Genomic DNA, 72,089 nt, shown 5'->3' with positions numbered 1-72,089 from the left:
TCTTCCCCCTGGGGAATGGTAGATCTGGGCCATAACTAGGGAAAAATCTCTAACAGAAACAAAGATATTATGAAAATTGCAAAAGAAGAAACTTAAAGCTTTTGCAGTTTAAGAACTCCTTGATCCATGGAGATTCCCTTTTCTACTTTCCAAATGGGTGTACAAGGATTAAAGAGCAGACCTGGCATAAATCCCACAAAATTTTCCTACCGTATGAAATCTGGGCTTTAATGAGGCTAAAGCATGAAATGGATAAAATGACTCTAGCATGTAAAATGAAGCAGATCACTAAATTGTAGCTTATAAAGAACTGAGTGCAAGACCCAGGCTTACAATTTGCCCCTTGTTTAGTTGTTTTCTCAGCACACAATCCTTCAAAATCATCCCTTATATATTAACAACGTCATCTACAAGTAATTCAGTGGTACATTTTAAGACACGTGATTTTATTATTTTATATGGGGCAGTTTTACGCCGATCGGGTGGGCGCGCACCCAACATGATCAGACGTGAAATCATGTGAGATGATGTCAGGCAAGCACCCCGATGTCATCCTGCGGTCGCGCAATATTCCGGTCGGCGGGCACACGCTGGTTCTGGAGCTGCGCCCGCCACCAATTAAGAGGCCAGTTAAGGCCAGTAAAAAGGCAATTGATGCCGATTTTACGTTGCCTGTGCAATTTTGCACTCGTCGCACGGGCAAAATGGCAGGCAGCCAGCCGACAGTTTGCAAAACCTCAGCCACGGGCAGGATAAAAGGGTCGGCAACATTGCCAGTGTGAATGAAAAGCTTGGTAGATAGTTTCCTGCTGGCAGATTCATATCTGTTTAAGGCTTCATTCTTAGCATTTCCAGGCTTCATTTCAGGTCTCCTTGGTGTCTCCAAGGCCCCTGGAGGATTCAGACTGTGTGGACCTTTCCAGGTATCAGACAGCCTTCTGTGACCATGGTAATGGGGATTGTGGTCTCCGCTGGTGGCATCTCCTCTGAGGAGGAAGAGAGGGCAGAAGGGGGAGGAGGCCAGGTGTCCCAATGCAGCTTCCAGGGGAGCGACCTGTGGGAGGAGAGGCGCAGGCACAAGGGGCACAGGGCCAGCAGGCGGCCCAAGGCATTAGGGACCGCAGAAAATGCCACTATCCCACTGCCAGGGTTTATAGGAGGCGATGCAGTTACTTCAATATGTCTGAGGTACAATGCTAAAGGAGGCTCTGCCTCTAAAGGGAGACAGTGAACTTCATTTGTCAGGTGATTGGGCCTGAGATTACTCCGATTGTGTGGGTGGACACCTGATGCCAGTGGCTCTGAAACTCATAGTGGCCCTCAACTTCTTTGTCTCCACTCTTCCCAAGGGTCAGTGAGGGAGCTGTGCAGAGTCTCCCAATCAGATGTCCATAGCTGGGTTCCCCGCATCCAGGGTGCAATCGACTGCACACATGTGGCCATCAAGGCGCCAGTGGGTCAGCCGGGTGCCTTCGTTAACAAGAAGGGATTCCACTTGATGAACGTGCAGATAGTGTGTGACCACAGGACGCAGATTCTGCAAGTCTGTGCAAGGTACCATGGCAGCTCCTATGATGTGTACATCCTGAGACACTCCAAGTGCCATGTCTCTTCAGTGCTCCAGCCCGACTGAATTGATGGCTGCTGGGTGACAAGGGCTATCCATTGAAAAGGTAGCTTATGATGCCTCTCTGCCACCAAAAAGGAGAGGCAGAGAAGCATTACAATACGAGTCTTGCCTCCACAAGAGTGGTGATAAAGAGAACTGTAGGTCTTCTGAAGGTGCACTTCCGATGCATGGGCCACTCAGGGGAAGCACTGCAATACCCCCCAGAGTGGGCGTCACTGATAGTTTTTGCATGCTGCGCTCTTCACAATATGGCACTGGCAAGGGGGGACCCACTGGAGGAAGAGGATCTTGATACAGCTACACAGGCCACAGAGGATGAATCCAGTAGTGAGTCAGAAGAGGAACATGGTGAGGAGAATGCTGAGGGCGTGGAGGCGGACCTCAGTAACCTCCAGGGAGGCAGGGACAACAGGGATGCCTTGATCTAACGGTCCTTCAGCTAGGCTGCCAAATAAGCGCTACCACCTCATGCCAAGGCTGCCACCTCCATCCCGGATGTCTGAAATAGCCCTTTCATTTGAACCCAAAGTCCAGTCAGTGCCTATGTAATAAAGTTTAGAGCCACTCACGTCCAGTGTTACATACTGGCATAACCTGCACCAAACAAATAAAAAAGGTGAAGCATATTCAGGCCATTACGACAAAATAAAATTTATCTCATTTTGACAGTCCAAACAAATTAACAGAACCTTCTCTGATCTTCAACCCCAGACCCGTAAACATAAACAAAACATTACACAACAGAAGATCACCTGTGACCAGTCCCTTTTGTGCTCATGGTGCCTTAAACTTAGGTTTGCAAGAGCTACGACTTGGTGCTCCCCCTCAATGGCAGTGGCATTAGAGGCAGCCTGCTGGATCTGCTGTCCTGTTGGTTTTGATGACCTTGGTGGTCGTCCTCTGGCCAGTGAAGCCTGTGCTGGCCCCGCCTGGGAGGGAGCAGCCAGTGCCACGGCTGGCATCTCCCCAGTCATTGCAGCCTCATCAGATGCCACAGTCACTGGCAGGGGGGCAGAGGAGTTGTTGCCATCATCCAGAACGCCCTGAGAGGAGTCCGCAGAGACGACAAGCAGCTCATGAGCCAATACGAGTTCGCTCTGAACCTCCCTGCACTCCATTGATGGATGGGCACCTGACTGGGATGCTGTGGGCCTTATCCACCTCCCACATTGACACTGACCACCTGAGGTCAGTGCCTGTGTGAGAGCTTGCTGGTCTAAAGGCAACCTCAGGAACCCCTGATTCTGTTCCTGGAGCTGACTCTCCATGAGATTCACCACTCTCTCAGTGGAGGGGGCAGTGCACTCAGCCATCAGGGTTAGCACAGTGCTGATGCTCCACATGGACTCCTCCATAATGGAGATCATGGCACGCATACCCTCATGGATCTCCACCAGATCCTCCCGCACATCTCGCTGGACATCCAGTATCTGCTGCCTAATTGATGACTCCAGAGGCTCATCATCTGCCTTCAATGATCATCGGCCTGGTCTCCAGCAATCCTCCAACTGCAGGCGTCCTGGGCACTTTCTGCCTCCACCTGCACCTCAAGTGGGTGTGAAGTGCCCTCACCGCTGTGCACCAACATTCTAGCCACCGATCTAATGCCCACCAATGTGCTGGTATCTGCTCTGGTGCCTGGTTCAGGAAGCAGGTGTGACGCAGGTACACATGGAGCCTGGTGGTCCTCTGGTGTCAGGGGTGGCTCTTCGGGGTCCTGCATTTGGGTGCATGGTGGCAAATCTAAGGGAGAACAGCGACATGCCATTAGTTTAAGTCATCACATTGTCACTGTGCATGCCAGACAACCTGGTGAGACCTTGGAGATCTGTGTCATGGTGTCATTGTCTTTCAATGATCACTGGGAAAATTCAGTTTTGAAGCTCCTACCAATGATGAGACTACACAAGAATGTTTGCACCATCCGAAACTCTCTCCTCTGTGCACTGCACTTTTACCTTTGTCCAACACCCAGCCTCTGGGCGGCCAGTTGTCCGAGGTGCGTGCCTGCTCTCCATCTTGCTTGTACCTTGAGAGGATTAGGAGGCTTTGGGGGCCTCTGCTGGCCTGCGACAGTTCAATGTTGTTCTGGGCCATCTTCTACTAAAAGGAACAGAGGAGCATTGATAATCCCACTCTCTAGCTGCAGCGCCATTGCAGCCTGGCCAACCCCATATGAGGAACACCTTGCAAGCCACATCCGAGTCGTGGCCCTCGAGCCGCAAGGCACTCAGTCCAGTCAGTCAGGGCTCAACCCCTTGGCCAGCTCTGGCATCATTGATGGTTGGCATGCAGACTTTAACACCCCTGAGCTCCAAGGTGGTTGGCTAGCCCTTAATACTTCAACACACTGATCCATGCCAACACGGTACTCACCCTTCCTGAGTGCAGCAGGTCATTAAACCTCTTGTAGCATGGGACCCAGGTGCGCCCCACAACATCATGGCTGCTGACCAGCACTGCCACCTCCTCCCAAGCTCTTTTTGTAAGGTGTGGTGGCCTCCTTCTTCCATCCCTGAGGGCTTGGGTGTCTCTCCTGGCAGCCACCTCCTCCAGGAGAACCGTAAGGCGCTCAGTAGAAAACTGGGTGGGCTGAGTGCCCAACAGACCTGCCTGGCATCTGCAGTTGCAGTTGAAGCCATAATTTCCTGTTGACAACACTGAAGATGTGCTTGTTGCTGGCAGCCTTCCAGGGGCTGACTGTGCCATTTTTAAACAGGCTGCGGGGTTGCCATTGGACCCGGCGGTTGACAGGTCCCCACCCCGCTACTTCCTGACCACTGGGGAGCCGCTCTTCACACTGGGCAAGCCTTAATTGGCCCCCCAGTGTGAAATTGCGGTCGAGGGCCGGTCGCAGGTGGCGGCACCTTTCCCGGGCCTGCCGATCGCGCCAGCCCACCAAACTAAAAATTCTACCCATGATTTTAACCAATGATTTCTGAATAAATCAATAACCATCATTATTGTCAGGCAATTAATCAATTTGGAATCTATAGTTCCATCGTGCATTTACAAACTGTCTTTACTCATGGCCCAAATCTTGCTGAAGGTGGGGCATCTCATCGCTGGCATCAATAGTTAGACTTTTTCCCTCACCCTTAGCACAAATTGTTTTTGCACTGTAACTCGCTGATGTGCAAACTGGTAGTGGAGTGGTGAGAACAATGGGGCATTTGGCACCCTTGTGAATGACTAAAAAAATAGTCTATCCCCTTAATCGATGAGATTTAAGGATTGAGAAAGATACAGAGAAACAATGGAGAAAAAGGTAAAATAGAATCAAATCAGATACGGAGGAAATACAAAGGGAAGCAAAGTTTGGATTAAGAGAGAGAAAAAAGGGATAGAAAGGGTATGTGGCAAAAGTTTAAAAATGTAAAATTTAATATTTTTTGAAATATTGTAGAATAATTTCCTCTATGGTGAAATGGAACTTAGAAATCTTCCTGGGCTGGAGAGGCTCACCATTCATAGTTTAGCTATTCTTCACCTGAACGTGCTGGCCAATTCATGCATTAAAAATGGCGTGCACTGTGAACTCGCCATTATTTTTCCTGGAAGATTTGAGCCATTAATTTAACTGTCTATTAGCTAGGCTCTGGCTAGAACACTCATTCTAGACTATGCTATTTAAAGGTGCACAGGATTAATTAAAACGTTCAGCAAATGAGAAAAGCTTTGCCAAACATTCAACATACTGATGTAATTCATTTTAAAATGCATCACTGCGACACAAAAAACATCTTACAATGCTTCAATGCAATATCATTGCACCAAAAGTGCAATGTGGCTGCTTTAGTTCCTCCTCAAGAGCAATGAGAACAATGTTTACATATTCCTTCATTATGAAAAGGCTAATTTCATTTTCCATGGACTTTTTTTTTGTACAAATGAATATTTTTTGCCAAACAGGATACTATTTCAAAATTTGTAGATGACCAAAATCTTGGTAGTGTAGTGAATTGTCAGGATAGTGATAGGATTTTTGAGGGCATGGAAAGGTTGCTGGAATGGCGAGACAAGTGGCAGATAAAATTTAATGCAGAAAAATGTAAAGTGATTCATTCTGGTAGGAAGAATAAAGAAATGATATAAATTAAAAGGTATGATTCTAAAGGGGGGCAGGAACAGAGAGACTTGGGGACACACGTACACAAATTATTGAAGGTGGCAGGGTAGGTTGAGAACCTGGTTAAAAAGACATGCAAGATTCTAGGCTTAATAAATAGAAGCATAGAGAACAATTACAAGGAAGTTATGATGAACCTTTAAAAAACCCTGGTTCCGTCTCAATCGGAGCATTGTGTCCAATTCTGAGCACCGTCCTTTAGGAAGGATGTGAAGGCTTTAGAGAAAGTACAGAAAAGATTCCCGAGAATAGTTCCAGGGATGAGGAACTTCAGTTGTGTGGATAAATTGGAGAAGCTGTGACTGTTATCCTTGGAGAAGAGAGGGTTGAAAGCAGATTTGATTGTAGGTCTCAAAATTATGAGGGATCTAGACGGAGAAACTGTACTCATTGGCAGGAAGGTCGTGAACCAGAGGACACAGATTTAAAGTGATTGGCAAAAGAGTTCAAGGCGACATAAAGAAAAACTTCTTTACACAGCAAGAAGTTATGATCTGGAATGCACTTCCAAAAAGGGAATTAGAGAAGCATCTGAAAGGAAAAATCCTGCAGTGCTATGAAGAAAGGGCAGGGGTGTGGGACTATCTAAATTACCCTTGCACAGAGCAGGCATAGGCCTGATGGGCCAAATGTCCTCCTTCTGTGCTGTAATTCAAGTTTATAATAATAAATTTGTTATTTTTTTTAAAAAGGTGTAACGATAAGCCCAGCAACTACAGGCGAGTCAGTTTAACTTCGCTGGTGGGGAAATTTCTACAATCAATAATTAGGGTCAAGATTAATATGCGGGTTAATTAAGGAAAGCCAGCATGGATTTCTTAAGGGAGAATTGTGTTTAACTAACTTGCTGGAGTTTTTTGAAGCAGTAACAGAGAGGGTTGATGAGGGCAATGCTGTTGATGTGGGGTACATGGACTTCCAAAAGGCATTTGCTAAAGTGTCGCACAACAGACCTGAGACCAAAGTTACAGCTCAGGGAGTAAAAGGGACATTAGCATGGATATGAAATTGACTGAGTAACAGGAAACAGAGTAGTGGTTAATGGATGCTTTTCAGGCTGGAGGAAGGTTTGTATTGGAGTTCCCTCGGGGTCAGCGTTGGGAACTTAGCTTTTCCTGATACATATTAAAGATGTATGCTTTGATGTACAGAGAACAATTTCAAAATTTACAGATGATATGAAACTTGGAAGCATTGTGAACTGGGAGAAGGATAGTGTAGAACTTCAAAAGGACACAGACAAATCGGGATGGGTGGACAAGTGGCAGTTGAAGTGCAATGCAGAGAAATGTGAAGTGATTCATTTTGGTAGTAAGAACATAGAGAGACAATATAAAATAAAGGGTACAACTCTAAAGGGTGTGCAGGAGCAGAGAGATCTGGGTGTATCTGTGCATAAGTCATTAAAGGTGGCAGGACAAGTTGAAGGCGTGGTTAATAAAGCATACAGACAACATCCTGGGATTTATAAATAAGGGCATTGAGTACAAGAGCAAGAAGGTTACATTGAACTTGTAGAAGACACTAGTTCAGTCTCAGCTGGAGTTTTGCATCCAGTTCTGGGCACCACACTTACCGAAAGATGTGAAGGCATTGGAGAGAGTGCAGAAAGATTCACAAGAATGGTTCCAGGGATGAGAAATTTCAGTTATGAAGATAAATTGGAGAATTTGGGTTTGTTTTCCTTGGAGAAATGATGACTTAGAGGTGATTTGATAGAGGCATTCAAAGTCATGAGGGGTCTGGACAAAGTACCTAGGGAGAAACTGTTCCCAATTATGAAAGGGTTGAGAATGAGAGGGCACAGATTTAAAGTAATTTGCAAAAGAAGCAAAAGCAATTTGAGAAAAAACTTTTTCATACAGTGAGTTGTTAAGGTCTGGAATGTACTGCCTTAGAGTGTGGTGGAGGCAGGTTCAATTGAAGCGTTCAAAAGAGAATTAGAATGTTATCTGAAAAGGAAGGATGTGCAGTTTATGTAGAGAAGGCAGGAGAATAGCACTAAATGAATTGATTATTCAGAGAACTGGTGCAGACACGATGGGCTGAATGGCCTTCTGCGCTGTAACAATTCTGTGATTGTGCAATTCTGTGAGACTCTTATTTACAACATATCCCATGTACAAAATGAATTATTTACTTCACATAGGACTGCACATTGCTAATGTTTAACAATTTAGGAGAGGCGATGGTGTAGTGGTATTGGTGCTGGACTAGTAACCCAGAGAGCCAGGTAATGCTCTGGGGATCCAGGTTCCAATCCTGCCACAGCTGATGGTAGAATTTGAATCCAATAAAAATATGGAATTAAAAGAGCCATTGTCAATTATTGGAAAATCCCATCTGGTTCACTAATCTGTCGTCCTTACCTGTTCTGCTCTACACGTAACTCCAAACCACAGCAATGTGGTCCACTCTGAAATGGCCTAGCAAGCCACTCAATTGTAATAAACCGCCACAAAGTCACAAAAAAGAATGAAACCGGCCAGACCACCTGGCACTGAGGCACTGGAAACGACAACGGCTAATACGTGGGAGCTGGTACCAAAATTGGGAGAGCTGTCTCACAGACTAGTCAAGCAACAGCCTGACATAGTCATCCTCATGGAATCATACCTTACAGGTAATGTCCCAGACACACCATATTCACCATCCTTGGGTATGTCCTGTCCCACTGGCAGGACAAACCCAGCAGAGGTGGCTGCAAAGCGGTAAACAGTCAGGAGGGAGTTACCCTGGGAGTCCTCAACATCAACTCCGGACCCAATGAAGTCTCATGGCATCAAGTCAAACCTCCTGCTGATTACCACATACCGCCCTCCCTCAGCTGATGAATCAGTGCTCCTCCATGTTGAACACACTTGGAGGACGCACTGAGGGTGGTAAAGGTGCAGAATGTACTCTGGATGGGGTACCTCAATGTCCATCACCAAGAGTGTTTCGGTAGCACCACTACTGACCAAGCTGGCCGAGTCCTAAATGAGACAGGTGCTAAACTGGGTCTGCGGCGGGTGGTGAGGGAACCAACAAGGGGGAAAATACAGTAGACCTCATCCTCACCAACCTGACTGTCACAGATGCATCTGTCCATGACAGTATCGGAAGGAGTGACCACCACACAGACGGGGTGGAGACCAAGTCCTGCCTTCACATTGAGGGTACCCTTCATCATGTTGTGTGGCACCACCACCATGCTAAATTGGATAGGTTTCAAATAGATCTAGCAACTCAAGGTTGGGCATCCATGAGGCACTGTGGGCCATAAGCAGCAGCAGAATTATAGTCAAACACAATCTGTAACCTCATGAGCTGGCATATCCCCCACTCTATCATGACCATCAAGACAGGGAATCAACACTGGTGCAATGAAGAGCGCAGGAGGGCATTCCAGAAGCAGCACCAGGCATACCTAAAAATGAGGCGTCAACCCGGTGAAGCTATAACACAGGACTACTTGCCTGCTGAACAGCATAAGCAACAAGTGATTGACAGAGCTAAGTGATCCCACAACCAACGGATCAGATCTAAGCTCTGCAGTCCTGCCACATCCAATCATGAATGGTGGTGGACAGTTGCACAGCTTACTGGCGGAGGAGGATCCACAAATATCCACATCCTCAATGATTGAGGAACCCAGTACATTAGTGCAAAAGATAAGGCTGAAGCATTTGCAACAATCTTCAGCCAGAAGTACCTCCTCCGGAGGTCTCCATCATCACAGATGCCAGCTTTCAGCCAATTCGATTCACTACACATGATATGAAGAAACAGGTGAAGGCACTGGATAGTAGAAAAGCTATGGGTCCTGACAATATTCTGGCAATGGTACTGAAGACTTGTGCTCCAGAATTTGTCGCACCCCTAGCCAAACTGTTCAGTACAACTACAACACTGGTATCTACCCAGCTATGCAGAAAGTTGTCCAGCTGTGTCCTGTACACAAAAAGCAGGATATATCCAATCCGGCCAATTACCGTAAAGTAATGAAAAGGGTCATCAAAAGTGTTATCAAGTGGCACTTGCTTAGCAATAACATGCTCACTCTCGCACAGTTTGGGTTCCGCCAGGGCCACTCAACTCCTGACCTCATCACAGCCTTGGTTCATACATGGACAAAAGAGCTGAACACCCGAGGTGAGGTGAGAGTGACTGCCCTTGACATCAAAGCAGCATTTGACCAAATGTGGCATCAAGGAGCCCTAGCAAAACTGGAGTCAATGGGAATCAGGGGGAAAACTCTCTGCTGGCTGGAGTCGTACCTAGCACTAAGGAAGATGGTTGTGGTTGTTGGGGGGTCAGTCATCTCAGCTCCAGGACATCACTGCGAGAGTTCCTCAGGGTGGTGTTCTCAGCTCAACCATCTTCAGCTGCTTTATCAATGACCTTCCTTCCCTCATTAGGTCAGAAGTGGGGATGTTCGCTGATGATTGCACAACGTTCAGCACCATTCATGGCTCCTCAGATAATGAAGCAGTCCATGTCCAAATGCAGCAAGGCTTGGGCTGTCAAGTGGCAAGTAACATCCGTGCCACACAAGTGCCAGGCAATGACCAACTCCAACAAGAGAGAATCCAGCCACCACCCCTTGATGTTCAATGGTATTGCCATCACTGAATCCCCCACTATCAACATCCTGGAGGTTACCATTGGCCAGAAACTGAACTGGACTAGCCATATAAATACTGTGGCTACAAAAGCAGGTCAGAGGCTAGGAATCGTGTGATGAGTAACTCATCTCCTGACTCCCCAAAGCCTATCCACTATCTACAAGGCACAAGTGGGGAGTGTGATGGAATACTCCCTGGAATACACTTGCCTGGATGAGTGCAGTTCCCACAACACTCAAGAAGCTTGATACTATCCAGAACAGCTTGATTGGCACCACATCCACAAACATTCACCCCCTCCACCACCGATGCACAGTAGTAGCAGTGTGTACCACCTACAAAATGCACTGCAGGAATTCACCAAGGCTCCTTCGACAACACCTTCCAAAACCACAATCACTAGCATCTAGAAAGACAAGGGCAGCAGATAGATGGGGACACCACCACCTGGAAGTTCCCCTCCAAGTCACTTACCATCCTGACTTGGAAATATATCGCCATTCCTTCACTGTTGCTGGGTCAAAATCCTGGAACTCCCTTCTTAACAGCACTGTGGGTGTATCTACACCACATGGACTGCAGCGGTTCAAGAAGGCAGCTCACCACCTTCTCAAGGGCAACTAGGGATGGGCAATAAATGCTGGCCCAGCCAGCAAAGCTCACATCCCGTCAATGAATAAAAAAAACAATTTGTTGTTGTATCTGTAAAGTAATTAGTTATTCGCCTGCTCAGTATTGTATTTACAATTTTATAACCTCTGATTCATTTGACTCCAAGAACAACAAAAACATAAACCACTTGAGCTCTCTGGTAGCACAGGGATTAAGCGTGTCTTTCACTGTTGCTTCCAATTAGACATTGTAGCCTCTGTACTGTGAAAGTGTTTGCCTTGTGTGAGATGGTTTTGTTCTTACTCAAATCTCCAAGGTAAACTTTCTGCATCATACAACACAAACTTAGGGATTTCAAGACATTTATTGATTTCCTTACTTGCAAGGAAACAAATATTTGACTGAACACAACTTCAATGCAGTTTAATTCTAGTAAAAACAGTGAAAGTCAATTGAAATTCTGAAATAAGCAAACTATTATGTTAATTATGTCACAGGTGTATTAACCTGGCCACCATTAACTTCTACATTATGATCATTAAACTGTTAGGACCTTGAGACACTATAGCATTTCGAAACTCACAAACCCAAGGTACATTGCTCGAAATAATGCATGAATCATTTTACCTCACTCTGGAAGTCATTTTCCTGTCCACTCCTTAAATAGTATTGACAGGGGAAGACAGGGGCAGAATTTTACGCCTCGTGGGCTGTCGCACGCCCAACCCGAACAGATGTGAAATAGCATGAGATGACGTTGGGCGAGTGTCCCAACGTCATCCTGCATGTGAGCAATCTTCAGGTCAGCGGGAGTGCGCAGCAGCCGGAGGCGTGCCTGCCTACAATTAAGCGCGCAATTAATCCCATTAAAGAGGCATTTGGAAGCAATTTTTTGTGGCCCGTCCACTTTTGCAGTTGGCAGACGGGCCAACTCGCCAGGCAGCCTTTACATTTTTGCTCAAGCCTCGATCCAGGTCGGGATGAAATCTCCGTCGGGAAAAAAAATAAAAAGAGACATCTGGGGGCTGTCTTTTTATCAGTTATGTTTTCAGGTGCTTGATTGTGCTGCATGGACATATTTTGCAGCGTGTCTGTTGTTTTATTTATTCTGTGGAGGTCTGCAGCTCCCTGAGGCAGCTGTCTGCCCTCAGGGAGTTCACTGGAAGCGCTCGGTGACATTGGGGCCCGCCCTCTTCCTGCCCCCACCAGCAGTGCTGAGCCTTTCTCAGTGCACATTTCACACTGCCTGGCCGTTAATTGGCCAGCCAGCGTGAAATCGTGGTCGGGGATCGATCGCAGTCAGGGACCTGTTTCCCATCTGCTCACGGGCCCACCAACCGTGCAGGCCCAACGAGTGAAAAATTCAGGCCATGGTATATCTAGTTTTACTAAAGTGGCAAAGTGCACTGGAGAAATGTAGAAAAATGCTGAAATTCCTTTGTGGGTTGTAACATTAACAGCCTGAATACATCTAACAGAGAGCAGAAATGTGAGTGTGCATTCATGCACATGTGTGTATTCAATTCACCTTAACAAAGTTAAGTGGTTCTCAATAAGAGCTTATTTATGTTGGAGATGCGTGCTGGACTGCAACTTCACTTCAGCATTCTGTGCTCAACAGAAGTTAAAAAAAAATTTAAGGTCTGTGCCCAGCATCTAATTATGATATTTGCAGTTGTCGACAGATTTAACATTTACCTGTCAGAATGTTCCTGACTCCTCAGCAGGCTTCCCCCAAGGTTCACAAACCCTCTTACCTGGTGGGTTTCCCAAAGGCCTCAAAAGTCCATCTGACCTGAGAAAATTGCTGTGGTACATGAAAAACAAATTTCCCAGCTGCCTGGCAATGACAACCCTGTCACAGGACATGCGTGCAAGCTCACAACCCAAACCTAGCCCTTTCTGGAGGCTCACACACCCATCCCCAATTTTGTGGGATGCGGAAGTATGGTTCCTGAAATCCAAGAAACTTCTTTGTTTTCCATAAGGGTCTTTGAATAACCATGAGTCATTAATATTCTGATGCCTGCAATTGACTCTTAGCTTTCTTTCTCCAGCATCGTTTTAACAGGAACATTAAAAGAGAAATGCATGTTAATTATATAAAAATTGAAGAAAACGAAATGTGCAACTCCTAGCAGTAATGATTGGTTCATACGAAATAGGAGCAGATATCAGCCATTCAGCTCCTGAGCCTGCCCTAGCACTTGACACGATGTCCTGCTTAGCTGCCATAAATATTTTCGACAATAGAAGGTTCTCACCAAGATTATCATCACATTTCCCATTCAGTTCTAAATGGGTGTTTTCATACTCATCTAACATATAATTAAAAGGAACTATAACAATATTATCTACATGGAACAGCAAATTTTAAAGAGGGAGTATCTTATTTAATACTAAGAACACAACTATTGTAATGATAAATTCTTATGTTGGTAAATGAAAGAGAGCTTCTCAATTTTTCCACCAATTTGAACTCAGCTATCATTCTCCTGAAAACTTCTCCAGAACCAGGGGTCATAGTCTAAGGATATGGGATAGACCATTTAGGGCTGAGATGAGGAGAAATTTCTTCACCAAGAGTATGGTGAGCCTGTGGAATTCATCACCACAGAAAGTAGTTGAGACCAAAACATTGTATGTTTTCAAAAAGGAGTTAGATATAGCTCTTGGGGCGAAAGGGATCAAAGGATATGGGGAGAAAGCAGGAGCAGGCTATTGAGTTGGATGATCAGCCATGATCATAATGAATGGCGGAGCAGGCTCGAAGGGCCGAATGGACTACTCCTGCTCCTAGTTTCTATGTTTCTAAAAAATGAGGTCCTTCGATGAATCTATTAGTAGAACTGGCTTGATATTTTGTGCCTCAAGCTAACTTATGCAATTCTGATCATTCCAATTGAGTTCATTCAGTACTAAATTGTGATGAGCACATGCAAAAAAATAAATGTACCTTCATAAACACATGCATTTACCATGCACTTCCATCATGAGATCACAAACACAATAGCACAAAATGGGCAAGTATAAAATATAGCTTTATAAAATATCCTAATGTGCATGGCTTTTACTCAGTCGTCTGAGTATAGTATATGAACAAATATACTGAAGTTGTATAGAATGAGGGAAGTTCAATTCCAAATTTTTTTGTACGTTATGATTTCCATAGAGGCCAATAACATTTTAAAAGAGTTAAATTCCCCATGACCGACAGGAAGAACCGGGAGATAAGACTTCACATTTTAGGACTTTTACTGTGACAAACTAAAATCAATAAAGACTAAACATTACTTAACAGGCAACTAATAAGCCAAAATGAAGAAAAAATACTTTGCATTAATGCAATCGAGAAAAGTCTTACAACCCCTTTCACTGTACACCACATTTCTTGCAGATATTTGGCATTTTAGGCACCATTGTTCTGTGACTCCCATCTCTCCAGCAGGCTCACTTCTTACGGCCATGGTCAGCCAAAGCTTCCAGTTGTCCTTCAAAAATTGTTTCACTCAGCCTGCGCCTTCCAGATCTGACTTCCACCAGCAAGACCCACCTTGGCAACTCCTTGTTCCTCAAATCTCCCAAAGTCCCATCTGTTCTGGCCTCTTCCTTTTGAACAGAAAACAAACTCTCACAAGCACCCTGCTTAGTTGTTAACACAAAACAGCCTTTCTCTGCTTCTCCACACAGCAGTATCTGTTTTTCTAACTCTATCAGTAGCTGCTTTGTCTCCCTCCCTGTGTATCAAAAGTAACTATCCTTTTGCATGGGTCATTGTGGAAAGGTGTGAATACCGTCACTTGATATATCAGTAGGTTTCTGTTAATGTTTCTCCACCGTGGCAACCAGAACACATGAGCATGACCTCAGGGGAGGTTTTGGTATGACCTCACCATTCTTTTTTTCGGAAAGTTCTGTTTCACCTTAAGTTAAAGAAGACATTTTAAAACATAAATGCCTTATAAAGTCCACCTTCAGAACAAGTGTTGCAGTTACACTTATCTTTGCGGATGATGGTTGGTCAGTGGGTCTGCAAAACTGTGGAAGGCTGTTTGTTGATGGGTGAGTCTAACATCTGATTTCTGGTGCAAAGGAGCTTCTTTTCATAGTAAAGAGGGTGCATCTATGGTCACTGGCAGTCTAATGAAGCATGTATAAAAGCAAAATACTGCAGATGCTGGAGATCTGAAATAAAAACAACAAGTGCTGGAAAATCTCAGCTGGCCTGGCAACACCTGTAGAGAGAGAAATAGAGTTAACGTGTCGAGTTCAATGACTCTTCTTCGGAATTGAAGAGAGGTAGAGATGTGATGAATTTTATGCTCTTTATATTTACTTATTTTGAGAAATATGAACACAAATATCCACAATTCTTGAAGGCATGTTTGAGTCCAATGGGTTAAAAGGCATTGTATGTATGGACTAGTACAATCATACCCTCATGATAGACTGATTAGTGATACTGATGTTCATTATCTTATTGCACCACCTGGGCTAACTAAATTCCAATTATGAGTAAAATAAATCCCATCAAATCCCTAACTCTCTTCAGTTTCAAAGAAATCATATTGGACTCGAAACAGTAACTCTGTTTCTCTCTCCACAGATGCTGCCAGACCAGCTGCATCTGTTCTCATATTTAAACTTGTGTCCTGGCTTGAAACACTTAACCAAGTACGCATTTTAAAATACTTGTGTCCATCGGAATTGAGTTATAGTTCATTTTCATGGCTTCAAAACCAAAGCTATATATATTTTTAAAATTATTTTTTCTCAGAAAGTGGCCAAAGGTGGCAAGGCCGTATTTATTATGATCCTATTGATAGGCTCTTTAATGGAGCTGAATCTCTGCTTCCATTCATATCTGGGGTGACTCTTGGTATGAATCTTTGCAGGTGCAAATCTAAGATACTTTGAACTAGAACAGAATCTGGACTTCATGCACTCCCCTCTGTTTACCTCGTAAGCAACAGAGTCTCAATGCATCCATTTTAAGATCAATGACGTCAGGAGCAAATCTTTGCGCCAGCACCACTCCCACCCCAAATGTGTTTACTTCTGCTGCCTAATGTTCCTTCCCTCTTTCAATTTCTATTTCTTCCTTCTCTGTGATCTTCAATTTCTCCAGTCTCACACTATATTTCATTGTCAGTCCACCTTCTTAAAGTAACTATATATCTTGCTGTTGTACAGTCATATGAACTGGCAGCAAAGAAAACTTACCATGAAATCAGTACTATAACACCACAGTGCCTCTGCAGAACTGCGGCCCCGATTGAAGGAAAGTACTGACTGGGCTGCAGGCCCGCATTATGTTTACTACAGTATGAGGAGCTAAAACAACTCAGGCAACTAGCCACAATAACCCTTATTGATATTTATTTTGAAAAATATGAACACATATATCCACAATTCTTGAAGGCATGTTTGATAAAATACTGTCCAATCGGTTAAAAGGCATTGTATGTTTGGACTAGCACAATCACACCCTCATGATTGGCTTATTAGCAATACTGACATTCATTATCTTGCTGCACCACCTGTGCTAACTAAATTATGAGTAAAGAACATCATATTGCCTGACTAAATAACATTTTATATTCTGTGATAAATTGCTGGCCCACATACCACCGGGGAGGTAAGAAACCAGGTGAAATATCACACTCGCCACAATTGATGAATAAAAATTCTATAGAAATTGGGTCAGTTCCAATCCAAATCTTGTTGGCAATTACCCAAGAAAGAAAATTAATTACAGTTTGTCTTTCAGTACTAAACTGGCATTTCATTCACAGGTAGGTGTGGGAAATTGAACTGTTATATTCAAAGAATGAAAAAGCAAGTCTTGAAATTACATAGCCCTTTTCATTACATCAGGATGTCCCAATGTGCTTTACAGTTAATGAAGTATTTTTGAAAGGTAATCACTGTTGTGATATATGAAGTGCAAGAGCCAATTTGCGCATTGCAAACGGCAAAATGTCGTAAGACCAGATAATCTGTTTTGGGATGTTGGTTGAGGGGTAAATATTGGCCAGGACACCAGGGAAAACTATTCAGTCCTTCATGTACAATGGAAACTATTTTTTTTGAGAGTTTGGTTCTGGGCCTGTTTTTAACTGAATATCAGAGTACGTCTCTCAATTTAGTTTTCTGTCTTTTGCTCCACATCCCCCTATGACTTTTAATTACTTCTCCAATTAGTGTTCCAAGCCATCAGTCTTTATTGCAGCCATTTTGCAATGATTAGAAAATTAAGTTGTAATGATTGGTATATGTTTGCTATGCCTTACATGTGCTAGCTTTTGTGCAAAAAGATTAATATGATTAACTTATTTATGAGACTTATCAATGGAAGTTCTTTCTTTGATTTCAATGGGCATTGCATAAATCATTGCTGGTTTTGAATTGTATCCAGTTTCAACTTGACTTTAGCCCAGGATCCAATAAATTATACTGGTCAGTGTTGTTTCTTGAAGACTTTTTAAACGTATTTTATAGCCAGTTATTGAAACTTTTCTTATTTGACTACAGCTACACTCAGTAAAAATAATCAGCTCAGTAGGTCCAGGAAAACAAATCAAATATCAACACTGGATGCATAACAGAGAGCAATTCTTTTTCATTTTACTCGTTTCCAAAATATGCCACTGCCAGTAACAATGAGGAATTATTTAAGTCTATTTGCAAATGATTTACAAGTCATTTGTAATTCTGTTTCCAAACGGTAACATTACTCAAACAGACTGTTGGAAAAGAATACTGCTGCTTTAAAGAAGAACCAAGCAGTGTCCCAAAAATGCTGTAAGCTACTGTGCAGCGACTGTACATTGACCTATATAAGCCCAGGTTTTCCTGTCAAAATAATAGTGAGGCTAATGGTGCCTGTTACTTATGCATAAAAGATAAAAAACTTCAGGTGAGGAGCAATGTCTGGTTAAACTCAAAAATGCAAATGTTGGTTTGCAAAAAAGGGCACCGTATTTCCTTGTTCACCATTGAAACGCATTGAGCGGCAGAAGTTGCTGTATTTGTGCACTCATAGGCTCATAGACGTTTACAGCACAGAAGGAGGCCATGCCGGTCATCAAAGATCTGACTACACTAATTCCATTTTCCAGTGCTTGGCCCATAGTCCTGGAGGCTATGGCAAAACAAGTGAATATCTAAATACTTCTTAAATGCAGTGGATCGGAACTAAACAGAAAGTTAAGTCTTGCTGATAGTAGTCTAAGTACCTGTTCGACAATGTGGTGTGTTAATTTTGCCAGTCAATCTCTTTGGCACTGAAAAATAACTATTACATGTGTAGAATTCCAATCCTTCAGGTTTTAATTGTTGGAGATTTTAAAAATGTCATTTAAAAAAGGAAAAAACCTTCCTCTTTTTTCTCTCAATTCTTTTCTTTCTTTCCCTCTCTATTTCTCTTTCCGTCTCTGATTTGACATTAACTTCATACTCTAATTGATACTTCCTTCTCGGTCCTTGCACTGTTCACTTCACAATCCTTCAATCAGATTGATTAAGGAATTCACAGTTGCTTGCCCTGTTCACATATATCCTAGGTGCCCTGTTTCCCTCACTGGACCATTATCAGCTCACACTTTCAGCAAATTGCCATGTAAAAAAATTAAAACCTAAATGTGCAAGGACATATCTATTTAATGGCAAACACTGTTTGGTGCCCTGCTACATCAACATTTGTCCACCCACAGCCAGGCAGGAAAGCAGGTGAGAGGACCTTAAAATAGAGGGCTCTGTCATCAGTGGCCTGCTCGCCACCGATCCCCACATTCTGCCGTGATTTTACAAGCAGCAGGGAGGCCAGCCACCCATGAACCAATTGAGGGCCTTAAGTGGGCAATTAATATCAAATTAAGGGCTTTAAAATGCCGCCAGATCAAATTAATGGTTAGGAGAGGCCTGCATCCAACATCTAACCCAGCAGGAGACCTCCATGCTGGTGGCCAGTCAAAGTGGGGGGAGGGGTGTGTTGGGATCCTCATTTCTGGACCCTTGGTGGCAATCAGAGAAGCCCCTCCCACAGTTTTCCTGCTCCATGTCTACCCTCAATCCCTGCCCTGTCCAGAACCCCTTGCCAGGGTCCTGCCAATCTAGCCCCAGCGAGATCCCAGACTTCCCTGTAGTTCCGGGTTCATCACTGGACCCCTCTTCGACGTCCTTAGTTCAGAGCTGCCAGTGGCTACCGCTCCTGGTGGCGCCACCAATATTGCAGAGCTGCCAGCCCCTGATTGATCAGCAGCTGTTTGAGGGACGGGGATCTTAGCACATAACAATTAATGCCCATCGGCCAAAAATTGATTCAAGACAAGCCGGCCAACCAGAGGTGGACTCGTCCCTGGCATTGTAATAAGGAAGTCAGGTACCACCCTCAACGTATAACTCAGCCCCATAAGTTTTCAGCTTAAAGACCCAAACAAACAAAAATTGCATCTATATGCACAGCCTCTAAATGTATTAAGATAAAAATAACAGGGGATTACTTGGTCTTGAAGGCAAAACAAATGGAGAATTAGTTAATAAAAATAAGCCTGGCTATCTCAGTTCTTTAGTGGTCTTATCACATTCAGTCATTGACAGAAATTATTCAAGTACATGACCAAATTGAGCAGCAACAATAACCCTCATCTGTTAGGCAACACATTGACAGTCCTGGTAAAGTAGTAACATGATTGCCAATTTTTTTATCCTCACGTGAAAATATTTATCATTTATCAAGCTAGCTCAGATTGGAATCTCTTTCCAAATGGAACATTTGATATAGAGGTAATAATGAACTGGGTGAACTCCATACCATCACGAGATATGTAACATGCAGAAACCACAGAGCAGAGCTGTAAGGCATCATTTGTCTCTTCCAATTTGTCTGAACCCTTATTTAGATCAATGCATGATAGTCTGATGAAGTCTGATGTGTAAAATTATAGTCAAGGGCCTGATTTTTCTTCAGGGACTGGGAAACCTACATCAGGACCAGTTCCCAGCCCCAAGTGGAATGTAGTCACATCTTCCAATTTTTACAAAGGGAGCCTGCTAATTTGCTGGAGTGCAGGTTAGGCAACCAATTAGTGGCCATGGAGGCAGGAATGGAGGTTGGTCTGTGCAAGTATGAGCCGAATTTAAACAGACCATGGAAGTCATTACCTTGGCTGCCATTTGACTGAAGAAATGGATGCAATTGTGTGGAAAAGGAAAGGCATAGGATTGGTAGCTGGGGAAGGGCTGCCTCCTTGCTTCATCAATGATGACCTGGAGGTCCTCCTTGAGCCAGCAAGGGCTAGGAGCCAGGTCTTCTTTCTGGAGGGCAGCAAGAGAAGGCCACCTTAACAAACCAGGCAGGCATGGGTCAAGGATCGAGGGTGCTGAGAGTGTTAGCAGGTAAAGTGTGGTCAAGGGGAACTAGGTCTAGTGCCAGAAGAGGTTCAATGACCTTACTGACAGGCAAGGTGAGTGCAATGCCAAACCCTCATGACAGACCCCTGGGTATTCAACCTCCAGCAGTCACATTCGCTGAAGAGCCTGAGGTTGGATGCTGCCCCTGAGCATGATAGAAATGTGTGCCCAGGGTACATTAACTACTCAGCCCCCCACTTCCCCCCACTCCCACCCCCACCCCAAGCAAGGCTCAGAGACCTAGCGATGTTCAGAGATTGCCAGAACTGATGCATGCAGCTTCTAATGAAAATAAGCTGTTGGCATAGGTCACAGAGGGTAGGAGTGCCTTATCTCTCTCTCAATCTTCTGTTATTGCAGGAGATAAGGGCTCATAATGCCAAAATAAGAATGCTGACAGGAAGAGTGCCCCACCTGCACATTGTCACTGCCACAAGAAATGCTTATTTCCACCTCCGTAACAGCGCTCAACTTTTCCCCTGTCTCAGCTTATCAGCTGCTGAAACCCTCACCCATGCTGTTGTTTCCTCTAAACTTGCACTCTTGGTTTGTCTCCCACATTCAACTCTCCAAAAATTTGAGGTAATCTGAAACTCTGCTGTCCATGTCTTAACTCACAGCAAGTGCTGTTCCCCTATCACCCCTAGGCTCACTGGCCTACATTACAGTCAAGCAAAGGCTTGATTTAAAACTCTCATCCTTGTTTTTAAATCCCTCCATGGCCTTGCCCCTCCCTCTCTCTATAATCTCCTCCAATCTCCCACAACCCTCTGAGATATCTGTTCTCCTCTGATTCTGGTCTCTTATGCATTCCCAATTGTAATTGCTCCACCATTGGTGGCCTTGTTTTCAGTTGCTTAAGCCCAAAGCTCTGGAATACCCTGCTTACACCTCTCCCGCTCTCTACATTGCTTTCTTCTTTCAAGATATTTCTCAAAACTTGCGTCTTAGACCAAACTTTTGTTTATCTGATCTAATGTCTCCTTATGTGGCTTGGTGTCATACTTTGTTTTATAATGCTGCTGTGAAATGTGTTTCATTACATTCAAGGTGCTATATAAATATAAGTTGTTGTTGCAGGCAGAATACATAATATTATTTAAATGGATCGAGACCACAGAATGCTGCAGCACAGAGGGATTGGGTGTACTCGTACATGAATCACATAGGCCAGGATTTTATGGCCCTTCCCACCCGGCGGGTGATTACTGTCCTGCCGAACTGAATGTAGATTTAAATGGCTCGCCGCATATGTCGGGGGAGACACACCATGGCAGGGCCATGAAATCCTGGCCATAAAAAGAACATGCAAGTACAGCAATTCATTAGGAAAACAAATTGGAATTATGGCCTTTATTGCAAAACAGATGGAGTATAAAAGTAGGGAAGCCTTGATAGAACCATACAGGGCATAGGTGAGAACAGACCGAGACACCTTTGGTCTCCTTATTTAAGGAGCAATATACTTGAATGGAGGCAATTAAGAGACTCTTAACTAGTTTGATTTCTGGGATGAAGGGGTTGTCTTATGAGGAAAGGTTGAGCGGGGTGGGCCTATACCCATTGGAGTTTGTATTTTTTATTCATTCACAGGATGTGGGCATCGCTGGCTAGGCCAGCATTTATTGCCCATTCCTAATTGCCCTCGAGAAGGTGGTGGTGAGCTGCCTTTTTGAACCGCTGCAGTCCATGTGGTGTAGGTACATCCACAGTGCTGTTAGGGAGGGAGTTCCAGGATTTTGACCCAGCGACTGTGAAGGAATGGTGATATATGTCCAAGTCAGAATGGTGAGCTGGTGATCATCTTCCAAAATTCTGTAGATTCTGGAACAGTCCTGGCAGATTAGAAGGTGGCAAATGTAACCCCACTATTTAAAAAAGGAGGAAGGGGAAAAACAGGAAATTACAGACCAATTAACCTAACATCAGTAGTAGGGAAAATGCTCGAGTCTATTATAAAGGATGTGATAACAGGACACTTAGAGAATACCAATGGGATTAGACATAGTCAACATGAATTTATGAATGGGAAATCATGTTTGACAAACCTACTACAGCTTTGTGAGGACATAACTAGCAGAACAGATAAGGGAGGACCAGTGGATGTGGTGTATTTGGATTTTCAGAGAGCTTTTGAGAAAGTCCTACATAAGGGGCTGAATATTCCCAGAGTTGCACTAAGTGCAGTAACGGGCACCTCATCCCCGTCGTCGTCACCACTGAGGACCCCCTCACCCTCATCCCTTTCTGCGTCCTCCTCATCGGAGGAGACCTCCAGCTCCTCCATCTCCTTCTCAGCCAGCTCCTCACCACATTGCAGCACCAGGCTGTAAAGGGCGGGGCAGAAAATGGTGAATCATGACACCCTCTGTGGACTGTATTGCAGGGCTCCACCAGACTGGTCCAGGCACCTGATCCGCATCTTCAGCATCCCGATGGTCTGCTCCACCAAGTTGCAAGCTGCTGCATGAGCCTCATTATAGCGTCACTCTGTTGCAGTCTGAGGCTGCCGCATGGGTATCATCAGCCACGGCCTCTGTGGGTAGCCCTTGTCCCCAAGGATGTCATCAACCTTTGTGGATCCTGGAAGACTGCAGGGATCTGCAAGCAACTCAGGATGTAGGTGTTGTGCACACTCCCTGGAAACCACGCGCATACCTGCAGGATGTGTTTCTGGTGGTCACACACCAGCTGCATGTTCAGTGAATGGAAGCCCTTGCGGTTGATGAAGTCCACTGAGTGTAGCGATGGAGACCTGAGCACCACATGAGTGCAGTCAATCATGCCCTGCACGTGTGGGAATCCCGAGATCAGGGCGAATCCAGTGGCCCTTGCATCCCGGCTGTCCTGGTCCCGGGCAAAATGCATAAATTTGTGTGCCATGGAGAAGATGGCATCCGTGACCTCATGGATGCACTTGTGGGTGGTGGATTGTGAAATCCCACAGAGGTCATCTGTGGAGCCCTGAAAGAAGCCACTGGCATGGAAATTGAGTGCCGCTGTCACTTTCACAGCCACTGGCAGTGGATGTCCTCCAAGTCCCCTTGGCGCCAAGTCCTGCAGTAAGTGGCAGATGTGAGCCACCAGGTCCCTAGACATGCGCAATCATCAGCGACACTGGTTCTCAACATCTGCAGGAATGGCAGCCAGTGTCTATAGACCCTGGGTGTCGCTAGGCGCCGACCAGCCACGGTCCCCTGCCCCTTCTTCATGAGGTTGCTGCTCCTGCCTTTGCGCAGCCAGGTGTCTCAGTCACTCTCTCCTCCATCTTCTACGGTCTATGTAGGCCATCAGGCATACAGCTAGGTCACCAGGATCCATGATGGTGATGTCCTCCTGCAACATGAAAGAGAGATAGAGATGTGGTTATCATGGTTGTACTTAGCACCTTTCCTGGCCCCGTGTGACTGCCCTGATTCCCAGAGAGTGCTGGTCGCCCCTCAGATGGCCAGAGATGAGTGCGCTGCATGGCTGCCCTGTCAACCTGCGACATGGGGGACACTGGTCTAAACCAGGATGCTGAGATTGCAAGGGGCTGTGAGCACCTCCAGCAGTGACTGCTACATGGCCAGTGTTGGCGAGGAGATTGTACAAAGTGTGCAGTCCACCTGCTCCGCGGTCCAATAAAGTGGTCGAGGTCTCGAAGTCTGTGCTCGGATGTGGAGGGCTGCCTGTGTACCCGTATCTGTAATGTACACAGCCAAACTACAGTGCTAGTTTGATGTTGTACTTTGCCAAACAACAATAAAAGTTTGGAACTGTTAAACTTGACTATATATTGAACTGAAATGACATTGTATTTCACCTGTAACTCTAAGTCAGTTCCAGATTACCTAGCTGATTTGGGAGTTGCTTTGCTTAGTTGACTCCTAAGTTATACTGTTACATTTACCGTTTTGTGCATCTAAGATAAATTACAGGAGTATGCATCACTGAAATTAGCTGAATGTGTGATGTGTGTAACTTCACTGGAAGATTTCATTATATTAAGCTTCAATTGGCACACGGATATGTACCATCATTTCTACAGATTTACAGATCCTGTTTATTATAAGATTAGGTTGTTTTAAATTGTAATTGACAGTGTGTCACTAGTTCAGTGTGAAAGGTGTGTGATTTCACATATTGAGCAAGTTTTATTATTCTGAACTGGCCATGAGAAGGAGGAGGAGAGAGAAGGGTGGGTTCGGGGAGGAGAACTCTGGTCATTTCTATACCCATGGAATTTAATGCAGCCCACTGGAGGGGGAAAAGTGGTGGGGGAGTCGTAGAATTGCATGCGAGGCTACACATTGGTTCCTGATGTCAGGAACTCTGGGCCGATGGTTCCTGATGTCAGGAACTCTGGGCCAAGTCACACAGGCAGCAGGGAAGTGAGACGGCAATGCCACATAAAGCAGTGGGGAGATAATTAACATTGCTAAAAAGGTCATTAACTTGGATTAATGGAATTAAATGCTGCTCTCCTAATTTAACTAGTGGTGAATGGGGAGCACCCAGATTCCTGGCCATTAAAAGGGGGCAGATTCCAAGTGATGTCTCAGACTTCGAGATAAGGTCAATTATTCTGCAGCTGCCTTCCATGGGAGTGCAAACTTTCATCAAAAGGAGAGAGGAGGGCAAAGAACGTGTGAAGGAGAGGGGCAGCTCTGAGAAGCTGAGGGATAAGAGCTGGACCTTGTTTCGCTTTCTTCCCTGAAGGCTGCAGGCACTTGGAGATGCAGGATGTGATCTGATGGATCCAGATTTTCCATTTCAATTATTTCTGGCTTGAGGCTGAAAGCTGTTGTTCTGAGCTGCACGGCAGCTCCTCTCAGCTGCAGTTACAAAAACAGAGACTGTGGAATCATTGTAGGCAGCTTTGGCTAGTGTTTAAAAATGTTGCCAGCCATTGCGCTGCCATCAGCCGACACCAGGGCTGGGATTTTCTGGCCCTGTTGTGGGTGGGACCCGCCGCGGGCGAGGTGGTGCCCCAGCCAGAAGCCCATTGACCTTGTGGCGGGTCTGGAAGATCCCGGCGGTGGGCGGGTGTGGAAAATCCCAGCCCAGGATTCCTGCCTTATTGCCCACCCCATCACTTGATTTTCTGGGTCCCGCGCCTCTACCTGGTTAACCGGCCAGCGGTCATATTTTTTTTTTTTTTTTTTTTTTGCGGCCAGCGGTCATATTTTTTTCTTTTTGAGTTATCATCAGTCACAGATTGCAACTCTTTCGAGTACAATCACAGTTCTTGGTTTCCAGGAGTGGGACATGAACCCACAACCCTCTGATTCAAAGCGGCCAGCGGTCATATTTTTTTTTTTTTTATTGTAAAAATATACTTTATTCATAAAAATCTTCAATCACATTCAAAACCATTTCAAAAACAACATTACAAGGGTACAATCCAGGTTAAACTTTTACAAAATGTATCACCAGGTGCATCAGTACAAACAATATTACAGTCATTTACAGCCTTTCATTTTGATCTGTACAGCCCGAGGGGCTCTAAACAGTTCCCAGTCTCTCGGTGCGCTGTGGTAGAAAGGTCTTAGACAGCGACCCTTCCCCATTGCGCCTTTGCGGCAGCTGCCCCAAGCTTTAGTGCGTCCCTCAGCACGTAGTCCTGGACTTTGGATTGTGCCAGTCCGCAACAATCGGTCGGGGACAAATCTTTGTGCTGGAAGACCAACAAGTTTCGGGCAGACCAAAGCGCCTCTTTCACCGAGTTGATGATCCTCCAGCTGCAGTTGATGTTTGTCTCGGTGTGTGTCCCTGGGAACAGCCCGTAGAGCACAGAGTCCTGTGTCACAGAACTGCTCGGGATGAACCTCGACAGCAACCACTGCATCTCTCTCCAGACTTTCTTTGCAAAGGCACAATCCACAAGGAGGTGAACAACGGTCTCTTCCCCACCACAGCCACCTCGAGGGCATCGTGCAGAGGGGGTGAGACTCCTGGCGTGTAGGAAGGATCTGACGGGGAGGGCCTTTCTCACCACCAGCCAAGCTACGTCTTGGTGCTTGTTGGAAAGTTCTGGCGATGAGGCATTCTGCCAAATGACTTTGACAGTCTGCTCGGGGAACCATCCCACAGGGTCCACCCTCTCCTTATCCCTCAGGGCCTCTAGGACGTTACGTGCTGACCACTGCCTGATGGACTTGTGGTCAAAGGTGTTTTTCTGCATAAATTTTTCCACCAGGGACAGGTGGTACGGCACGGTCCAACTACTTGGAGCGTTCCGCGGCAGCGTGGCCAGACCCATCCTTCGCAACACCGGGGACAGGTAGAACCTCAGCACGTAGTGACACTTGGTGTTTGCGTAGTGAGGGTCTACGCACCGCTTGATGCAGCCGCACACAAAGGTGGCCATCAGTATGAGGGCGATGTTGGGCACGTTTTTTCCCCCTTTATCTAGAGGCTTGTACATCGCGTCCCTGCAGACACGATCCATTTTCGACCTCCAGATAAAGCGGAAGATGGCTCGAGTGATCGCCATCGCGCAGGAGTGTGGAATGGGCCAGACCTGCGCCACGTACAGCAACAGCGAGAGTACCTCACACCTGATGACCAGGTTCTTACCCGCAATGGAGAGGGAGCGTCGCTCCCACATGCCCAGTTTCCTTTTCACCATAGCCACTCGCTCCTTCCAGTTTCTAACGCATGCCCCGGTCCCTCCGAACCATATCCCCAGCACCTTCAGGCCGTCAGCCCTGACAGTGAAGGGGACAAAGGATCGGTCAGCCCACTTCCCAAAGAACATGGCCTCGCTCTTCCCACGATTTACCTTGGCTCCCGAGGCCAGTTCGAACTGGTCGCAGACGTGCATCAGTCTGCGCACCGACAGCGGATCCGAGCAGAAGACGGCGACGTCGTCCATGTACAGGGAGGCTTTTACCTGAGTGCCTCCACTGCCTGGGATCGTCACTCCTCTTATGCCCGGATCCTTCCTGATGGACTCGGCAAAGGGTTCTATGCAGCACACAAAAAGGACAGGCGAGAGAGGGCAGCCCTGCCTGACTCCAGATTTAATCGGAAAGCTATCTGTTTCCCACCCATTGATTGAGACTGCGCTACTGATGTTAGTGTAGAGCAGTTGGATCCAATTTCGAATTCCCTCCCCAAACCCCATTTTGGAGAGCACATCCCCCATGTAGGTGTGCGATATTCTGTCAAAGGCCTTCTCCTGATCCAAGCTGATGAGGCAGGTATCCACACCCCTGTCCTGTACATAGGCAATCGTATCCCTGAGCAGCGCCAGGCTGTCAGAGATCTTCCTGCCTGGCACAGAGCAGGTCTGGTCAGGGTGAATCACCAATTCCAGAGCGGATTTGACCCGGTTGGCGATGACCTTGGACAGAATCTTATAGTCCATATTCAACAGTGAAATGGGTCGCCAATTTCTAATTTCCTCCCTTTCCCCCTTGTGCTTGTAGATGAGGGTGATGATGCCTTTCCTCATGGATTCTGACATGCTGCCGGCCAGGAGCATACTCTCGTACACTTCTAGCAGGTCTGGGCCGATCAAGTCCCACAGAGCCGAATACAACTCCGCCGGCAGGCCGTCGCTTCCGGGGGTTTTACTCTTCTCGAAGGACTCGAGGGCCTTAGTCAGTTCGTCAGGGGTTAGCGGTTTGTCTAGGCTCTCCCGAGTACTGTGGTCTAGGACCTCCGTGATAGAGGACAGGAAGGACTGGGAGGCCGTGCTGTCCGTGGGCTTCACGTCATACAGTCCGGCATAAAAGGATTTGCTGATCCTCAGAATGTCGGACCGTGATGACTTTACTGAGCCGTCTTCTTCCTTCAGGCTGCTGATCACAGAGCGCTCTCTGTGTACCTTTTGGAAGAAGAAACGTGAGCACGTCTCATCCTGCTCCACGGAGCGGACTCTGGAACGGAAGATGATCTTGGAGGCCTCCGAGGCAAAGTGCGAGGCTTGCTGGCCCTTCACCTCTTGGAGCTCCTCCTTGACATCCACCCCCATCGACTGCAGCCGGAGCAGATTCTGCATCTTTTCCTGGAGTCGGGACATTTCCCTCTGTTCCTTTCTAGCTTTCTGGGTGCCTTTGAGGATGAAAAACCTCTTGATGCTTCCCTTGATCACTTCCCACCAGTGTGTCAGGGACTCAAAGAGGGGTTTCACGGTTCTCCAACCTTTGTAATCCCTCTTGAGCTCCTCAATGTTCTCTGGGGTCAGCAGTTGCACATTTAGCTTCCATGCCCCCCTGCCCACCCTCAGGTCTTCCTCCAAGTGGCAGTCCGCCAGTAGGAGGCAGTGGTCAGAGAAGAACACCGGCTTGACCTCGGTGGATCTGACTGTGAATGCACGGGACACAAACAGGAAGTCTATCCTGGAACGAATGGACCCGTCTGGCCGCGGCCATATTTTTTTTTTTTTTTTTTTTTTTTTGTAAAAATATACTTTATTCATAAAAATCTTCAATCACATTCAAAACCATTTCAAAAACAACATTACAAGGGTACAATCCAGGTTAAACTTTTACAAAATGTATCACCAGGTGCATCAGTACAAACAATATTACAGTCATTTACAGCCTTTCATTTTGATCTGTACAGCCCGAGGGGCTCTAAACAGTTCCCAGTCTCTCGGTGCGCTGTGGTAGAAAGGTCTTAGACAGCGACCCTTCCCCATTGCGCCTTTGCGGCAGCTGCCCCAAGCTTTAGTGCGTCCCTCAGCACGTAGTCCTGGACTTTGGATTGTGCCAGTCCGCAACAATCGGTCGGGGACAAATCTTTGTGCTGGAAGACCAACAAGTTTCGGGCAGACCAAAGCGCGTCTTTCACCGAGTTGATGATCCTCCAGCTGCAGTTGATGTTTGTCTCGGTGTGTGTCCCTGGGAACAGCCCGTAGAGCACAGAGTCCTGTGTCACAGAACTGCTCGGGATGAACCTCGACAGCAACCACTGCATCTCTCTCCAGACTTTCTTTGCAAAGGCACAATCCACAAGGAGGTGAACAACGGTCTCTTCCCCACCACAGCCACCTCGAGGGCATCGTGCAGAGGGGGTGAGACTCCTGGCGTGTAGGAAGGATCTGACGGGGAGGGCCTTTCTCACCACCAGCCAAGCTACGTCTTGGTGCTTGTTGGAAAGTTCTGGCGATGAGGCATTCTGCCAAATGACTTTGACAGTCTGCTCGGGGAACCATCCCACAGGGTCCACCCTCTCCTTATCCCTCAGGGCCTCTAGGACGTTACGTGCTGACCACTGCCTGATGGACTTGTGGTCAAAGGTGTTTTTCTGCATAAATTTTTCCACCAGGGACAGGTGGTACGGCACGGTCCAACTACTTGGAGCGTTCCGCGGCAGCGTGGCCAGACCCATCCTTCGCAACACCGGGGACAGGTAGAACCTCAGCACGTAGTGACACTTGGTGTTTGCGTACTGAGGGTCTACGCACCGCTTGATGCAGCCGCACACAAAGGTGGCCATCAGTATGAGGGCGATGTTGGGCACGTTTTTTCCCCCTTTATCTAGAGGCTTGTACATCGCGTCCCTGCAGACACGATCCATTTTCGACCTCCAGATAAAGCGGAAGATGGCTCGAGTGATCGCCATCGCGCAGGAGTGTGGAATGGGCCAGACCTGCGCCACGTACAGCAACAGCGAGAGTACCTCACACCTGATGACCAGGTTCTTACCCGCAATGGAGAGGGAGCGTCGCTCCCACATGCCCAGTTTCCTTTTCACCATAGCCACTCGCTCCTTCCAGTTTCTAACGCATGCCCCGGTCCCTCCGAACCATATCCCCAGCACCTTCAGGCCGTCAGCCCTGACAGTGAAGGGGACAAAGGATCGGTCAGCCCACTTCCCAAAGAACATGGCCTCGCTCTTCCCACGATTTACCTTGGCTCCCGAGGCCAGTTCGAACTGGTCGCAGACGTGCATCAGTCTGCGCACCGACAGCGGATCCGAGCAGAAGACGGCGACGTCGTCCATGTACAGGGAGGCTTTTACCTGAGTGCCTCCACTGCCTGGGATCGTCACTCCTCTTATGCCCGGATCCTTCCTGATGGACTCGGCAAAGGGTTCTATGCAGCACACAAAAAGGACAGGCGAGAGAGGGCAGCCCTGCCTGACTCCAGATTTAATCGGAAAGCTATCTGTTTCCCACCCATTGATTGAGACTGCGCTACTGATGTTAGTGTAGAGCAGTTGGATCCAATTTCGAATTCCCTCCCCAAACCCCATTTTGGAGAGCACATCCCCCATGTAGGTGTGCGATATTCTGTCAAAGGCCTTCTCCTGATCCAAGCTGATGAGGCAGGTATCCACACCCCTGTCCTGTACATAGGCAATCGTATCCCTGAGCAGCGCCAGGCTGTCAGAGATCTTCCTGCCTGGCACAGAGCAGGTCTGGTCAGGGTGAATCACCAATTCCAGAGCGGATTTGACCCGGTTGGCGATGACCTTGGACAGAATCTTATAGTCCACATTCAACAGTGAAATGGGTCGCCAATTTCTAATTTCCTCTGATCTCGTTCAGCTGGCTACTTCCACCCCAAGCAGCAATGTTGCACACTTCCAGGTTCGCCGTTGAGATCCACGCCACCAACATTAAACTCCACCTAATATTTTCAAAGCTGCTCTTACTTTTCTGTGTTGTTGAACAAAAGGTATTGTTAGTAATTAAGCCAAACTATCCCGTTTAAAATAAAAGTCCAACCCTATTGTTCTTGTAAGGATCGCTACAATCTGTATGTCTTAAGTCTTTAATTCAAACAAATAGTTTGAATGTGTTACCAAGTGATAAGATCATGCTGTGACCAGGTGAAGAGGGACAAGTTTTCCTCTTTGCCCACTCCCTGCTTGGTTATAGCAGCGGTTTTGCATTTTAAAAGGATGCACGATTGCCAATACAGTATGTGCTTTACTGGGCGCAGTTTGTAAGAATAAAGCCAAAAGGCATTCTTGCATTAAACATGTAAGAGGTTAGTTTTATTGTGCTAAAACCCACCCAGGTAAAAATATTAAAATGTTAAAAATGTACAAATATGTCTTACTTCTCACTAACATGCACAAACACACACTCAAACCCCAAGCGTGGAGAAAAAAATACAACATTACAGAGTATCGGATGTTAATCTTGGCCAAATCAAAGTACAGATTGAAAAAAAGGAATGTCAATATGAGTTCACTGATTGTGTCCGGAGGCGCTGTTCTCAGCTGAAGCAGTAATTTTTCACAGTTGTGTCTGGCATGTCCCTTTTACTCCTGGAACCACTACTGTAGGAATCAGTAGAGAGTCTCTGCGGTAGGAATGTAGACACCCTTTAAAGTCAGCAAAACAGGGTTCAAAACTTAGATGGGAAATTATAGAGAGAGAGAGAAGCGACAGCTGTTTGGTTCAGCAGTTAGAATATCTCTATCAAATCCCAAATTTAAGCATCCACACAAAAGGTTGTATCACATGACCTTGCTTTATGTCAGTTGTATATTCTAAAAGGAAGTCTATCATCTCTGGCACAGCTCCTCTAAGCCATTGTGATAGCTGAGGTGATTAATTTTTAATGTTATAGCAATTAGTTCCTGATTGGTCCATTCTTCCATTTGGATCAGATAGGAAAGAAGCTTTACACACCTCCAGGGAAGTCATTGTCTGTTAGGCCATCTATAAATCCTATGTCTCCATGAAATTGACTGTGGCTACACAGATGCAAATTCTAAGTCAGTGTCTTGATGTTTTTCAGTGAAATGTCCCTTTTTAAAAAAGTTTAACATTAAACCAGCCAATGAGATATCAAATTAATTCTATATAGCACATCTTCGTGACAACCATAAGATCATAAGAAATAGGAGCAGGAGTAAGCCATTTGGCCCCTCGAATCTGCTCCACCATTCAATAAGGTCAGGGCTGATCTGGTTGTGGCCTTAACTCCACAGTATGCCCCCAAAACCCTTGATCCCCTTGTCAATCAAAAATCTGTCTAAGTCAGTCTTGCATATTCAATGACCCAGCCTCCACTATTCTCTAAGGAAGAGAATTTCAAAGACTAACAACCCTCAGAGAAGAAATTTCCCCTTATCACCATCTTAAATGGGAGACCCATCATTTTTCAACTGTGGTCCCAGTTCTACATTCACACAGGAGAGGAAACAAATCTCTCAGCATCTACCTTATCAAGCCCCTTCAGAATCTTACATGCTTCAATAAGATCACCTCTCATTCTTTAACATGTCAATGAGTACAGACCCAAAATTCTAAAGCTTTCATCAAAAGACAACTCCTTCATTCCAGAAATGAGCTGAGTGAACCTTCTCTCAACAGCTTCCAATGCAAATATATTCTTCCTTATGTAAGTAGACCAAAATTGTACAAAATATTCCAGTTGCGGACTCACCACTGCCCGGTACAACTGTAGCAAGTCTTCCCTTTTCTATTCTATCCTCCTTGCAATAAAGGCTAATATTTAATTTGCCTTCCTAATTACTTGCTGTACCTGTATGCTAATATTTTGTGGTTCATGTACAAGGACACCCAGATCCCTCTGTACTGCAGCATTCTGCAGTCTCTCGCCATTTAAATAATATTCTACTCTTCTATTCTTCCTGCCAAAGTGGATGATCACACATTTTCCAACATTATATGCCATCTGCAAATTTTTTATCTACTAACTTAAACTATCTATAATCCCTTTGCAGACCCTTTGACTGGCATCATCCCTCATGCCGGTGGGATCTTCCGGTCTGTTCTGATGTGAGATTTCGATGGTTTGTCGGCCCCGCCATGGGGGAACTCGCTGCATGTGGGCTGGGGGAGGGTGGGAGGGGGGGGTCCTCGTAAATTCTGGCCTTTGTGCCCCCCACAACTAACACCTACAAAATAAAGACAACATAAGTTCTTGGTGAATTTTTGTGCTCATCAAATTAAAATGTCAGAAATGCAGAAAGGAACAGTTTTCCATTTTTGAGTATGCATTTTTCATTATTCATTCCAAAACATTAAATAAATTAGAGTAATATGTCTTCTACTCTACCCCAGCAATATGCTTAAACTCTAATCTTAGAGAAAGGTTTTCTATTATGCCACAGTTAAGACTTCAATATCCCATACACCAACCATCTCTGACATCTGTCTGAATAAGACTAACAATTCAGTTCCAATTATTGGCTAATTATTCATTCTAGGAACTGGGCTCATGTAAGAAATAAATACAGAAAATGCAAGTTATTTAATTTCTTGCTTATTTTAATGCTTGCCTCTCATCTTCAACCCTCTGTACACTTGAGCTCATGGAAACCTTTGTGTGCCCATATTCTAAGCCACATCAAGTCCCATACACTCATCATCCCTGCACTAGCTGACCTACATTGGCCCCTAATCCAGCAACTCCTTGATTGGAAAATTCTTATCCTTGTTTTCAAATTCCTCTATAGCTTTGCCCCACCGTGTTTCTCTAAACTTCCTTCAGCCCCACTATTCTCCATAAACTCTGTGTTCCTCCATATCAGGCCTCTTGCACATTTCTATTTTAATCGCAGCCGTGTCTTCAGTTGCCTGGGCCCCAAGCCCTGGGATTCCTCCCTAAACCTCTCGGCTAGTCTCTCCTCAGTTATTGACAGATCTTAAAATCGTCCTATTTAATCAAGCTTTGGTCACCTGTCACAATATCTCCTTGTGTCTGCTTGCTGTCAAATTTTGTCTGGCAACACTCATGTGAAGTGCCTTGGGATGTTTTGTTACAATAAAGGCAAGTTGTTGTTTAACTTAATTCATAATCCTTACAGCTGGCAATGAATAGGCTTTCATCCAATTGCCTAGGTTTAGATCCAACATTGAGAAATGCATGAACAGTTTAAGAATTATACTGAATTGCTGTCTTAAATCATATGATCATCAGAATGACTTTTACTTGCATTATTGTAAACACAGAGAAAAGATAGATTACAATCAACAGCTTTGCAACATGCTAACAAGTCACAATTATGGCTAGAACCACCAAACCTGTTTCATAGCTTTTCTCATTAAGTAGCTAGTGTGTAAAGTGATTGGCCCATTTGTCTAATCATATTGGCAAGTACTAATTGTCAGTAAAGACGTAGGTGAAGTCTCACCCATGCTTCAAGTCTTTGAGCTTCTATTATAGTGCACTGTAGCATGAACACAGAGTGGATAGCTGGAATTACACTTACATTGCTGTCAATGAAAGATAGATTTCAACATCAAATGGTGAGAGCCACTGTTATTTATCCCCTATTAATAGTGTTGGTTAGTCATCCAGCAGCTTTAATTTCAAGTTTAAAATGTATTTCATGTTTTCAAATATTGGCTGGAATTTTCAGGCCCCATTGGCATCATAGCGAGTGGGGCGGGGGGGAAACAGTATGGCGAGAAGGCCAAAATTGTGATTGCCCGCTCCATCTGTCAATGGCGGGCTGCGTTTCCTGCTGCCACATGTCGGGAGCCTAATTTCAATACTTTAGCATCTCGTTATAAGCCCTGCTGTCTGGAATCGTCCCGCCACATCAAATTTACTGCTCACGTCAGCATGACTACAGAACGGCGTGCTTCACAACAGACTTTAAAAGGCGTGCACCTGGCGACCTGAACTTCGAGGGGAGCTCAGAGCTGAGTGCACACCTTGCGCTTGTGAGCATCACCCATAGGACATCAAGGAAGAGGTGCTGTGAATTTGTGGGGGGCACAGGCAAGCCGCTTTTTTCTGGCTGGTTTTCAGTGCGGTGCCGGGGCAATTGCTCCAGTGCGGGTCAGGCCTGTCGGGGGTAAGGCAGCACAGGGTGAAGGAAGTACACAAGCACATGCTGGGAGTCTGGGGAGCAAGACAGCAGAGATTAAAGGAAGTACACAAGCACATGCCAAGTGGGAGTAGGGGGGGAGGGGAGGGAAGCAGCCATGTTATGGAAAAGCTTGTCAAAAGTGAGCATTCTTCCGCAGCTGAGACCATTCAGCTGAAGTCCCATTGACGTGCTTGGAGTTGGGCCTCTGAAGATTTCCTGCTCACTCAAGCAATGTAAAAGCATGAAAGTGCCACCAAATGCTCCGGCACGTTTCAGCCCTCAGGCGCAGGCTGCACGTTAATGTGCGTTTTAGGGGGCAGCAGAACAATTGGCCGACTGGGCAAGTTGTAGAATCCCCTTGCGAAAGGTGGCTATGACGCAGTCACTGAGGCTCACAGCCCATTGCAATGTCTTTATGAAGATTTGGACCAGTATCCGTTATGGTTAAGCTAACAGCGCAGCCTTGCACAGTGGGTTAGAAGAATGCCTGCACAACATGCAGTCCAGTGGCTGAAGCTGCTGCCAATTGGTCAAGTGGAGTGGGGCGGAGGTGGGTGGGTTTCAGAGAACCGATGAGCACACTACACACTGGCCATCCAGGTGGTGGCCAACGCTCTCCTGCATGCACGAGGGGCCCTTCAGACTTAACCAGGAGAGGTCCTTAGTACACCCACGCTAACCCATGCATCTCTGTTTGATCCTGCAGGAGAACACCAGGATCACGGAGCCTGGTGATTTAGTGGTATGCCTCATGGCTCACAGGGAGTAGAGAAAAAGAAGACAGCAGAAGATGCACCTGGCTCAGCAAAGGGAAGAGCATCTCCTTCAAGGTGAAGGGGCAGAAGGGCCTGCTGCGCACGCAGCTGAAGATCCACAGTGAGCTGTCACTCGTAGGCACCTCGCTAGATGCAGGGTCTATTGATGGAGTTTGTCATTCCTGCAGATGACTGAGAACGAGTGTCATCGAAAACTGCGCATATCCAGGGAACTGGTCGGTCACATATGCCACTTGCTGCAGGATTTGGTGCCACAGGGATATGGAGGGCATCCACTGTCAGTGCCCATGAAAGTGACCACAGTGCTCAATTTTTATGCCAATGGCTCCTTCCATTGACCTGTGCAGGATCTCGCAAACCTCCACACATAGGTGTTTCCAGGAGGTCACAGATGCCAGCTTTGCGAATGCACAGAACTTTGTGCATTTCGCCCGGGATCAAAAAAGACAACAAAGAGCACTGGGATTTGCGCAGATCTCAAGTTTTGCACAGGTGCAGGGTGCCATTGACTGCACTCACATGGTGCTTAGATCTCCATGGCAACAAGCAGTCAACTACATCAATCCCAAGGGCTTCCATTCACTGAATATTCAGCTGGTGAGCGACCACCACAAATGCATCCTAGAGGTCTGCATACAATTCCCAGGGAGCGTTCACGATCCCTGCGACCTTCCAGAGAGGCTGCAGAGTTGACTCCTTGGGGGCAAGGGCTACCTGCAGAGGACTTGGCTGATGACACCCGTGCAGCAACCTCAGACTGCAGCAGAGCGACGGTATAATGCGACTCGAACTGGAGCAAATGATAGGCATTTTGAAGATGAAGTTCCGGTGCCTTGATAGGTCCAGTGAAACATTGCAATACAGTCCTCCAAGGGTTTCGCACATCATCATTGCTTGCTGCGCACTCCACAACCTGGCGCTGCAATGGGGGGAGGAGCTGGCTGAGGAGGAGATGGAAGAGCTGCATATCTCCTCCGATGAGGAAGACATCAAAGAGGATGATGATGATGAGGTCCATGGAGGTGAGGATGCTAGCGATGAGGCCATTGCACTGGCCAGACGAGGCAGGGACAGCTCGCTTGCGCTCTGTGAACAGGATCATATCGTGGAGTCGCAGCCATGGTGCTTTAAATGCACCTGATCCTTTGTCAGCCTTCAGCACCCGACCCCTTCAGGAGCACAGCATCACTGGCCACAGATCCTGAAGAGACGGGGAGTCAGTTCCACCTCAAAGGTGCTGAGAGCACACAGAGAGAATGATGGAACTCTGTGACACCTGCCCATGACATTCTGGCAGCAATGACAAGCACCATTGAGGTCCAGGCATCAGTAATGTGTGCGGTGAGTGTGAAGTCAGACCATCACTTTGGTCTGAAGGTTACACACTGCACAGGGAAGAGGCCCTGGACTGAGACACCTGCCTTTATCTTGCGCAGGTACCAAGGTTTCACATCTGAGTGACATGAACACTGCTCATCATTACAAGGAGCCATAGGCAAGGAAACAGTCTTGGGAGTTTACTTACAATAGTGAATATTATGTACAAGTGATTAGCACCCGTGCCCATGCTGTGCAGCCTGTTGACTGCTACGCCCTGTCTGTGATGACCTTGGCGGGCGTCCTTTGGAGGGCCCTGGCCTGCTTTGCGTGTCCTGCTGTTGGCCAGCTGCACCCTCCTCAGCCTGTTGAGCTGGAGCTGTAGGGTCACAGGAAGAGGAGATTTGGATTGGCCGGCCATTCCCGGAATCGCTTGGGTGGATGGCCCCGGCATGTTGAGCTGCTGGTCCCCCTCCTTATGGGTGCCCAACAGCTCCTGGCTGACTCCTTGAGAAGAAGGAGAAGCTGGTGTGAGATCGAGCTGCCCCGCATCCCTCTCGCTTTGACACTGTTAAAGGCCAACTATGATGTCAGCGATGGAGTTCAGCCCGCGCAGCAGTGCAGGATCAATGTCCTGGACCAAGGTCGCCATGGTGGCCACTATCCTACCAGTGTTGACCTGGTGTCTGTCATGATAGTGGATCACAGCCTGAATTACTTATGAGCATATTGAACTTTTAAAGGGAGATATGTGTATTTTTTTAAAAAACCTCCAAGCAAAGGCTGGCTGAGACTGTAAGTAACCAATTTCTGAAAAATTCCTATGTGGATTATTCTGGACCAAATAGTCCAGAGAGGCCCTGGAATGTTGCACCTAAAACGGTGTCAAGACCTACTTCAGGCTGAGAGACTTGAAAGGGAGAGATGCAATGCAAAAGGCTGATCTCTAATCACTTGTAGTTGCAGAAAAAATGGAGGCTGATTACCATATCAGCAGGAGCCAACTCCTGTTGAGTTATACATCAGAATGTGGAAATGGTCTGAGTTGAAAGAAAGCAGGTTCTGGGTGAAAGACATGTTTGTTTTTTCCCTTCCAGGAATACAAAAGAAAATGGGTTAAAAAGCCAGCTGCAACACTGATCTGTGTGTTCCAGTTCAGGTGTGCTAGTGTGTGCTGTGAAGGTCACAGCTAAAGAACATTTATTAGGCATCCCTGCAGCTTGCAGGTAAAAAAGTATTTCTCTGTTGCTGGAGGCAAGTCACAAGCCAGCAAAGCCATAGTCAAAAAGGAAATAGGACAACAGTCTCCAACCCAACTGCTGCACTGCCAAAGTCAGCTCTACCGGAATCACCCAACTTCAAGGTCGCAACATTTCACCATCTACTCCTCATGGATAAGCCAAAGCTGATTTGCATATTTTTTTAACTTTCATTTTTGGACTCAACTTCTCATTTGTAACCTGTGTGTATGTGTGTTGCGTTTTTATTATTTTTTTCTCAGGTTTTTAGTAACTAATAAACTTACTCTTTCTTTGACTCAAGAAAGCCTGGTTAAATTGGCTGCTTCTAAAACATAAATACATTTGGACTGGGAAAAGGTATCCACAAGGGAAGAGGTTCTTTTTAAATTAACCTTTTTGCAACCAACCGAGGGGGTTGAATAAAGAAGGAGAGCCAGTTCATCCCTCCTCACCTGGGGGCAAAACAATTTGGGGTATCTCGTCTGGGGTCATAACAAATTGGGGGCCTCACCTGGGGACCGGTCGTAACAAATTGGGGGCTCGGTGCAGGAATATTTCCCACAGACGGAACAAAAGAATTAGAGTGGGGAAAGTAAATCATTCCTTTGAAGCCAATTTTAAAAACTGCAAAAAGATTTTCTTGACTCTGTGTTACTGAAGTGAAGAAATGTCCACATTTGATGCCAGTGCTTTTTTAGGAGAATTATGGGAAGTTACTTTTGAGGATTTAACTGTTCGAGCGGCAGAACTTTTAAAAGACTTAGCAAGGCACTTAGGATTAGAATTTCGCCAGAAAGCCAGAAAACCTGAAATTTTAAAAGTGGTGGCCAACAGTCTACAGATGGAAATTGAGGACGATGAAATGCATAGAGTAGCACTAGAGAGATTAAAATTGGAGCAGCAGAAATTAGAATTTCAGGAAAGGGAAAGAGAAAGAGAGAAAGAGGAAAGACAGGAAAAGACACAGAGAGGAGCAACAGAATTTCAGGTCAGAGCGAGGGAAAGGGAGTTTAAACTAAAACAACTCAAGCTGGAATCCTACTGTGTCCTTTGAAGGCACCACTTGCTCAGACTTAAGTGCTGAGGCAACCCAGTTTGCTCGTTTAATCCCTAAGTTGGATGAAACAGAGGGAGGATTTTCCGGTCATCGGGCAGGCGTGGTGGGCCTGGGAGCAGTCGCGAAACAGTCCGCTACCCGCGATTGGGCCCCGACCTCGATTTCACGCTGGCTGGCCCATTAACAGCGCGCCTTTCATGCTGGCTGGCTGAGGAGCTCAGCGCTGCCAGGGCGGGGGCGGGCAGAGGGCGAGCACTAAAGTGCGCACATGCAGGGGGGAACATGCAGGGAGCTGCCTCAGGAAGCTGCAGAATTGTAGAATCAAAAAGAAAGATTTTTAAAATGTTAAAAACATGTCCCGACATAGAACTCAGTAACAATAGTAGAAACATAATAAAAATTATGACTAAAAACTTTTTTTTTAAATTACTGTTCGAAATCTCATTCCACCCATGGATGAGGTTTCATAAAAAATCCAAAGGCCGCTTGGCCAATTTGCCCGCCCACCAACTATAAGGTTGGATGGGCAGTGAAAACTTGCTTTCAATTACTTGATTAAGGCCTTAATAGGCCTCTTAATTGTCGGCGGGCGCGCTGCCAACTCTCACATGCGCACCCGCCGATCTAAATATCACACGAGTGGGCAATGACGTCAGGACGCTCGCCTGACACCATCACGTGCTATTTTACGCCCGATCGGGTCGGGCTTGCGCCCGCCTGTGGGAAGTAAAATGCTGCCCTATATCTTCCGAGCAGTTAGCACACCAGGCCAACATTGGTCCTTGTTACTGCAAAGTAAGCTTTTGGGAAAAGCTCATGAAGTTTACTTCCTCTTGCCTGAGGAAAGTGCCACTGACTATGAGGCAGCAAAAAAGGGCTATTTTAAGTGCACACCAGTTAGTGCCGAAGGCGTACCGTCAGAAATTCTGTACCCTCAGGAAACTGCCTGACCAGACGTACCTGGAAGGCTTAAGCAACTTGCTTTTGACCAGCAGGTGCGGGCACTTAAAACGAAGCCACTTACAAAAACCTCCGTGAGATAATTCTCCTTGAGGGGTTTAAAAACTCCCTACCCTTCCCAATGAGAACACACATAGAGGAACAGGGGCCAGGCAGGCAGCCACACTGGCTGATTATTATGAACTGGTCCAAAAACCCTTGTCCTAGAAGAGACCATCCCCTCGTCATCCCCAACCAAATGGAAAGGATAGAGGTGGAGAGAGTGATAGGAAACTGAACACCCATGGGAGAGAAGGAAATGGGGACCCTCCTCAGGACAGAAAGGGTGGTGCTGAGTTGAAAAGTGAGGCCAAGAAGCCTGTGTGTTTTAACTGCCAAAAGGTAGGGCACCTCCAGGCCAACTGTTGAAGGTTATGGGAAAAACCAGTGGGATTTATCAGGGTCCATACCCACCGTTCAGAGAATGGGAGTCAGTCAGAGAGCATAGCAGGCCAGGCTATGGCTCTGACTGTGGCTGCAAACCCCTGTAGATGGACCCTGAGAGTGCAGATGAGGTTAAATAGTCCCTGAGAGTTACAAGGATTTTGCTTCTGATGGAAGGGTGACCACATTTCCCCAGGGTGAGGTGGGTAAGCCTGTAGTGACACTGAGGGATACAGGAGCCAGCCAAACTCTACTGCTGGGAAAAGGCATGACCTTTCTATCAGAGAGTGCAGTAAGTGCCAAGGTGCTGGTAAAGGGGATTGAAGGAGGGTACATGCCCATTCCCTTATAGTGGGTGCATCTGGAGTGCAACCTTCTGTCAAGACCAGTGACCGTGGGAGTCGTCCCCAGTCAACCTGCTCCTTGGCAATAACCTGGCAGGATCAAAGGTAATCGCACCTCCAGTGGTCTCAGAGAAGCCCACTGAAGTCAGGGAGACAGAACAGCTGCAGGAGAAAATGCCTGGCATTTTTCATGACTGTGTGGTAATGCGGTCTATGGCCAGTCAAGCTCTGTCAGTGGAGGCTGAAGTGGCACCACAGACAGAAGACCCTACGGTCTGGTTATCTGAAATCTTTTTCAGGAGCCTAGAAGACCCTAAGGAGGTAATAAATAGATCTTCCTTGGTAGCAGCCCAGTAAGCCGACCCACTGTTAAAAACATTAGCTCAGACTGCACACACTGAAACTGAGGCAGAAGTAGTCCCTGAATGCTGCTACATTAAAAATGAGGTGCTGATGAGGAAATGGAGACCCTCTCACAAACCTGCAAATGAGGAGTGGACAGTGATCCACCAAGAAGTGGTACTGCTGAGGTACCATAGGGAAATATTACAGCTAGCTCAGAAAATTCCGATGGCTGGGCATGTCGGTATATGCAAAACCCAAGCCCACATCAGCCAACATTTTTACTGGCCACACCTCCACAGGTGTGTAGTAAGGTTTTGTAGAACCTGCCATGCCTGCCAGGTTGTGGGAAAACCCCCGCCTGCAATACGACCTGCACACTTGATTCCCATGCCGGCTTTTGGGGAACCATTGGCGTCAACCTAGGTGCAGAACAGTGAGTAGACTAGACGAGGCTGCTCACTGCATTTAAAGGCTTTTGCAGAGACAAGCCAGGCTGCACCACACTAGCTCTAGATGTGGATGTGGAAGAGGCCCCTCCCATAAGGCAACATTCCTATCATCTAGCTCAGAAAAGCTGGCCCAAGTTCAGGAGAAGATTAATTACGTACTGGAGCACCAGCTAATAGAGTCTAGCAGCAGTAGCTGGAACTCTCCAGTTGTGCTCTTGCACAAGCCAGATGGCTCCACAAGGTTCTGCATTGGCTGCTGAAAAGTTAATGCAGTGACCAGAGCCGACTCCTACTTGATACCCCGGCTGGAAGACTGCATAGATAGGATAGGTAAAGCAGCCTACATTACAAAGATAGATTTACTCAAGGAATACTGGCAGGTTTCCTCGACTGCCTGTGCAAAGGAAATCTCCACCTTTGTAACTCCGGATGGGCTATACCAGTGTCAGGTCATGCCATTTGGACTCCGAAATGCCCCAGCCACCTTTTAAAGGCTGATGAACCAGGTAGCGGTGGGCTTATCCAATTGTGTAGTGTACCTAGCTGACCACCTAGTATACAGCGACACCTGGGAACCTCACTTAGAACACCTGGAAACCCTCTTCCAGAAAGTACAGTTAGCTGATCTAGTGGTCAGTCTCGCAAAGAGCGGGTTCTCTAAGGCTCAGGTGACCTATCTAGGACATGTAGTGGTTCAAGGACAATTACTGCCTAGGGCTGCAAAGTTACAAACAGTACCACAGTTTCCCATTCCCACAACGAAATGGGAAATCATGAGGTTTTTGGGGAATGTGTGGGTTCTACCGCAAGTTTGTCCCAAACGTCAGCACAGTAGCCGCCCCGCTGACAGACCTACTACAGAAAAAAGCAATGATAGCATGGACTGAGAAATGCCAGACAGGCTTTGAAAGGCTGAAGGCCACTTTAATAGACGAGCCTGTGCTTGCAGCTCTAAACTTTAACCAAGTATTTAAAGTAGCCATCGATGCAAGTGGCATCAGGGTAGGGACTATTCTCCTCCAAGAAGGCGAATCAGGGATAGAGAAACCAATCGGGTACTTCGCCAAAAAACTAAACAAGCATCAGAAACAGTACTCCACAGTAGAGAAGGAAACCCTTGGTTTATTACTGGCTCTCAAACACTTTGAGATATATGTCCGAAATGGATAGAGAGAGACCACATATTGGCCAACATCTGTTAACCTTTGTAAAAAAGTTTAAGACACAGAATGCCAGGTTATTCCGTTGCAGTTTGTTTCTCCAACTGTACCACCTAAAACTCACCTGCATCGCCAGGAAAACAAGTATGATTGCAGTCACCCTGTCCAGGACTTTAAGAGACCCGGTTAGAACTGAAAAGATAATATGGGCCAAGGCTAGGAAAATGAATGTGTGTATGCATGTATGTGTGTTGCATTTTCATTATTTTTTCTCGCGTTTTTAGTAACTAATAAACTGACTCCTTCTTTGACTCAAGAAAGTCTGGTTAAATTGGTTCCTTCTAAAACATAAATGCATTTGGATTGGGAAAAGGTATCCACGAGGGAAGGGATCCTTTTTAAACTAAACTTTGTTACAACCAACCGAGGGGGTTGAGTCAAGAAGGGGAGCCAGTTCATCCCTCCTCACCCGGGAGCATAACGAAATTGAGGTGCAGTTCGGGAAGTTAACAATTTGGGTTATCTCATCTGGGATCGTAAGTTGGGGGACTTCGTCAGGGGACCAGTCATAACAAGGTGGACAGACTCCTCCATTGTGCCTTGTAATCTGAGGCTACAACAGGCATCCCTTCCTGATGTTCCCAAGCTTGCCTTTGCAGCTCCAGGAACTGAGGTATGACCGAGTCCAGGGGCTCCTCATCTGATTCGAACTTGGCAGATTTATGACCTCCAGCAGTCCTCCAGAAAGTCCCTGCCTTCTGTGGATCACATAGTGTGATGTGTTCACCAGATTGTGATCCCGAGGCTACTCTAGAACTAGGCGCTACTGAGGTGTGTGTCTCAGCGCTGGAGGAGGGTGTGGGTGAGCGCTGTAACGAGTCTTCAGTGAGGGTGTCATCAGATTTTTCTTCCGAGATGTCTTCAGGGCTTGAGTCGAGGACCTGGCTCGTGAGATTGTACTTCTGTCCTTAACAGTACAGTAGGTAACTTAAGGTGACAACATGTGTCTCTAGATGGCTATCAATAATAAGATCAATACCATGATGGTAATTGAAGAAGAGTATTACAATTAGATGCACTGTTCAGCTGATAGTCCAACCCTGTGGGGCTGAAAACCTTAGGGAAGCAACAATCATCTTGCACATTGTTATCACTGCTTCCAACACCTGTTCACATTGTCATTGTTCATTCAAAATCAATAAACAGGAGGGAGAACTCAAATTACAAAATGATTTTCCTAAGATGCCAATGTATAATTGCTTGTAAAAAATATAAGAAAAAATGCAATTGTATGGGCTGGATTTTCCCCTTAAAGTCAGGGAACCATGTCAAGCCACTTCAAAACATCATATTCCCAACTTCTGAAAGTCAGGGAACTCCCAAGAGCTTTTAGTCTCTGGGAGTCATGGTCAGGCTGGAGTCAGGCTTGCCGCCTCCCAAAACTGGCTCGTGGTTTCAAAAGAGGTGTGTGTGGGTGGCAAGGCAAGGTGGTTAGAAAGCCCACCCTAGTTCCATGGTTGTTAGGCCCCTGGCCCTCAACTGCTCAAAGCCCTACCCATCCACCACCATACTCCCTCATAATCTCTCAGCCCCTTCATTCTCCCTCATATCCCCTCCATATCCTTTCCACCTCCTGATACTCCAGTCCATGCCCCTTCCAATCCCTCATGCACCCCCATACCCACTCTTCCAGTATCCACTTTGTACAGAACCAATGTGCCATTGGCAAGTCTTTGAAATTCTCCTGAAACTGACTCAACAAGCAAAGAGGCCTTGAAAATCTCATTTGTAAGAAAACTGTTCATTTTACACCCTCATGAAGGAGTAAATCAGCCACAGCCATTCAATATCAATGAATAAAATTTAATCCTCTTAGTCTTGTCCATTTAAATAAACAGGCATTGCAAAATCACATCAAATAAAGCAAAAATTATTGCAAGATAATAATAGTGTCAATCAAAGCTAGCAATCTTCCTCAAGCTTTCAACATTGCCTACAGGTCTGAGTCCATTAGAAATTCTTGGAGCTCAGACAAACATTCAAAATGAGGCCATCTGACAACTGTATTAACAATGCACAGATGGTCAGAATCACAGAATTGTTACAGTGCAGAAGGAGGCAATTTGGCCCATTGTGTCTGCACCAACACAGCGAATGAACAACTTACTTAGTGCCATTCTCCTGCATTCTCCTCATAACCCTGCACATTTTTCCTCTTGAAATAACAGTTTAACGCCTCAGCTGAGCCTGAAATGACTACACCCACAGGCAGTGCATTCCAGACCTTAACCACGCACTGCCTGAAAAAGATTTTTCTCCTATCACTTTTGCTTCTTTTGCAAATTAGTTCAAATCTGTGACCTCTCATTCTCGATCCTTTCATGTATAGGAACAGTTTCTCCATATCTACTCTGTCCAAATCCCTCACAATTTTGGATAACTCTATTCTCTTCTCTAAGGAAAACAGTCCCAACTTCTCCAATCTAGCTTCATACCTGAAGTTCCTTATCCTTGAAACCATTCTCATCAATCTTTTCTGCACTTTCTCCAATGCCTTTACACACTTCCAAAAGTGCAGTGCCCAGAACTGGATGCAATACTTCAGCCGAGGCCAAACCAGCGTCCTATACAAGTTCAATTTAAGCTCCTTGCTCTTGCACTCTATGCTCCTATTTATAAAGCCTAGGATACTGTATGCTTTATTAACTGCTCTGTCAACCTGTCCTGTCAACAATGACTTGTACACATACAGTACTAGGTCTCTCTGCTCCTGCACTTCCTTTAGAGTTGTAATCTTTATTTCATATTGTCTTTCCCTGCTCTTCCTACAAAAATGAACCACTTCACACTTCTCCAAGTTGAACTTCATCAGCCACTTTAAGCCCATTCCACCAACTTGTCTATGTCCTTCTGAAGTTCTACACTATCCTCCACACACTTCACAATGCTTCCAGGTTTGGCATCATCTGTAAATTTTGAAATTGTGCCATGTATACCAAGGTCTAGGTTATTAATATATATTTCAGGAAAAACAAGTGTGCTAACACTGATCCCTGGGGAACGCCAATATAAAGCTTCGTCCAGTCTGAAAACTATCCATTCACCACTACTCTGCTTCCTGTCACCCAACCAATTTCATATCCATGTTGCTACTTTCCCTTTCATTACATGAGCTATAACTTTACTGACAAATCTTTGTGTGGTACCGTATCAAATGCTTTTTGGAAGCCATGTACACAACATCAATAGCATTGCCCTTATCAATCCTCTCTGTTACCTCTTCAAAAAATTGCAGCAAGTTAATTAAACACAATTTTCTCTTCAGGAATCCACGCTGGCTTTCCTTGCTTAACCTGCATTTATCTATGTGACTATCAATTTTGTCCCTAATTCTTATTTCTAGAAACTTCCCCAACACCAAAATTGAATTGACTGGCCTGTAGTTACTGGGCTTGTCTTTACACCTTTTTTGAACAAAAGTGTAATGTTTGCAATTCTTCAGTGCTCCAGGACTACCCTTGAGTCTATGGAAGACTCTAATATGGCTAATCCCTTTCACTTCCCTCAGTATCCTTTGATGCATCTCATCCAGTCTTGGTACCTTTTCAACCTGGTGCTTTTTCAGCTTGATAGCCTGGTTTGCATCTTCTTCCTTGGTAAAGACAGATGCAAAGCATTCATTCAATAGCTCAGCTGTGCCTTCTGCCTCTGTACATCAATCCCCTTTTTGATCCCTAATCAGCCCTACTCCTTCTTTTACCACCTTTTCACTATTTATATACCTACAGAAGTCTTTGGGATTCCTTTTTATGTTAGCTGAAAGTCTCTTTTCATAATCCCTCTTTGCTTCTACTATTTGCTTTTTCACCACCCTTCTGAACCTTCTAGATTTAGCCTGGTTTTCAATTGTGTTTTCCACTTAACATCTGTCATAAGCATACTTTTGCTTCCCAAGGCGAATTGTCCCAGATTTGGGCTAGGTGCGGTAGCGGGGATGAAAAAAGTCATTTTACCCACCATCCACACTGGCAGGTTGTTGGCCCAAATCGTCCCATTCCCAGGGCCTCATTAATAATGCATTAACGAGAAACACTCCAGATCGCTGGCGGGGGGGCTCGGATTTGCCCTCCATGCTGTCACCTCAGCGCTCCCTCGCTCCAGGCGCCATATGTAAAGCGCATCAGAGTGCATGCCTACTTCATGACTACAGGCCAAGACTGATCGAGGCAACAGATGACCCCAAAAGCAAAGAAGGCGGCATCCCTCAAATCTAGTAACACCTCTCTGGGGCGTCTGCTGGACGCAGTGTATGGCCTCCACAATGTCCCCTACCCCCGCTCTGGCCACAGGAGGTCCACCAGAGTCACAAATCTGGCCTGGGAGGCAGTGTCAGTGGCAGTCAGCACCACCAGAGCACAGAGAAGGTCAGCCATCCAGTGCTGCAACAGGATGAATGCTCTCATCAGTTCCGCCAGGGTAAATAGTTATTCTCATCACTCACAACTCACACACACACAAACCAATCACACGTCCACAGGATCTCACACTTCGAGGGACAACACCACTAACTCGCACACACACCCTCATATCTCCATCAGGCTCATATCCTCTGAGCTCGCATCCTTATCCTGCCCATGGCTCTGCTCACCACACAAACTTACCGTGCAGTGCCATGCATCCTGCTCACACTCTCTCCATCTGTTTTCATGTAGGAGAAGCTGGCTCACAACAGCAGGGAGAGGTCCCAGACCGGGTGTGGAGTGGCCCACATTAGACCCATCACTCACTTTGAGGAGTGTGCCATCGCACTGACTGGTGAGGACGTGGACCATGCCTGCAGCAACAGTGAGGTCTGCAGTGAACACCGACGTGAGGATTCTGCACCACATAATAATGCAACTGTGGGTGCTCTCTCTCCTGCTTTTAATTGCCATACACTAATTATCTCTACTTTGGTTCATAGGGAGCTGTGCCAAGCGACCTATGCCCTCAGCCAGACTTTCCCTCAGCTCCATCCGTGTTCTCACCTCCAACCAAGAGGACACCTCCTCCATTGAAGAGCTGGAAGTAAGCAGCCTGGAAGACCAATCACAGTGCTTACCCACACCCTCCACCAGCGCAGAGACACACACCTTGGTGGGGGCCTAGGTCTAGAGCAGGCTCAGGTTCACAATTTAGTTGTCACTGAATCACAGAATCACAGTGCAGAAGAGGCCCTTCGGTCCATCAAGTCTGCACCGACACGTGAGAAACACCTGACCTACCTACCTAATCCCATTTACCAGCACTTGGCCCATAGCCTTGAATGTTATGATGTGCCAAGTGCTCATCCAGGTACTTTTTAAAGGATGTGAGGCAACTCACCTCCACCACCCTCCCAGGCAGTGCATTCCAGAATGTCACTACTCTCTGGGTAAAAAAGTTTTTCCTCACATCTCCCCTAAACCTCCTGCCCCTCACCTTGAACTTATGCCCCCTTGTGACTGACTGGACATGTGTCCAAAGCAGGAGGAGGCAGGTTCAGCCAAGCTCCCTGGCACTTGGAGAACTGCTGAGGTCCAAGTCAGATGACGAGCATCTGGATTTAGCCTTCCAACTCATTATGGAGAGCCAACAGAAGGCAGGGGAACATCCTGCAGAGCTGTTGGAAGCCCTCGACAGAGTGGTATGCAAATTGAAGGAGTGCTTCTGCATGCTCTCTGATGAAGTGGTGCCCACAAGTGCCTGTATGGAGGTCTCCATGGGAAGGATGGTGGACGCCATGGAGACCCTGGTCCAATAGAACACGGAGGTGCGCACTGACCTTCACTCCATTGCGGTAGCCATGGGTGAGATCCTGCAGGGGCAACGCAAAAGTGAAACTGGGCACCTCAATGTCCCTCCAGGTGCTCCTTCCCCTCAAGGAATCAGACCGGGGCTCTCAGGCACCCGAAAGGTGTTGCAGTGGCAGCTGGACATCCGTGGGTCATCCACTCAGGAATCTCAGAGGCTGTTCGCTCGAGTCCCCTTTGCCTGTGACCCCCTCAACCTCTGGCTGGCCCATAGGAGGACAGCAACAGCCTCAAGGGCTTGGCTTTCCAGAGGATGCATGCCAAAGTCATCAGGGGCAACAGGGCCAATCATTGCACAGGCTGTCTCAACCCCTGTTGCAAATGTCAGAGCAGAACCTAGAAAAGTGCTAGAAAAGTTCAAAAATTCTGATCACAAATGGTTACACAGGTGAACACACTTTGTCACTGTAATCTGAAAATATATTCACTTTCACTGAATAATGTGTAATGTTGTCTTTCAGCTTCACTGACAGGCTTCAAGAGTCCCCCCACTGCATCCCCCCCACCACCACACACACGCCCCCCAACTCCCCCCACCACCCCGCGCACATCCCCCACCTCGCCCCCCCCCCACCACCACTAGTAGTTCAGCTGCACACAGCCGAACCACAAGTGATTCTGGAGGGAGTGTGTGTGTGTGTGGCAGGGCCTTTCAGAGCTTCGCGCAAGAACTCGCCCACCCACATGGAGCCTTCCTCCATCACACTCATCTTAGTCCCGAGCATTTTCAATGCTGTCTGCTGGGGTTCCCTTTCAGTTGTCCATCTGAGCTGACCTGTATCTCTGCCGAGCCACTGATTGCACTCCCATGCAGCACTTGCCTGTCCAAAATGAGGCTCTACTCACTTTCGATTTCGACAATGGTGGTCGTAGTGAAGTTTCGGATCAGCTCCCCCCTCCTTTCCCCTCCCGCAGTCACCCATGGTCTTTTACCCCATCACCATCGACCCATCTGACATCATCTTCCACCTCCCCTCCGTCACTTTCCAATCTGAACCCTTGTCTTTCCAGGATGTCCAGGTGAAGGTGCACGTTCCCTACATTCCTGAAAATCCCACCCCCATCCATAACTTCTTTGCCATCCTCAGGATCCGTGTCTGCCTCCGATTCCCCCACAAACCACCCTCACCATCCCTTCTACAGCTACTGATGCACCCTCACCCCCCTAACCTTACGGCTCCCTCTGCCCCCTCTCATACTCTCCATTCCCTCCTACCATGCCCACCCTCAGTTCGCTCCCCAGGAGGCAGTCATTGACTCCACATACTCTTCCTTAGCACGTTCACCTGGATATCCCCCACCCCTTAATCCTTCCTCTCCCAGGTATCCTTCCTCCCACAGACAACCTTCCCTCCTCTGAACTCCCTCACCCCCCCAGGCAAATTCCACTTCTGAACTCCCTCCCCCCACCCCTGAATTCCTTCACCCCGAATTCCTTCACCCCCCCCAAACTCCTTCCCCTAACTCTGAACTCCTTCCCCGCTTCCAAATTCCTTCCCCACCCTTATGAGCTCCTTCCACCTCCCCTAAACTCCTTCCGTCCCCCCTGAACTCCTTACCCTCCTCCAAACTCCTTCTCACCATATTGTTCCCCCACCGCCCACCAATGATGTCCGCTGCCAACAGGGCTGGACGATTCTAGCCCTTATCTTAATTTCTATGTTTTATAAAATCCAGGGAGCTTTGAATTTGTTTGCCCTAACTTTCCCTTTCAAGGCAATATTGTTTGACTGTGCCTGAACTATCTCTTCTTTGAAGGTAGCCCATTGTTCAGCTATTGCTTTTCCTGCCAGCCTTTGACTCCAGTTTATTCGACCCAGGATCATTCTTACACTATTGTGGTTGGCTTTGCCCCAATTAATGACTTTTATTCTGGATTATTCTTTGTCCTTTTCCATAGCTTGCCTAAACTTTATGATACAATGGTCACTGTCCCCTAAATGTTCTCCTACTGCCACTTGATCTACTTGGCCCACTTCATTCCCAAGAACCAGGTCGAGCAGTGCCTCCTTTCTCATTGGACTGGAAACATACTGCTGCAGAAATTTTTCTTGAACACAGCCTAGGAACTCTTGCCCCTTTCTGCCCTTTACACTTCGACTATCCCAGCCTATATTTGAGTAATTAAAGTCCCCATTATAACTACTTTATAATGTTTGCACTTCCCTGTAATTTCTTTGCAAATTTGTTCTTCTACATCCTTCCTATGAGTTGGAGGCCTATAAGCTTGTCCAAGCAATGTAATTGCACATTTTTTGTTCTTTAGCTCAAGCCAAATAGATTCTGTCTTTGACCCCTCTGGGCCATCCTCTTTCTCTAGCCATGAGATACTCTCCTTAAACAACACTGCCACCTCTACCGCTTTTCTTTCCTTATCTTCCCTGAACACCTTGCATCCAGGAATATTTAACTCTCAGTCCTGTCCTTCTTTAAACCAGATCTCTGTTATAGCTGTGCCTAACTCACCAATCTTATTTGTAACACTCCATGCATTCACACACATGCACAGTAGCCCTGATTTAGGCTTTATTACTTTTTGTCTTTCTTTGACCCTAGCACTAGTATAGGGAACAGTAAGTTATCTGTCTCTCCCAATATACTGCACACCTTGGTATTCCTCTCTGATATTATCTTATGGTTGCCACACCCATGCAAAGTTATTTCAAACAGTTCTAATAAAACAAGGAACACAGCCCGGACTTTACTTAGGTGCAACCTTAATGCGACTTTTCTGGCCTGTACAGGTCCCGTCTCCCACACAGCCTGACACAATGTCCCAAGAACCTAAAGCCCTCCCTCCTGCACCAACTTTCCAGCCATCCATTCATCTGCTTTATCTTCCTGTTTCTATACTCACCTGCATGTGGCACTGGGAGTAATCTGGAGATTACTACTTTTGAGGTCCTGCTTGCTATTTTCCTACCTAGCTCCCTAAATTCTGACTACAGGACCACATCCCTCTTTCTCTCTATGTTGTTCATATCAATGTGGACCACCACTGCTAGCTTTTCACCCTCCCCCCTCAGGATGCCCTGCAAGTGTTCAGTCACGTCCTGGACCCTGGCACCAGGGAGGCAATACACCATTCTGGATTCATATCTGTGGCCACAGAAACGCCTATCGAGTCCCCTAAATATTGAATCCCCCATCACCATTGTTCTTCCAGTCTTCCTTATACCCCCAATCCCCCCTAAGTACAGCTGAGCCACCCTTGGTGCCATGGACGTCGCTCTGGCTGTACTCCCCAGGTGAACCATCACTTTCATCAGTGTTCAGAACTGAGTACTGCTTGAAGAGTGGGATGCAATCAGAGGACTCCTGCGCTACCTACCTAGACCTTTTTGGCTGTCTTTTGGTTACCCATCCCCTGCCCCCTCCCCCCCGCATACTCTTAAGCTGCGGGGTGACCGCATCAATATAAACATGCTTGCCAAGAAGCTCTCAATGGCATGGATGCAATGCAGTGACACCAGCTGCTGCTCAAGTTCCAAAACCCAGAGCTCAAGCTGCTACAATTGATGACACTTCCTGCAAAAATGGTTATCCAGAGCATTGGAAGTATCCTGGAGTTCCCATATTGCACAGGATGTGCACTCTCAAGGTTGGAGCAGCTCTGCCATTTCTCTATTTATTAATTAATAACCTTGTTACTGCCAATAAAACTCACTACTGGCAGTAACCTTACCAATATTAATAAAGCTTTACCAATATGAACAAACCTTACTACTATTAATAAACCTCACCAATATTGATGAAACCTAATTCTTAATGCACCTAACTAGTGGTAATAAACTTTATTCAAAAATAGAAGATAAGACTCATCAGACACCCATATGTTACTTGTTATTAGTATTTAATATCTTTAACGTTTGTTAAACTCCTAGTTGTTCACACTCAGTCCCGAAGCAGCAATACTTACCCAGCCAATCAGCTTATGGGTTTCCTATGAGGCCATGGCTTGATTTTTTTTCTCTTCCAGGTCTGCTCCTGCCTCCGCTCCTGCTCCTGTCTTCAGATAAATGAATGCCTCCGAGCCTGGACCTCAATTTATTCTCTCCCCCATGTCCAGCGGTTCCCTTCCAGGTCCACTCCTGTCTCCACTCCCGCTCGTGTCTTCAGGTAAGGGCAGGGCCAGACATCTGTCTTTCCAGATGGACTCATTATAAATGCCTGGTTGAACTCCAAGAATTGATAATAGATTCAGTTCAGCGGGGATCTGTTGGTGCAATTTGAAAGGAAGTGCTAGTTTGTTTGATTGGCAGCTTTGAGGGTATAATATGTTTCTTTGATGCAATTTGTCAATGCCTGTTTATTTATATGAACAAGATTATAAGGTGTTAAAAAGATTAAATTTTTATTTATTCACGCTGAGAATGGCTGTGGTTATGAGATTGTAAAATGAGCAGTATTTTTCAAAGGTTATTTTCAAAGCCTTTTTGCCTATTTGTCAGTTTCACGACCATTTCAAAGACTTTGTAATTATATGGCTCATTGGCTCTGTATATATTTTTTCATTAGTTCACGGGATGTGGGCATCGCTGGCTAGGCCAGCGTTTATTGCCCATCCCTAATTGTCCTTGAGAAGGTAGTAGTTAGTTGCCTTCTTGCAATATACATGGTGCAGGTACACCCACAGTGCTGTTAGAGAGGGAGTTCCAGGATTTTTATTCAGTGACAGTGAAGGAACGGCGATATGTTTCCAAGTCAGGATGGGGAGTAGCTTGGAAGGGAACTTGTAGGTGATGGTGCTGCCATATGTCTGTTGCCCTTGTCCTTCTAAATGGTAGCGGTCATGGGTTTGGAAGGCGCTGTCTAAGGAGGCCTGGTGAGTTCTGGCAGTGCATCTTGTAGATGGTACAGACTGCTGCTACCTTCTGTTGGCGGTGAAGGGAGTGAATGCTTGTGGAAGGAGTACCAATCAAGCGTGCTGCTTTGTCCTGGATGGTGTTAAACTTCTTGAATGTTGTTGGAGCTGCACTCATCCAGGCAAGTAGAAAGTATTCCATCACACTCCTGACTTGTGCCTTGCAGATGGTGGACAGGCTTTGGGGAGTCAGGAGGTGAGTTACTCGTTGCAGTATTCGTAACCTCTGACTGTAGCCACATGGCTGGTTCAGTTCAGTTTCTGGTCAATGGTAACCTCCAGGATGTTGATAATGGGGGATTCAGCGATGGTAATGCCATTGAATGTCAGGGAGCGATGGTTAGATTCTCTCTTGTTGGAGATGGTCATTGCCTGGCACTTGTGTGGCATGAGTGTTACATGCGCTTGTCAGCCCAAGCCTGGAAATTGTCCAAGTCTTGCTCCATTTGGACATGAACTGCTTCACTATCTGAGGAGTGGCGAATGATGCCAAACATTATGCAATCATCAGCGAACATCACCACTTCTGACCTTATGATGGAAGGAAGGGCACTGATGAAGCAACTGAAGATGGTTGAGCCTAGGACACTACCCTGAGGAACTCCTGCAGGGATGTCCTGGAACTGAGATGATTGACCTCCAACAACCACATTGGAGGGGTGAGTATGGAGGATGCATGGGGGCATGGAGGGTAGAGGGGGCACTGACAAGACCTTTAAAACTTACCTTCAAAAGGTTCTCAACTCTTCAGCAGGCTTCCCCCAAGGTTCACAAACTGACTTACCCCACAGGCTTCCAAATCCCTCCCATTGTGACAAAATGGAGGATGAATTTTAAATTTCCTCTGGACTTTATAACGCTGAACCCGCCGTCATAGGATGAGAGTGCAGGGTTGCTGTCTGACACGCTTCCCAACTAGGGGAAGGGAATGAAGGGGTAAGTTTGAAATTCAGGCCCTGGGGGCCTCATTTTACCTATTCCTGACTCAATTTCGGGAAGATGCAGGAGGGGAAATCCAGCCCTTGGTGTGCAGTCCTAATTGTGCATGTTTGTCTTTTTCAAGCACCATATTGGAGCTTTTTGAATGCTCCAAACTTATGTGCATATTTGCATATCATTGAAATGCATTGTATAATAGGGAATTGTAAATAAACCACAAGCCCAAGTGGAGCAGTTGTTTCCAAGTATCTTTCGCCTCTAGGACCTGGTTTTGAATCTAGTCCTGCCTAATGGAATGAACATTTCTTTTCACAGATGGTTATTGAGATTTTATGCAAGATGACTTCAGGCAGTCTTAACCCAGTTTCCACCTGATATAAAATCACTGCATGAAACTGCCCTTTAACTAACACTAGTTACCATTAAATTAACAATCTCACTAAGGAAGACTACAAACATTGCTGATATGGGAAATGAAAAATATGCACTGATGGACTAGGTGTGCTTTTTAGACAGGGATTAAAAAGTTTGGTGTGGCACAGAAGAGGGAGAACTTTGACCTATTTTGACCTGGAAGTGTTTGATGCTGACACTAGGTGCTAAAAGTTGAAGCAATTTTCTTCATGCAGCCCTGGCATCCTAACATTCATGAAAACAAAACAAAAATAAATCATTTCCCAACTTTCTAAGCTTATAGAAAGGCCTACAGTTGGCAAGCATTCATATATTCATTATATTACCAACTGAAAATGAATTCAAAATGTTTCAATGTACACCACTATTACTATACTATTCTTCATAGACAAACAAAATAGGGTAACTTTTATGAATGTAGCACCAAATCCTCCAGTCTCCGGATTGTCAGTGGCCAGATATATGACTGAGATGCGTGTCGGGACCAGGTGGAAGTCTTGATATATGTACGTTCATTGGGTACTGCCCAGGAAGTTTCAACTTCCAATGGGCAATTCCCCCAGCTGCTCCCCAGGAGCCTTTGTGAATGTCTCTGAGTCTGAGTTAGTCAGAGATTCGGGACATTTCCATGGTATTTCTCTGGATAGTTACCCAGAAATGTTAGACAGATTAAAACCTAGTCTAACGTCTGTGCAGCTCCAGAATTGACCCCCCAATTACCACTGACTTCCTGTCTACCCTGCCTGACCCCCAACAACCCCACCTTACCGACCCCCGACAACCCCACCTGACCACCTAACTACCCCCTGACCCTTCAAATACCCTTAACCCCGCCAACTATCAAACTGACCCATAACTGCCTTCCAATCACCCAACCATCCCAAGAGTATCCGATGACCCTACTGATACCCAGACTACTCCTGACCACCTGACTACACCCCTGACCTCCCAAATACTCTCCCTCCCTTGTAGCCCCCTTGTTTGGCACCCCAATTCAATCCCTCCATCACAACCTCACAGTGGCAGTAGTGTGTATCATCTGCAAGATACAGTACAGCAACTCACCAATGCTCCTTCGACAACACCTTCCAAACCTGTGACCTCAACCACCTCAAAGAACAAGGGCAGCAGATGCATGGGAGCACCACCACCTGAAAGTTCCCCTCTAAGCCACACGCCATCCTGACTTGGAAATATATCACCGTTCCTTCATAGTTGCTGGGTCAAAATCCTGGAACTCCCTCCCTAACAGCACTGTGGGTGTACCTACACCACAGGGACGGCAGCAATTCAAGGCAGCAGCTCGCCGCCACCTTCTCAAGAGCAACTAGGGATGGGCAACAAATGCTGGCCTGGCCAGTGATGCCCACATCCTATGAACAAATAAATTTTTAAAAATCACTTGAAAAAAAATTAGAGTTCCAACATATCAATCCTTAGAAGCCTTTATCCAAACATAATTTTTATCTTCTGATTTAAGAAATTTGCCATGTATTTGCCAAGAATCATGTGTGTGTATACATACCACTAAAATGTAAACCACCTTCTCTCATACAAAATTGAAATCAATACTAAGAATTTTTGAACTTATGATTCCCGTTTGCTGCATTTATATTTTTAAACTTATGTGGGTAACAGGCAATAAGCTACCAATAAGCTATTCAGGTACAACATAAAACTATTTTTAAATCAAAGGAAGGAAATATCTGTAATGGAGCAGGACAACTTATCTTCAGCTACTTGCAATATAAACCTGGGGTAAATATCCCAACTGAATACAGGTGCAGTGTCTCAAACCTGACTATCCAAAAACCAGCAATGTCCGAAAACCGGTCATTTTTTTAAGCTGCCAAGCATAAACTTTAATCATTATTCGGCTAGGTGCTACATTGATGCGGTGGCAGGCCAACGAGTCATTGGCTTTGTGTGCCAATCTTTTTTCCACACTCTCAGTTGCCCAAGCAACCCTTGACCCAACCCAACCATGTCCAAGCCGTCTGACCCAAAAACAGGCAAGGTATGAAATCCGGCATGGACTCGGCCCTGAGGTTGCCAGTTTTGAGACACTGTGCCTGTAACTGATTCATATAGCTGGACAACAAATAGCAATGGCTATAAATCACAAGGCCCCCACCCAATCTCCTCAACTCTTCAGATATATGGGCTGTCAGATTAGAGGATCTTGTGTGACCGCAAAACAAGTTGCATATAACATGCTGCTCTTGTTTTATCATTGTTTCTTTAAAATGGGGAATCATTTCTTGAGAGAAAAATATGAAAAATAACTTTATTTAAAGCTTTTGTGAGGTGATTCAAATTCACAATTTGTGTTAACTGCTACCTAGTTTGCCATCTGTCCCTTCTTTGCTTTTCTGTACTCTATTGTTTTCATATTGCTGTTTGTTATAATTCTGGACTTTTACAAAACAGTTTCTCCCTCCATAGTTTCAAAAACAATTTGTACTTACTTACATAGCATCTTTAATGTAGGAAAACATCCTGAGCAGTTTCACACGAGCTAAATTAAACAAAAATCAATGCCAAGCCAAAGAATGGGCTATTAAGCAGAGCAACTCAAAGGTTGGTTAAAGAAGTATGTTTTTGGGAAGATCTTAAAAGAGAAAAAGGCTTCGGGAGGGAATTCCAGAATTTACATCTTCAGTGGCTTAAGGCTTAGCTGCCAATGGTAGGAAGAATAGGGCCAGGGATGCTTTAAATCAGACTTAGAATAACACAGAGTTTTCAGGATGTTGTAGGGCTGGAATGTTACAGAGATAGGGAAGGAGATGCCATGGAAGGATTTGAATGCGAGGATGAAAATTTGAGGCATTGGTGGGCCATGAAGTTCAGCAAGCATAGAGTGATGGGTGAGCAGAACTTTACACGGGTTAGAATACAGGCAACAGGATTTTGTATGAGATCAAATTTGGGAAGGTGGCAGATGGAAGATGGGCCAAGAGAGCTTTGGAATTGTTGAGGCAGGAGATAACAAAAGCATGGATGAAGATTTCAGCAGCAAATGCCTGAGGCAGGGACAGGGACGAGCAATGTTACAGAGGTGGAAGTAGGCAAATTTTGCGATTGAATGGATATAGTGTGAGAAGATGAGTATCAAATAGTATGATGAGGTTAAATTCCAACTGGTTCAGCCCCAGGCAGGCCAGTCAGAGGGATGGAATTAGTGGTTAAGGAATGGAGTTTGTAGTAGGGACTCAATGTTTACGATAGTTGAAGGAAATTGCGGTTCATCCAAGACCAGTTTTTGAAAAAGCAGTCTGACAACAGAGGCAGTGAGGGCTCTGAAAGAGGTGTGTAGAGATAGAGATGGATGTTGTCAATGTACAATAAGTTCCTCACTTAAAATTGTAGTTGTGTTCCTGAAAATCGTGACTTTAGGTGAAACAAATTTAAGCAAATCACATTTTCCCATTAATAATTGTAGAAGCTGTTGTTCCGCATCTGAAAAAAAATCAAAAGAATATATCCTGTAAGTTGAAATAATGTTTAAAATAAAATACATTTTAAAATATAAAGGAAATATGGTAATGATCCTGCTGCCCTCTCGCCACACATCCCACTCTTTGACCCCCCCCCCGGTCGCTGCAGACCCTTCCTCTCACCAACCCTCCAGCTTGCAGCCTCTGCTGCTCCCTAACCACCCTCTCACTGATCTCCACCCAGCCCCAGCTCCCCTACTCTTCCACTTCGCTCTCCTGAACATTCGTTCCCGGTCGAGATCCGGATCCAGACCTGTGCCAAAGCCGGAGCTCTGGGGTTGTGGAAGTGCGAGTCCTAATGTGGAGAAGAGGCGAGCTGGCGCTGTTATAATGCAGATGCTGCTCACTGCTTCCCTCTCCTGAACCTTTGCTGGCAGCATGGACTCTGGAGGTGAACGGAGAAAGGCAGAAGGAGCAGCTTCAACTTAAGTTTTTGATTCATGTCACTGAAAAAAAATCTGTAGTGTATTTAGCCCTGGATATCTGTAGGAGGAAGATGATTTGCACAAGGCAAGGGGATTTCGAGATGTAACCCTAAAAGTAAGCAGCCATGGCGTGCTAGGACCCTGGGGATGCAACTGTGAGGAGTGATAGAAATGTGTGCAGCAGACAACGATATGGAGAAAATGCAAAAAATATGTGAAACCCATTTCTGGTTTCACATCCTATTGTATGTATTAAAAAAACATTGGTTACAACAACCCAGCTCGGCACTTCTGCACTAGCCTGACCTGTACTTTCAGACCCCGGAGCTCCGGCTTCGGATCAGATCTGGATCTAAGACCTTCCCTGAACAGGAACACAAGTTCAGGAGAATCATGGAGCGGGAGGTTCAGTGAGAGGGTAAGTCAGCGAACGACACAGACCATAAGTCAGAGGGTCAGCAGCAAGAGGGTGGGCTGGAGAGGAAAGCACTACCACTTGGGGGAGTCTACAGCAAGAGAAAGGGTCAGGCTGAGGCCGGTCAAAAATAGCACTGATCGGGTCACACGGCCCATGTCAGACCAATGGGAAATGACTTAAAATGAATCTCGTGACGCTAAACAAGAATACAGGCCCCCATTAACAGGCTGACATTAAAGTGGGACTTGTTGTACATGTAAAATCTGACATAATAATTCAGGTGATGTCACCGAGGAGCGGCATGTAATGGAAAATAGGAGAGGGTCAAGGTTAAATGCTTGGAGAGAGTCCAGAGGTAAGTGTGGGCAAGAGTAGTCATTGCAGGAGATGCTCTAGCAATGGCTGGGTAGTTAAGAGTGAAGCTGGGCAAGGACAATGCACTCAGCTGGACAGTGCAGAAGAGGTACTGGAGAAGGATTGTGTGATCAACAATGCCAAAGGCTGTAGAGAGATTGAAAAGGATAAGGAGGGATATTTCACTGTGGTAATAGTTACAGAGGATGTCATTTGTGACTTTCATTAGGGCTGTTTCCAGTTGTGCCAGGGGCAGCGATCTGATTGGAGAGGTTTGAAATGGAATTGTGAAAAAAATGGGCGCAAATTTGGGAGGTGGCAACGTTTTCAAGGACTTTTTAGATGAAAAGCAGGTCGGAGATGGGGTGGTAGTTTGCGAGGACAGAGGGGATAAAGGAGATTTTTGGGGGCAGAGGAGGATGGTGGCATATTTGAAAAGGGGAGGGGCAATACCTCATGGAGAGGAAACCATTTAGAGTGGCTGCTCCTAATGCATCTCCTGCTGTGAAGCATCGTGGAACATTTTCTACATTAAAGGCCCAATATAAATACATGTTATTGTTGTTGGTTTAAGTTTATAGCATTGCTTAGGCCTTCTGAATTGGCAGTCCTTTTCCTCATTTTTATGCTGCCTCAGTGGGTTCAAACTTATATATAATCTGCACATTTGTAGGTTGTTTACTGATCTTAATTTAAACTCAGCAAGAACATTTTTGCTTCAGTAGCTTAAGCACAAAATTACCTGATGGCAATGTGCAAACTTAATTTCTGTTTGGTTGAAATAAGGGAGTAATATTTCCCAACCGTAGTGCATTTGGTAGGATTGTCAGGTAATGCCACAATACTATCCAGTAAGGGAATGGATTGAAATTTTGAACAGGAACAAAGTTTGGAAATTTCTCACTGTTCTTTGTGATCGGAAGTTTTAATTCTTGTTTTTTTATAGAGAACTTGAATGATCAAATGCAAATTTATTACGATAATGTATTGAACTTGCCACAGTACCATACAAAGTGAAAGTATTTGTTAGGAGTGAAAAAGGAGCATTCAAAACAAATTACAGACAGCTTGTTAATGAATAACAACTATAGATTCCAAAGATGCAGATTAGTTTCAGTACTTATGTGGATTTATTCAAAAATCATTGGTTAAAAATGTGAGAAATAATGAAATCTTACCTATCAAAATTTAACAATGATGGATGGTGAAATGGTGTGAATATACAGTGAGGATGATTTTGCAGTATAGTTTGCTAACAGAACAATTACACAATAGGCAAGTTGCAACATCAGGCCTTCTAGTCACTTCTGAATTGGCTGCAATTTTGTGGTCTGCTGCATTTTATGTGCTAGAGTCCTTGTACTCATTTCATGCCTTAACCTCATTAAGCCAATTCCTTTAAATTTTCACAACAACCCTAACGTTTAATAATTGACACTAATTATTTAAATAACATGAGCTCACAAACCTGCACAAGGTCTGGTCTTTGCACTGGTGATACACAGTGCACCTTAAAAACAGCAATTCCCACCAGCATTATGGCATGGACAAAGAATGAGACCCAGGGCTTGATTTTCACAGTCAGGTCGATGCCAGAGGCCTTTAAAAATGGCGGGCGGGACCCAGATGCAGTGGTCCCATCCCCTTTTCCAACAGATCCCATTTATGTCGGCAGGGGGAAGGGGCAGGGCCATGAACCACACAGGCGGGAAGCCTGAACACAGCAGAACCGTTTGAAATTATTGCTGAGTTCACGCAAGCCCTTTTTTTTACTGTTCCAAGGGCCTTAATCTGCTGTATGGGAGTCATGAATTTATGGAGTAGGCATAAATGCTTCTGAAGGTGGATAAGGTTTTAAATTTCATAATCTGAAGGTTTTTTTAAATCCCCAGCTCTTTAAACATGAAAATAACAGGCAGAAGCTGCCATGTGGCGTTAAAAACAACACCCTTTGCTGGCCTAAAACAGAAAATGCTACAAAAATTCAGCAGGTCTGAAAGCAGCTGTGGAGAGAGAAAAACAAAGTTAATGTTTCGAGTCCATATGACACTTCTTCAGAGCTTTGCTGGACTACTTTGATTGATAGGCCATCTGGTGTAGGTAAGAAAAAACACAACCATCTGTTCCTATCGTTTCAATAGAGTTCTTTTTTACCATTTTCCAAGGGATGTTATTACAGCTGAGACCATTAAGAATGTTTGGCTGTGTTTCAAAAGTTACAAAAGCACTTATCTCAGCTGGGGGTGAGTGGCTGAGTCACATTTTGATTGATAGTTTAAAGATGCTATTAAAGGGTTAGCTGTCTTTAATGTGGTAATTGAATAAAACTTTCTTTTAACAGATTGAACACGTTTTTTATTGTTTCAAGGAATGTGAGCATCGCTGGCAGGGCCAGCATTTGTTATCCATCCCTAATTTCCCTTCAAAAGGTGGCAATGAGCCACCTTCTTGAACTGCTGCAATCCAACTGGTGCAGGTACTCCCACAGTACTGCTAGGAAGGGAGTTCCAGGATTTTGAGCCAGCAACAGTGCTATAGTTCCATGTCAGGATATCTTATGGTTATCTCATGACAAAAGGCTAGACAGGTTAGGTTTGTATCTACTGGAATTTACAAGAGTAAGAGGCAACTTAATTGAAACCTTTAAGATCCTGAGGGATCTTAACAGGGTGGATGTGGAGAGGATGTTTCCTCTTGTGGGAGAATCTAGAACTAGGGGTCACTGTTTAAAAATAAGGGGTTGCTCATTTAAGACAAAGATGAGGAGAATTTTTTCCCTCAGAGGGTTGTGAGTCTTTGGAACTCTATTCCTCAAAAGATGGTGGAAGCAGAGTCTTTGAACATTTTTAAGGCAGAGCTAGATAGGTTCTTAATTAATAAAGGGCTGAAAGCTTTTCCGGGGTAGGCAGGAATGTAGAGTTGAGATTCCATTCAGATTAGCCATGATCTTATTGAATGGTGGAGCAGGCTCAAGGGGCCAAGTGGCCTACTCCTGCTTCTAATTGGTATGTTCGTATGTGTATGTATGTATGAGTGCGGCTTGGAGGGGAACTTGCAAGCGGCAGTGTTCCCATGTGTCCATTGCTCTTGTCCTTCTAGATGGAAGAGGTTGCGGGTTTTGAATGGATTTAAAATCTTTGACTGGGTTTCATGGATGGGAGGTTTTTTTACGTATCAAGTTGTATGAGCGAGAGCTCTATTCTGTACATGGCTCCTGAGGTCTGCCCATAATGGATATTGAGTGGTTGGCTATGGAAATGGCATGAGGGCATGAGGGGGCATGGAGGAATCATGTAGGGCATGGAGAATATGAGAGGAAATGGAAGGTATACGGTGGTATGAGAGGTATGAGTTGGCATGGAACGGGCATGATGAGTGGGTGAGATTGAGGGCTAGAGGGCCTAGCAGCTTCTAAAACAACTGTGATGAAGTCTCACAAAACCGAGACAAGCCTTCTAACCAGCCTGCCTCAGCCTGCCCCCATGGTCACCTACAATCATTGTTCCAGGGTCGGTGGGCCCAACTCTATTCTACCCTCGCCTCCCCGGTGTGAAATCAAGACCCTTTACACCAAGGCGGGTCTAGTGAGTCAGAAAATTTCCCAGCTTGAGCTACCCACCTCGGTAGCAAAAATCCTGCCCATATACTGTTCACAAACATATTCTGATGGTTGTAATGGATACAGATAGTCCTGATAACTTGAAAAAGCACTTAACTTTACAAATTAAAGATACTCCTATGTAATGTTTCAAAGCAAGTCAAATTGTGCAGTTTGAATCACAATCACCAAAGAAGTTGCTTAATCAAAACAAACCCTTTAAAATTATTTGACTAGAAACAGGCTATTGACAAAATATTGCAAGAGGGTAGATGGCATGAGGAGATCTTATGGTGCAGTGCTAGCATCCATACCTATCAGCCAGAAACCTTGGGTTCAAGTCCCACTTCAGGACTTGATAGCCACAGAAGATGCATTCATAACACAGCCAAAGAGGTTGATTATCAACCTGCAAATCCTTCTGATACACTTATGACAGGTGGTAAGAGCGGGAGAGTCTCCTGTTCTGCCGTGCTTGATGCAGAATAGTGCCCCTCATGCTATATCCTCCGGCAATGAGCTAATGACCTGTTCCAGGAAAAACTAGCTGTGGAAACAGACATAAGCACATGCATTGTCTGCCTCATGCATCACTAAGATGTGGGAAAGAGAAGTAAATAGCATACTTTAAATTATCTGCACTTACTAGTAGGTTTCCAAACTGATTTGTATTAACTTCAAGATGGTGGCGGTTATTGAGGATAATCTTCACATTGACCCTTTTTAAAATACTGTTAATACACCTCCATTTTTGCCAATTATCAGCAGAAAAGTTGCTTTCTTTCCCCACACTGTCTCCTTTTATTCTGAAGACAATGAGAAGTGAGGCATTACAAATTAGGCATTGGCCATGTTGGGATTATTAGGCAAGGGCAGTTCATTAAAAATTTGTAATTTGCTGACATCAGTCAGAAATATTTTACAATTTCTGTTGTCAACCAATCAAATATACTTAAACCAACCATCATTATAGCTAGAATAATTGAAGATACCTGATAAAGGATAGAGCTTCTAATTTGGGTGCGAGCAGCAATATAGGAGTAAATTGCACTGAAAGTTGCCACCATTTTGAATTTTATTCCCCTTGAGTTTCTGCTCAAGCTCATTTGCATATTTGGAATGTGAATATCTGCTATGCAACTTAGCAGCACTTTGAAACTATTTTTCTTTGACATAAAATGCTTTGAAAATATTCCTTGTTAGAATAAAAGAAACTTGTTGCCATTTGACAAAGACATCTAAAATTATGTTTATCACAAAAAAAAATTTTTTTAACAACAGTGTGAATCCAACACACGTAAGTAATCTGGTTTTAATTGGAGGAATATGACTTTTAAAAGGTATACAGAACCATTTGCTTGTTATATTTGGATAAAGTAGTCAGTTTCTTAGTAAATTTAAAAAAAAATTCAAAAGCTTTTAGATGTGGCTACTGTCCTTGGAACCAAAAGAACTGGCTTAATTTATTAGAGCCTCTTTGAAGGCCTGCCAATCAGCGCAATTAGCAAAAATTTCTAACAGAGATGATTTCTTCCGAGGTCCTGGACAGTTCTGTGGGTGGAGTTGTTTTCCAGCAAGAAGTTTTTAAAATTAGGCTAACAGAATGTGAAAACTCAATTAGTGCTTAAAATTCTGCGTGTGTTTTTAAGCAACTTGCATTGAAAAAAACAGCTCAACCAAACAGAAATTATCCAAAACTGTTTAGCCCTTTCACCATCTCATATACAAATTGTGTCAATACCTCAACAGACAGGAACTTGGGATCTACATATTATGAATAAAGCACCACTTCAAAACATTGAGATGACATTATACTCTGTTAAAAGGAAGCCTGAATGATTTACCAAGGTCATCTCAACCTGTTGGTGTATTCTATATTTGAACCACATTCCAATCATGTTATCCTAAGTAATACATGCAAATGGAATTCATGGAATAAAGATCTTACACACATTACCCACAAAACTGCTAGTGTTAATTCAAAACTGAGAACGTGTCTCCCCACTTTAGGAAATTACTTTGCAAAAATGGAAATTGCACAACATAAGAGGCAAAATAAAGTTATCAGCCAATTACTGACCAGGCAACGTTCAAAAACTCAAAGAATACAAATTTGTGATACAGAAGAGAACTTTAGCCTGAAACAGGGACTGTGGGGACAGGAATTGCTGTTTCAGAAGAGAAGACCATTGTGAGCAAGATGCAAACTGCCTGATAGTTATAATATGTTTAAAGACAATGAAGAATTAATTTTCTCAAATGTCAAATGTTCAATTTTCAGCAGCTTGACAAAGCATTATAAGTCAGAAAGATAGGATAGCTGAAAAGTGGCACAGGAGCCCACATCTTCTGGCATTACAAGCCACAAGCTCTGTCAAATTGGAGGGGTACCTTGCCACCTGTACATTTTATTTTAAAACTTTGTTAAGACAGTGTCACAGATGCTTTAGAAGTTGTTTGCCCAAAGTTGCCTGTGAACAATGTATTTGGATGTCTGTATGTGTATTTTCTTACCCATGGAATGAGAAATTCAATTTCAAATAACCCAACAGCAAAGCCTTTTTACTTAAAAGGGGGAAAGGTTAGTTTATTTCACACTATTGCTCTGAAAGTTACCTAAGAAAAGATAAAGTCATTGACACATACACAAAAATTAGTTACAGAAGAAGGTCAAAACAATACTTACAAAAATTGGATCAGTTCAGTCTCTCCATTGTTCGGTGAAGGCCTGATATGTTTGAAGTCAAGATATTGTAGAACAAAAATAGAATTACCTGGAAAAACTCAGCAGGTCTGGCAGCATCGGCGGAGAAGAAAAGAGTTGACGTTTCGAGATATTGTAGAGTTGTCTCTGCAGCTGCAATGGCTTCGACTGTTGAATTGCCAGACATTGCTTTAACAGGTGGAATCAGAGTTTACAGAGAGGAAAGAAAGATCCTTTTTTCTGGTTCTGCAGATGTGGCACTTTCAAACTGTCTAGTTCCTCACAGCAGAAGCCATGGCTGTTTCTCTGTCTCTCCTTGGGTTGAAGCTTCTTGAAGATAGTTCTCTTTGGATCTGCCACTTTCAATAGCTTTTGCAGGTAAGCTAAGATGGCCATTGTTATCATGTGACCTGTACAAAATGCCAAGTCATCTCCCAAATAAGGCATCACCACTTCAAACAACCCTTCTCCCATGTGTGGTTCTTGGCTTTTGTCCTGGCATAACACAATTTACATTCTTACAATGAGGTGTCAACAAAAACCCTGTTATCTCCTTGACGAGATCACAGTGTCCCATAATTAAATGAAGGGTTATCTTTAGTCCTTCCGGAAGAGAAGACCCAGTCTAAAATCTACAGTCCTGTCTGGTAGCTCAAAGCCATTTTGGATCAGTCTTTGAACTCAATCCAAAGTGTTTTTTTAAATGTGACCTTCAGAACAGGTTTTTCAAAAATTTGTAATATCGTAGCTGCTCACTGCAATAACAGCGACAGCTTTGGTTTTTACGAATAAGTGTTAGATTTTAATTTCCACCCACTGTAGGACATTTGTCCTCACATACCCTGCTCCAATTAGGAAAGTTATGAGAGACCAATTCAACTAACATTGAGATGAATCATTTCAAACACTTTCCTGCAGCTGAATACTTAATTGTTGCTTGGCATACCATCCAGTGACCCGTACCACGAATTGAGCAAATTCAACCCTAGTATAGTTCAAGTGACTAATATGCCAATTTATGGCCCAGATGAGGGCCAAATTCTCAACAATTTTCGCAACTGGATGGGGGCATTCATGTTTACTGTTTTAGCTTCATGACAAAAATTATCAGTAAAATTAAAAACAAAAACAAAAACAAAAATACCTGGAAAAACTCAGCAGGTCTGGCAGCATCGGTGGAGAGGAGCACAGTTGACGTTTCGAGTCCGCATGACTCTCCAACAGAACTAATTAAAAATAGAGAAGGGGTGAAATATAAGCTGGTTTAAGGGGGGGATGGTTGGGAGGGACGGTGGGGGTGGTGGGGGGGGGGGCGGTTGGGACAAGAAGAGCTAGGTAGAGGGCCAGTGATAGGTGGAGATAACCAAAAGATGTCACAGACATCTTCACTCCAGTCGAAACGTCAACTGTGCTCCTCTCCACCGATGCTGCCAGACCTGCTGAGTTTTTCCAGGTATTTTTGTTTTTGTTTTTGTTTTGGATTTCCAGCATCCGCAGTTCTTTGCTTTTATATCAGTAAAATTAAATCTTGAACATAAACATACATCAATATCACACTTTGTAATATCTGGATTTCATTAATTACAGGACAAAAACTCCTAAAATTTTTCTGGGTGGTTGCCTCTAACTGGCTTGATTTTATCAGTCGAACAACTGCTTCACGCCGACTTTTCAGCTATTTTGGTCATGAAGTCAGCAAGTGGCGAGCAACAGAGGCCTGGCCATTAAATTCTGGACAGGCATGTCACTTACCTTGCTTTGTTCCCACCCAGGAGTAAAAATTGAGGCCTCCATCTCAAAGTGTTAAAAGGACGGACAGCTGGTCACTGATCCTGGTAACCTGACCTCTGCTCAAGGAATTTACAAACTTCAGGCTGCCAATCTGCAGAAATTTGCCTCAATAATTAGCTTTTAATTGACATCAGGGGGTTGCCATTTATGCATGGAGATTAACCAAATATTAACCTTAAAGGAATAAGTACAGGATCATTTCACAATTTGACAAATGTGCTCGATGCCAGAATATACCATGCGCAATTGCATGGGTTGTCAGCTATTGCTTAATGAAGTTATCTACGTGCTTATGAAGGACACAGGACACAAATGAAAACTTGTAATGTGTCTTAACCTCTAATACTTTGTCCTTCTATCATGAGGGACAAAGCACTTGACAAACTAATGGGACTAAAGGCAGACAAGTTGCCAGGATCTGATGGCCTGTATCCAAGGGTTTTAAAGGAAGTGGCTGCAGAGATGGTGGAGGCATTGGTTAAAATTTTCCAGAACTCACTGGATTCCGGGAGGATCCCAGCTGATTGGAAAACTGCTAATGTGACGCCCCTGTTCAAGAAGGGAGGGAAACAAAAAACAGGAAACTATGGGCCAGTCAGCTTAACATCTGTCGTTGGGAAAATGCTAGAGTCCATTATTAAGGAAGAAATAGCAGGACATTTAGAAAAGCTTAATGCAATCAAACAGAGTCAACATGGTTTTGTGAAAAGGAAATCATGTTTGACAAATTTGCTAGAGTTCTTTGAGGATATCACAAGCAGAGTTGATAAAGGGGAACCAGTAGATGTGGTGCATTTGGATTTCAAGAAGGCATTCGATAAGGTGCCACTTAAAAGGTTATTGCACAAGATAGGAGCTCACGGCATTGGGGGTAATGTATTAGCATAGCTTGAGGATTGGTTAACACACAGAAGACAAGAGAGTCAGGATTAATGGGTCTTCTTCAGGTTGGAAAGATGTAACTAGTGGAGTGCCACAAGGGTCAGTTCTAAGGCCTCAAATATTTGCTATCTATATTAATGACTTGGAGGAGGGGGCAGAGAGTAATATATCCATATTTGCTGACAATACAAAATTAGGCGGGAGGGTATGTTGTGATGAGGACATAAGGAATCTGCAAGGGGGTATAGATAGGTTGAGTGAGTGGGTAAAAACTTGGCAGATGGAGTTTAATGTAGGAAAGTGTAAGGTCATGCAATTTGGTAGGAAGAATCAAAAGGCAGGCTATTAGTCAAATGCAGAGAGACTCCAAAAAAGTACAACACAGAGGGTCCTGGGTGCTCTTGTGCATGAAATACAAAAAGTTAACATGCAGGTGCAGCAGGTAATTAAGAAGGCAAATGGAATTTTGGCCTGTATTGCTAGGGGTTTGGAGTTTAAAAATAGGGAAGTCTTGTTACAACTGGACAGGGTGTTAGTGAGGCTGCACCTGGAGTACTGTGTACAGTTTTGGTCCCGGTATTCATTAGAGTTTAGAAGAATGAGGGGTGATCTTATTGAAACATATAAGATTCTGAGGGGGTTTGACAGGGTAGATGTTGAGAAGATGTTTCCACTAGTGGGGGAATCTCAAACTAGGGCACATAGTTACAGAATAAGGGGACACTCATTTAAAACTGATGCAAAGGAATTTCTTCTCTCAGAGGAATTCCATACCCCCAGAGAGTTGTGGAGGCTAGATCAAAGAGGAGGTAGATAGATTTTTGAAATATCGGGAAGTTGAGGGCTATGGGGAGCTGGCATGAAAGAGAAGTTGAGGCCTGAGGCAGATCAGCCATGGTCTTATTGAATGACAGGGCAGATTGAGGGGCTGAATGGCCCACTCTTGCTCCTATTTCTTATGTTCTTAAAAGTAGTTGAAAAATGACTCAGCATATTGTCTTTCCTGCTCTGAAGTTTAATGCATTTAACATTCATATTTATGATTAAAAGTTCAAATTTCTGAACTCCAATCATTCACACATAAGTATTTTGTGTAGAATAAGAATCTCTGGCTTGATTTTAATTCCGTGCAATTTAACATTGCATGAAGCAAGCCCTAAGCCAGGCTTATCCTTTTTAGATTTGCAGATTGGATTCCAATGATGTCATCGGGACCTGATCTGATCAATCTATCCTGTGGCCTGAGTGAGATCCCTGCCGTACCAAACCTTCTGGAAATCAGCAGCCAGTGCAAGCAAGGTAATCTTTCAAAAAATGTTGTTTTCTTGGAGACCAGGAGTAGGGGTGCTCCTCTGAGCTGCACAAGGAAACTTTGGATTAGCCTGAAGTTCCTACCCCTTTCCCTGACTGCATCTCTTGGAGTACTTATTTCATGCTAGGACTGTACCTGAGTGCTGGGCACTGACTTGTTGGCTCCTAAATTTAACTGTTGGGCAACCTTCAAATGTTTTGTTCAGAAAATTGTCAAGCAGCATGCTGATAAGGCTCAGCTGTTAAAATTGGCTGAGTCTGTTTTGCTGTTGCCCCTCACTTTACCATTTTCCTATCTGGGTGTTAAAATAGAGTCCCTGGTATCTGTAGATCCATGTCACTGTTAATTAAGTTGAATCTTTTTCCATTTAATTTGTAAGGTTTACCTCAACCCGTCTATAATAAACCCAACTGCAAATCCTCCAAAAGTTCCAAAATAAGCTGAGCTTCAGATATACAGAAATATTCAAATTTATCATGTGGACCATCACTTTTGAAATTTTAATACCTTAGTGGGATATTATGCTGCTGAGGCGAAGCATGTAAACAACAGGAAGTGGAAGATTTTCTACTTTAAATTGCTTTAGACACTCCTTAATAAGGTTAAGTATAGAGCTGGGCACAGTAATGCTCCCTTTACCCTGCATCAGCATAATTGCCATGCAGCAAATCAAGTTTCTTTGTCCCCCTCCACCTCCCCACCTCAACCCACCCTCCCCATTTTCCACATGAACCATTTTTAAGATTTCTTAATAAGAGTGCCATCTCTTTGCCCCATTGTTAGCACAAAGTTGCCAAGCCCATGTTTGGTCGTGGCCAATCCCATTTCACACTAGTAACAGGCAGTGGGCTTTCATTCTGATACTCTGAAGAAGACACATTCAGAGCTCTGAAGAAGAGTCATACGGACTTGAAACGTGAACTCTGTTTTTCTCTCTCCACAGATGCTGCCAGACCTGTTGAGTTTTTCCAGTATTTTCTGCTTTTATTTCAGATTTCCAGCATCTGCAATATTGTGCTTTTACTTTAATGTGCAACTCATAGCAGACCACTCAGGTCTTTAACCTATTGTTTTTTAAACAAGGCACACACTGGACAAATGACCAGTTTGTGTTGATTTGGTGAATGTCCATTCTGACAGTTTGCATGGATCTATAGGTACTTTTACTTTTGCTCTAGTTTGAGAAACTTAGCAGAGTGTCCTCTGTACACATGTTCTCCCACATGTCTCCAAAGCAAGTTTCTGTAGTAATGTGCACTCGACCATGTCAGAGTACAAACATGTGATTTACTTTTTATAAACCAATCGTACAGTTTATATAAACTATCTCCCTCAACCGTATGGAACACTTGGAATGCAAAACTTTTGCAAACCCATGGGCATACAAAACCTTGGGGAGAATTTTCTTCCTGTCAGACGGGCCAGGCGGGAGCGGGCACGGGCTGGCATGGAGCTGATCGCCACCCGCAAACGGCTCCTTGCCGCCATTTTACGTGGGCAGGCCAATTAAGGCACGCCCAGTGTGAATCAGGGCTTCCGAGGACAGCAGAAGTGAGCGGGACTGCAATGATCGCTGGGTCCAATGACGACCCAGCGGCCTGTTTAAAGAGTGCGCAGGCAGCCTTGCAAAGGCGATGAACCATGGCCAGCAGAAGGGCTCTCGAGAGGGCTGTTGGTGAGCAGGCCAGGCAGGAGAGCTGGTCAGCGGGGCACTGTGCCTCTCGCTTTTCAGACGGGTGCCTTGCTGCCCTCCTGGAGGAGGTGGCAGCACGGCGTGAGATCCTCGTGCCGAGGAACGGGAGGACGAGGAACCCCCACATGACCAAATGTGCCTGGGAGGAGGTGGCAGAGATAGTG

General features: G+C 45.2%; 1 long non-coding RNA gene across 1 annotated transcript; it reads right to left on the bottom strand.

The window, feature by feature from the left end:
* Positions 1–30,938: 30,938 nt before the first annotated feature.
* LOC144685800 (uncharacterized) lies at positions 30,939–66,302 on the bottom strand. Its single transcript, XR_013577783.1, has 4 exons — positions 66,230–66,302; positions 58,609–58,710; positions 33,009–33,208; positions 30,939–30,989 (listed from the first exon to the last, which is right to left on the bottom strand). It is a non-coding gene; the product is annotated as an uncharacterized LOC144685800 (long non-coding RNA).
* Between the last annotated feature and the right edge of the window lie 5,787 nt (positions 66,303–72,089).

The sequence above is a fragment of the Cetorhinus maximus genome, chromosome 10 (assembly GCF_964194155.1).
Source record: "Cetorhinus maximus chromosome 10, sCetMax3.hap1.1, whole genome shotgun sequence".
NCBI classification, from domain to species: domain Eukaryota; kingdom Metazoa; phylum Chordata; class Chondrichthyes; order Lamniformes; family Cetorhinidae; genus Cetorhinus; species Cetorhinus maximus.
This window is presented reverse-complemented; position numbering and strand designations above follow the sequence as displayed.